This window comes from Sarcophilus harrisii, chromosome 2 (assembly GCF_902635505.1).
Source record: "Sarcophilus harrisii chromosome 2, mSarHar1.11, whole genome shotgun sequence".
Taxonomy (NCBI): domain Eukaryota; kingdom Metazoa; phylum Chordata; class Mammalia; order Dasyuromorphia; family Dasyuridae; genus Sarcophilus; species Sarcophilus harrisii.
The window spans coordinates 479173834-479245922 of NC_045427.1; the positions used below are offsets into that span (position 1 = coordinate 479173834).

General features: G+C 42.7%; 2 protein-coding genes across 2 annotated transcripts; one reads left to right on the plus strand and one right to left on the minus strand.

Moving 5' to 3' along the window:
- Window positions 1-452: 452 nt before the first annotated feature.
- On the minus strand, window positions 453-41433 carry FAM102A (family with sequence similarity 102 member A). Its single transcript, XM_003757315.4, has 11 exons — window positions 41087-41433; window positions 15428-15548; window positions 15095-15124; window positions 12424-12540; window positions 10512-10558; window positions 9826-9986; window positions 6963-7067; window positions 6442-6631; window positions 5811-5932; window positions 5491-5560; window positions 453-4165 (listed from the first exon to the last, which is right to left on the minus strand). Exons 1-11 carry the CDS (start codon window positions 41230-41232, stop codon window positions 4120-4122), a joined length of 1155 nt encoding a protein of 384 aa, XP_003757363.1. The 5' UTR covers window positions 41233-41433; the 3' UTR covers window positions 453-4119.
- Window positions 41433-46074, plus strand: LOC116421779 (mucin-1-like). Its single transcript, XM_031954706.1, has 2 exons — window positions 41433-42355; window positions 43152-46074. Exon 1 carries the CDS (start codon window positions 41827-41829, stop codon window positions 42343-42345), a length of 519 nt encoding a protein of 172 aa, XP_031810566.1. The 5' UTR covers window positions 41433-41826; the 3' UTR covers window positions 42346-42355; window positions 43152-46074.
- Window positions 46075-72089: the final 26015 nt, after the last annotated feature.

Below are 72089 nucleotides of genomic sequence, written 5' to 3' on the forward strand. Positions count from 1 at the left end.
TCAGCCTAAAACCTATTGCTCAGTACCCACATGGCTCATAAAACAGAAAAAAACATAATACAGAAGCCAGATTCCCTGCAGACCCAGGACCAAGACAGAAAAGGAACCAGAGGCAGAAGGCTCATCCCAGAACAGGATCTCTCTTATACCAATTGCCCCTGAATGTGAATTCACCTCTAAGATACACCTGGACAGCAGGACTGGTTCTGTCCCAAGCCTAAAGATGTTTGGATGGAAAGGCAAGGCTAAACAGGTTCTGGAGGAGTCCAGTCTTCTGTCATTCCAGAATGGTTGAATCCTGGGTCAGCCCACTCACCCTAGCCTCTCCCATGGCTCTCTCTTCCTACTGGAAGGACGCCCAGATCAGCCAAAGCCAAAAACATCTCCTTAATGTCTTTAACACCAGGCTCTAAAATTCAGCATCCCCAGTAATATACCAAAGAACACCAAAAAAACAAAACCCCATCACTTTTAATTGGCCCCAAATCATAATGCCAATTTGACAAAGACTGAATTTCCCCTTACAATGTAGTTTTCTACAACAGGAACAAGATACAGAAATACAAATACCGTCGGTTGAATCAAAGATGGCAATGGTATTCCACAAGGGGAGGGGGGAAAATAGAGGAAAAAGAATTTAGCTCCCTGCCTCCCTCCCTCCTCCCATCCCATTTAAAAAAGATGGAGATCACTCCATCCCAGGAAACTGAGAATAACTGAAACCCAACTAGATACCTGACCCACGGTAGTTACTCATGGGATGGAACTCATGATTGAAAGGGAGTGGGAATGGGGTAAGGACTAGAACTTTTATTAACTCTTTTTTTAGATCTCTGAGTAAAAAAAGATAAAACTCTCACGGATTTCCAAACTTTTGCATAGACCTATCTCCTTTCCAAAAATATCTCTAATATAATCTCTCTATATATAGAATTTGAATCTAAAGCTTTGACAGCACTAGTTAGAACCACCGAGGTCCAGGTATCGAAAGGACACTACCCCAAGAGGAAAAATAAGGATAGGAAGTTGGAGAGGAAGGAATGGAATTATTTCACTAAAAACCTGAAAAGGACCAGTGCAGTTTTCACCTAATTTCCTTTTCCCTAACTACCAAATTCCCTCAAGTCCTCCTGGGGTCTGAAACTTTGTGTTTCCGTTTTCTCTTTTATGACTGTCTGGGCTCTTACTTTTCCCAGAAGGGTCATCAGGAGGAGGTCCAGCCCCAGACTGCTCTGAGTCTAAGGGACCTTTCCTATCGGACTCCCTTCATTCTACAGCTTTGGGACCAACAGAAGTAACCCCTGCTAAATAACCAGGGGATGGGAAGAAAGGAAGAGGGGCCCCGTCTGGAAGCTGCCAACTGAGAGAGGTAGAGGCGGGAGAGGCTGTTGGCAACAACAGGTTTAAGGGAGTTCTCCCAAAGGCATCAGCGTGCTCCCATCTGGCAGGACCCCTGGGCTTTCCCAGGAAGTGTGGAGGCCAGCTGCACACGCAAAAAAACAAATCAAAACATCAGAAATCCACAAATCCCTCCGCCCTCTTGATCAAGTTTTTTTTTTTTTTTTAAAGATCTTAGACCAAACTGTTGAAAGAAGAAAGGAATGTGAGGAGAAACAGGGCACTCCCCCCACTTAGGAACCTCCCACACTGACGGCTCCCAGTTAAAGTGCTAATCATTCACAAGAGGGGGGAGAGACAGCTCCTTCTGGTACCTTTCTGAACCTAGGACAATTCTATTCAACAAACCTTCAGTCCTAACTTGATAAGCAAGGTCCAATTTTTCTAAAAGGTTAGTTAAAAAACAAAAAAGAAAAATGAAAGAAATCAGCCTGGACCCATACCCTTCACCCCCTCCCCCCCAAGTCCACCCCAATAGGGTTCTAGAAACAAGGATATAGGACAAAAGATTGCAACTGGGTCCTCCTGGGACCAGAGGAAGGTAGGGTGGAGACTAGAGCCCAGCTCCATTCTCACTGCTCAGAAAAACCATTTTCCTCATATTCCCCACCTAAGAGAGGGCCAGCTCTCTGCAAACCCAGTCCTGACCAGACAGCCCCCCTGGGGAGCTGATCAGAATACTGGGAGCAAGGAAGAGAAGGAAGGAAACCAGGGAAATGATCTCTCTCTTTCCGGGAATAAAATAGCAAAAAAAAAAAAAAAAAAAAATTATCAACTTAAAAAATCAAAACCAAAACTCTCTCATCCCTCCCAAAATTAAACACCAGCCTGCTGGGTTTATTAAAAATTACGACTTGGCAATTGAAATTTTTCTTAAAAAAAAAAAAAGTTAAACCAGTGGTTTGAGTGAGGAGGTCACAGGCTCTGTATCTCCTGGCCTGGGCCTTTGCCTAGGGAGAGAAAAGTGCTAAGAACAGATGAGCTTTGGCAGTGACAGGAGGTGACCCCTAGACACCAGAGGCATGGACTGATGAAGGGGCTCTATCCTGCAGGGAGTCCGGCTCCAGGCCGACCAGGAACACACCCCTCTCATCCTGCCCATCCCTGCTGAGGCTGGGGAAGGCAGACCCTTCCTGATCACCAAGGAAGTGGGGTTACCTCTGGTTATTCCCAAAGGCTCTAGGGCCCACCAGGCCAGCCTTGCTGAAAGGAGATAAATCCTTTTCTCCTGTTTCTGAAGGAAAAGATGTACACCCTTCCTCCAACACCTCCTACCTCCAGGAGCTTGTGCACACTTCTCCCTCCCTCCCTATCCAACTTTTTTTCCCTTAATTTCTGTTATCTCAACTGCCTAAGACCCAGCCCCAAGCAGAGAGTACACCAGGACTTACAAGGTCACCTGTCACAGACCTACCCAGCAGGGCTGAAACAAAGTCAAAGTAGGTAGGAAGTCCAGGGGCAGTTAACCACTTGGGCAGTCTGCTCTCCTGCCATGGGTAGTCCTTCCCCACTCTGGACAGATGAGGGGAGGGGGGAAGGGGCTTAGCCGACCTGGCCAGCAGGCAGAAGCACAGGTTTCAGAAAGTGAAGGCTCAAGGCAATGGAGGAGGAGGGGGCTGGCAGAAGGATGTGTGCGCATTGCAGGGTGGGGAGAGGGATGGCCAACTGCCAACCCCTCTGAGGCTCTGCTAGGGAAATATGTGCAAAGTGCAGAGAGCCTCTGTGAGAAACAGAGGCAGGCAGATTCAAAAGGGAAGGAGGAAACTAAAGGGATAGCTTATAAGCTGAAAGTATGTGGTACAGGTCAGGACAAGCCAGGGATGGGGAAGGCAGGTCTAGCAAAGGCCACCTAGCAAGTCCATCTGTAGGGCCCCGAAGTCAGGGCTCCAGAGCTCCACAAAGATGAGCCAGGTTACAAATGGAAGAAAGGAGCTGCAGGGGAAAGCAGTCAAGGTCAGAACCACAGGAGAGCAGCAGGAGTCTCCAGTTTCTCTGGGAGGCCTGTCTCTTCTCCCCAGAGCAGCGTCAGTGGCAGGGGCAGAGATGCCTCCAAGGTGCAGCCGGAACCAGGGTGGCCAGGCCACAGGGAGGAAGACGGGGGCAGGAGAACCTTGCCTCCCCAGGAGTCAGAAGCACCAGCACTGCAGGACAGGACGAGGAGGTAGGCTGCTTTTGGGGAAGCATGCCCTCCCAATGTCATGCTCCCGAAGGCCACAAGCTTGCCCAGCAGCGGGCCTAAGTCCTGCAGTAGAAGTTAGCTCCCTAACCAGACTCTAGCTCTTCCCTTTGCCTTCCCAACTGGCAACCAGTCTGATAGTTTCCTATGATGAGGAAGGATCTGTTTATGGGGTGCTCTGGACTACAGAAGCACGGTTCCCCTGAAAGCTGGGCTGCTTTGGGGCTCTTGTGTGGCCGTCCGCTCTTTAGTGGTTTAGAGAATATTCACAGTGGTACAATCAGACCGCAGCCAGAATCCTGGGAAATACTCTTAAGAACCCCACGTGATGAGATGGGTCAGCTCTGGGCAGAAGGATAGAGTGGCAGATGGAGGATAGATGAGGAGACGCCCCAATGCCAGCTTGGGGCAGCCCGGCCTTGGGACTGGTCCGGAGTGCAAAAATCAGAGGAGAGTTGACAGAAGAGAAATGGGTGGAGAAGCGGTTCCTGGAAAAAGAAGGGACCCTCCTTTCTGGAATGACTCGGGTCAGAAGATCATGGTGGTCAATGGCTTTCAATCACTACAGGCTCAAAAACTCCAGAAGAGACTCTGTGGGAGGGAAGCAGAGAAAAATTGTTGAGAAACTCATCAGATCCAAAGGTTGTGTCAGGGACATCTAAGAAAGGCTGATCTGGGTAGGCAGTCATCGAGAGGTCGTGATGATTAGGACAAGAGCCTTGCAGGCAGCGACAAGCTTGTGCCCCCTGCACCGGGGCCTCACACAACCTAGAGGCTTCATCAGTGTTGGCCCATCGACAAGGACCTTCTTTTCTCAGTTTCTCCTTTCTCGGTTTCCCCACAGGTAAGAATGAGGGATATTGGGCTAAATGATCTCCAAGGTCCTTCCTGCCCTAAAGCCCAAGAGGCAGACAGCACAGGGGGCAGATCCCTGGTTTAAAGCTGGGAGGACCTGATTTGAGATCCAAATTAAGTGCCTGCCCTGGCAGCTTTGCATCAAAGTCCATAAAATGAGGCCATAATACTTGTACTGCTTGACCTCGGGGTTTTTATGAGAAAAGCCCTTTGTAAGACTTAAAAGCCCTGCAGCTTGGCTCTCCATTCCTGTTTCTAAGAGCTTAAATCAGCTTAGAGGGTTGCAGTTCCAGCTCTGACCAGCAGAGGATAACTAGGGCCTTCCCAGACCCATTACTACCCTCCCACCATCCATGGTGGCTGGCCCTGGCCACAGATTCAGGGCTACCTGGGACTTTGAAATGTCATCCAGTATAACTCCCTAATTTCACAAGTGGGAAACTGAGTCAAGATTGAAACCAGGCCTTTTTGACCCTAAATCTAGCTTGTGTTCTCTTTTGACTCCAAAACACTACTTATTTTGCAGCAAATAGTTTTGTTCATCTGGAGAAATAAATGCCAAATAACCTGTTATAGGTCTCATTTCTATTTCCATGTCCCTAAGATCCATTTTGCCAGAATTATTCTTAAACCATGAAAAAAGATTTTAGAATCTACGCTGGTGACTTCTCTCATACCCTGCGACTGAGTCCTTCCTGCAGTCTAACCTCAAGTCCTTCCACTGCTAAGCCTGGTGCTTTTCTTCATCTGGCCTAAAGCAGTAGCTCCCCACACCCACCCACCTCTCTCCCTCCATACCCCTAGACCTTTGGACTATTGGTTTATGTACCTCTGGAAGGTCTTTTGCTATAGGGCCAGCCCAAACCAGAGCACCTGAAAGCTTATTAAGGGATTTTGCCCAGTGGATTCATAGCTTTTACAGTTAAATTAATCAATTTCTCTGGCAGGTCCTTTCACCCCAGTTACCTCACTCTCCCCTCCCCAGTGAAAGAAACCTATTACTGGTCTGCCTAACTGATTAGTACTTGGCACAAAGCCTGGGGAATAAGAAGCCACAGTACCTGGTTGCCAGCTGAATACCACTCAAGGTGGTGGTCCCGTCCCTGCTCACAAATAACCTCAGGTTACTGTCTGTGGGGGGGAAAGGGCAGGTCAGGATGAGAGGATCCTTTCCAAAGGGAGCCTGCCTATTCATCCCATCCCAGCTCTCCCATCCCATCCCATCCCACCTCACCAAAGAGAAGGTGCTCAGGCAATAGCCCTAGCGGTAGTTAGGCAGGCAGGAGCTGCTGTTATTCACACCCCAACCCAGACCAGGGTGAAGGCCAAAGTTGGGCAGGGCGACCCCTCCCCCCCAACCCCTCCCCGAAGGATAACTCACCCTCGTTGTTGCTGACATCCGTAAAGTCTTGGCTCTGCATGATCTTCTCCACAATGTCGTCTGCATCGATTCTCGTGTCATCTACCCACGTAGGGTGGCTTTCCACTGAATCCTTCTTCCTCCTTGGGGGGGAATCATGGAACAGAACACCAGTAAAGCCAGCCGGGAGAGCTCAGCGAGCCCTGCCGATGCTCGTCTCTTTTAAGAATAGCACGGACTGGGGATTGATGGGTCTGGGGCATCCCCCTTTGGTGCCCCAAGTCCTTCCCAGGAGACACTCAAGTCCTGGGGTGGGGGGGTGGGGGGGAGTTCTTGCCTGACGTCATGCGGCACATCTAGGCTTCAGGCGGGGTCCTCCGGGCTCAAGCTCCATCTTCCCTCCCAACCCCCTCGGCATTGGGAGGCCTCCGCCACAGCGCTGACCGCTTCTGGCCACACCTGCGACAGTGCTGCCCTAAATAACCCCAGGTGGCTCAGCACCAACTACCATGCTCCCCCTGGGTCAGCTCCTGCTGCTCCTGCATGTGTGACCTGGGGGGCTGTGACCCATCCAGGCCCAGAACCTGACTCCCCTCCCCACTCTCTGGGAAGAGGCTCCCTGCCCCTCTCCACCTGGGTCAGGGTGCCCTACCTGAAGGAGCGCTCGCTCAGGTGCAGAGGTCGGGGTGGTCGGGGGGGCTTTTCTGGTTTGTGCTCCCTCTCGCCCTCGGGGCACTCCACCGTCATGCTGAGGCCGCCCGAGGCACTGCTGCTGGTAGACGTGTTTCTTCGGTGAGTCAGGTCGGACAGGCTGGAGGAGCGGGAGTGTTCGGTGCTGTAGCCTGCGAGTAGGGCACAGGCATGAGGGGGGGGGGGGGCAGGACAGGGGCCCCCCATGGCCACGCCAAGGAGGGGACGCCGCGGCTGGTGGCAGACATAACAGGAAACCATCAGGTCTCTCCTAAACTTAAGGAAGTGGGTAGAAGGGCTGGGTGCCAACTTTGAATCCGATTCTCAAATCCGTGTGACACAGGAGAATAAAAGCAGCACAGGCTGGTAGGCCAGGGGCTGGCCCCGGAGCAGGAGCACCAGGCTTCCAGCGCCACGGGCCCAGAGCAGGCACCCCACAGGGAGGCACATGCACTCAGAGTCCTGGGGACTAGGATTACTTACCAGAGATCTTGGACTGCTGGCTGGCGTAGCTGGAGTTACGGGAATGGCCAGAGTGGAACACTTCCTCTGGGCTTGACAAGTTCTGGTCTGGCTCTTCAGGAACCCCTGGGAAAAAATCATTGCACTTCATCAAGAGAGAAAGAGACAGAGAAAAAGAGACAGAGAAACATACATACACACATACACACTGTCTCTGTTTCTTCATTCTTGTTTTTATTTCTGTCTTCCATGTCTGTGTCTATCTCTGTCCTCTCTTTATCTCCCTCTGTCTTTATCTCTGTCTATCTCTATTTTTCCCTTTCTCAGAAGAAGGGTCCTGCTCCCTACTACCACATGTTCAAGGGTCCATATTCACCACAGTCAGAGGGACTAGGGACTCCAGGCTCCTATCTAATCATTCTGGGAAATAGGTAGCCCTGAGCAATGTAACAAAGACCAGGGAGCTGAAAAGGCTTTTTCCTAACAGAACAAAAAAACCCTTTATCTAAAATTTGAAGTATGCTAAAAATCAAGACTCTCCAGCCCTACTGCACAAACAGAGTGTGAAGGGCACCGAGTTTGTTTCTCTGGGGTCACTGAGTCAGGAGAGCCAAGATCAGCACTTCCCAGGGTCTGGTCCCCCGGCCTTGCTCTCTTTATCTACTCTACCTCTGGAGGTCAGAAAATGCAGTCCCAAGGGGAGATCTGGGAAGGAAGCAGTGAGAGGACATTAGAAAGAATTTTCTATGGGAAAAAGTCAGGGGTTATTTTAGGGGAAAAGAACAGAAAAGAGCTAATAGAAAGGTTAAAACAAGGAAGAAAAACAAGTCTAGAAAGGAAGGAATAGATAAGTCTAAGCAAACAGCCTCTCTGGCTAAGGCGTGTGTTGTAATACTAAGAGCAGCTCATATTTAGATAGTATTTTTACATATAATGCCATCGTTTATTTAGCACTTTGAGGACTGCAAAGCACTGCACATTTTCTCATTCAATCTCCAACACCTACCCTAGGAGGAAGATGCTATTATTCCTCCATTTTACAGCTAAGGACGCTAAGTATACACCTGCCTGGGATCACAGAGCTAGGATGACTCGGAGCCTGGCTATAACTGTGGTTTTCTTGGCTCCAGGCAAATGCTCTCCACTGCTTCTCACATTTAACATGATGGGGGACGGGGGAGCTGCAGGTGCTCCTCATGGATGTTTCCTCTCTCCATATCCCGCCTCCTAATTCCCCTCCTAAGATCCAGGAGACAGTCTTTCTGCAGTGTCTCTTTCCCCAGCCCAATTGTAACCAGCTCCAACTAGCTCAAGATTGATTAACCAGAGGGACACATGTAGCTTCTCTCTGGGAACGGCAGCTTCTGAAAACCTCAGAATAAGGGTAGAGGAGCTGCATACTTGAACAGGCCAGTTCCTTACAAACTTATGAACTGGCTTCTGAGCCGAACCAGGCCTGGCCAAGGGCAGGAACCCAGTGGGTCTACTGAGGGAGCAGTTTCAGTTCCTAGAGCTTGAGGCACAAAATGGATAGGGACAAGAAGGATCTGATTATCTTGACTCTTGAAGGCAGCATCTGCAAAGTTTTATCAAAGGACAAAGGGGGAGGTTAGCAACCACTTCACATATTCTTATTGAAATGGATTCACTCTGGGAGGCCTATGGCTCCAGAGCCTAAATATCAATAGGGGCCAACATGAACAGGGTCAGGCCAGAACAACTCCCCCCTACTGCTGACTAGCTCCTAAGTGTTTATGGTCTTCTCCAGTCACTGTCACATTATCAACATTCTAATCATTTGTCTTGGTCTTACATATGCTAACACTCCAAGGAATGTATTTTATTTGTTCATTCCCTACATTTTAAATTGCTGGGGCAGAAACAAAATTCAGATAACATTAGTTCCCTTTCCTCATAGACCTCAAGCTAACAGAAACAATTCCATCTATGATATTTATGTGCAAAACTAAGTGCTGTAATTACATTCCTGGGGAATCAGGAAAGGTTTCATGGATTTTAAGTCAGGCTTGAAAGGTTGGGTATGTTTTTGTTTTGTTTTGTTTTGTTTTTGCAGAAGTGAGAGACTACGGCTGAGGAATACATTGTCAAACAGGTTGGTTTTGCCAAGTTGTTTTTCTTCCTTTTCTAGTTTTTTGTATTTTGGGTTTTTTTGTTGTTGTTGTATTATAAAAAAAGATGATGCACTAGATAAGAGATGGGGAAAGTATAATATTCAGAATAAAAATTGTATAAAAATTTTTTAACTAAAACTGAGACTGGAAGTCAACAAATAAGAGAAGGCATTATAGAAACAAGAAATAGCCTGAACAAAAACACAGAGGAGTGAATGAAGCCTGTTGGGCCAAAGAGTAAATCAGATTGGCTAGGGAATTATACAGTACCTAGAAAAGAAGAATATAAGACTGGAAAAGCAGGATGGCACCAGGCTGTTGAAAGCCTTGAACGCTAGGCAAAGATGATATCTGAACTTTAAGCAGGTAAAAAGCCATGGAAGGAACCGAGAAATTTCAGATTCTCAACTGCACACGATTTTGATAGCCCGGAGTGTTTACCTATCTTTGTATGTCACCCTAACACAAGGCTCTGGGAAGAGAAGTCATTTAATGTCTGTGAAACTGAATTAATACAGTGTTTGGTATATAATACAGTAGGAATTGATTAAATTTTTCTTCCAATAACCCAACCCAACACATGTCCAAAGTCACCAGCTTTCCTCTGTAGAACAAAGGTTCTCCTTCTCTTCTAGAACGCTCATGACAAGCATCTCATCTGACATTTAAAAAAGGCAGTCCCCAAGTAGGTCAATCAGTTGCCAGAGATCTCACAGCCTTTGCTCACAAAAAGGAGAGGGCTAGATTTGTACCTGATCCAAGGATGGTGGGTCTCGCCTTGGTCTGCCGGGACCCTGTGAGGGTGGCAGAGCCACTGGCCAGACTGCTGCTGCACGTACCCTCGCCCTTACAGGTCAACTGCAGAGATGTGTCCTGGCTGGGGATGATGATGGACTTGGCTGTGGAAGGGGGCCTGTAAGGCAAGAGCTGGTGAGCACTAGTACCCCTCTGCCACTTCAGCTAACCCATGGCTCTGTAAATCTTAACTTGAAGGCATTCCCCCAGGGAACATTTAAACTAGAAAACAGTCAAAGGACAAGTAGAAAGAAACATCTAATTTCTAGTTTCTCTGCAGAATCCTAGATTTTTATAAGCCAAGGTGGCTAATCAAAACTGAGAATATATAACCTCCTCTCAGTTCCATTTTCTAATTCTTCCAAAAAGAAGTAGAATGAATGAATGAATGCATAAAAAAGCATTCATTAAGTCTTCACTATAGGCCAAGCACTGTGTTAAACACTAGAGATACAAATAGAAAAATAAGAACATGTAGGCTCTTATCTTTTAATCTAAGCCCCCAACACTTTCTCCTTTTCCTAGTCTGAACATTCTCAAAAGTCAACACCTTGGCCACTGACCCAGATTCTTCCATTCCTCACTTCAACATTTTATCCACCAGAATGTAAGACATGACACCAGTGAAGGGTTAAAAACTCACGTCTTAAAGCAAGGGTCTCCGGAGAGCAAGGACATTCCAATGGTGACCTGTTAGAGAAAATGAGAAAACATCAAAATCAGAGAGAGGGAAGAGGGACATTATGGAAAACATACTAGACCAAGTCTTAAGACCTGCAAGTGAATCCTTATTCAGACAGTTACTAGTTGAATGACTATGGATAAATTTATTTCACTGAGGCAGTGGTACAATGAGTGTTCAAATACCATCTCAGTCAATTATTGGTTGTGTGAGCATGGTAAAGTCACTTCATCTCTTTCAGCCTTGGTTTGCTCATCTGTAAAATGGTGGGTAATAATAGCAGCTATACCATAGAAGGGTTTGGATCAAATCTAGCAACATGCACTGTGCTCTCCAAACCCTAAAGGCACTATATGTGAATACTATCATTATTATTTCCTTCTGAGATCTAGTTTCTTAAAGACGACCTAACATTTTGAATATTAATTTACATCTATAATTGTGTGATGGTTACAAACATTTTCCTAATGCTTAGGCTTCATATTTATTAATCAATTTATTAAGTACTACTAACAATAATAATTTGAATTTCTTCTTATTAACCTAAAGTACTATTAATCAATAGTAATCTAGGCAAAGACCTATAAGTTTCAAGTCTAAATTATACTCTAAACCAAGAGTTCTTAATATGATGTCTATGAACTTGGTTTCTAATAAATATTTTGAAAAATATTTCATTATGATTGGTTTCCTTTGTTATCACAAATACTTGTGCATTTAAGGACACTGCTAGAGAAAGGATCAGAAGAAAGCCTCACTAGATTTTTAAAGGATTCCATTACAGAGAAAGGTTAGGAGCCCCTGCTTTTGACCATGAGCTAGAACGCTGCAGCTGCCATCCCTCACCTCATTGAAATGTTCCACTAGAGTAGTCCTGTTTGCCAGGTTTAGTTTCTTTAGTCCTGAAATACATGAGCTCTGTTTCTGTCTGTAGTCCTAAACACACAGAATACTGAAAGTCTGGTTCTCTATTTTCGGATTTCTTTTTACTATCTACTTTTTCCTTCCTCTTAACACAAATTTCCTCAGTTCAAAACAAAGATCAAACCTCCCTCTCCACATCAGGTTTTCTGAACCCAAATGCTGACAGCAGGGCCCAAATCGTAGATAGGCCCCAACACTGAGAATTCTTCTTTTCCTGGTAGGCTGCTAGCTGTCTAATGTTGGCAGCCAGCGCTGCCAGCTAGCTCCCTACTCCCACACATCCCCCAGACTCTCCCGAGAGATAAACATGCTCATATTTTATCTGTTCAAGGAGGATGTTGTTGGGACCAGATTGTTTTCTTAAGCAGATGAATGGGTGTGGATAGCAAGAAGGAACTGGGCTCCTCTGGAGGAGGAAGCCCTTCATGTCCCTCTCTCCTGGGAAAGGCAGCAAAGACAACAGAGTTCAGAGGAAGCTGCCTCCCCTAAAAACCTGGCACGTGGCTGAGCCAGGGAGAGATGAGTGTGTGGATAGAGACTGGGGACTGCCAGCCTTCAAAACCATCACTCACTGCAGGAGGGGGTGGAATGCATCACAGTTTATGGAAGATAAATGGAAAAATAAGATTTTTCTTTCATTTTATCCCTAAGATACCACCCAAGGAAGTAAAAGGGTTAGGGAAAAATCCTTTGAAAGACTAACTTAACCTCTATCGTGGCTCCCCCATTAACCTCTATCGTGGTTCCCCCATATGTGAAATAATGGGAGATAAATCTGCTCATCTCCAAAGGTTTCTTCTAGCTCCAAATCTATGCTCTCTGAGGTGCTTTGTGGCTCCCATGTTATGTGGCTCTAGTTTGACTTTTTCATCACCGTATCAGCTGCTGGAAGTGAGGGAGGTAGGCAGACAGAAAGGGAAGAACCTGGCCTTCCTGTCACTGGAGATACCTTTAAGATGGAGTTGTCCTGCCGGGTGTTCTTGGTATCATATCCTTCTAACAAACAGCATCGGACAGTGGAACCAGAGCCAGCAAATTCAGCGAGATTCAGGTCAGCAAATCCTAGCTAAAAGGGAGGAAGGGGGTGGGGAAAGGAGAAGGGGGAGATGTGGGGGTGGGGGAGGAATGAAATGGTTAGTCAATGAAGGAAGAGGCAGGCCTCTGGGAAAAAGATAAGGAAGGAGCAGACTGACACTGCCGTCAGTGAGTGGGAAGCAGACAATCTGGCCACCTGGGCTCTGGACGGCTAACCTGGAAGGCTGGAGAAAGGGGAAGTGCCAATTCTGAGCCGGCCAGGAGAGTGTTAAACTGCCCTGGGGCTGTTGCATAACCAAGAACAGGGAAGGCACTAGGTCAATGATGTGAAAAAAACAGAATCACACATCCACATCACATAATAAGGCCCTCTTTGTCCTCAGTCTTCCCAGCATGCACCCTGGCCTTCAACGCCAAGAGATGAAAGGCTATTGTTGTTGATGAAACTGACACATTGTTCCCTGGAAACAAGGATTTGGGTCTGTCAGAAACTGCCAGTAGGAGCAGAAGCAGCTACTGGGTTTGGGAGCAGGGGACTCGGGCAAAGAAAGAATCAGTTTTAAGCCTGAAGGCCCCAGAGATTTCTGGCGGACATACCTGGGAACTCACTACCTCTCCCACATACATACCCCCCTGAAAGAAATGAGAGTCAGAGGGAAAAAAATATTCACTGGAGAAAAGACAGGGAAGAAAGTAAGTTTAAATGTTTCCAATAGGTTATCCTCACAACCAACCTTATAACCAGGCAAGAGTTCATTAGTAAAGGACAAGTGGCTATAGCAAGAAGGATCAAAGTGCTAATACCCAGAGTCCTCTGCTGGTCTGGTCTTCAAGGCCTTTCTTAGAACTCTGGGGGAAATTCTAACGTGTCGGAGGAAACTAAAGTGGGGGAAGAAGGGCACAACTCCTCCTCCCTCGAGCAGCCACTGAGAGATGGCATCTCAAGATAAATACAACCAATTTAAGAGATTAAAGAAAAAGGGAGTTAAAAGGAAAAGGGCTGTTAGTGCTCTAGAAGCATGGGAAAAACCCAAGCTGAAAAAAATCTCCTCGAGTCAAAACAATGTAATTTCCCTTCATCAAGCAGCTCAATGATGGGCATTCTGAATTTGTGCCCATCTGTGATGAGGCAGGGTAGTACCAGCTGAATCTATACTCTTAGGGAGGAATCTGGAGAATGGTTTTTATGTGGATGCCCGGTTTCCCATTTTAGTCAGGAGAAGGTGAGTGAATTCTGGAGTTTCAAAAGGTTTAGTCAAGTAACGCCTTGGATTGCATTGAAAACTGAGTCTTTTTTAGAGCCCACACACATTCTGAGTTAGGTAGATAGTGGGTGGGGTCTCCAAATCGAAAGGCTCTCCAGAAGCTAGACACATTTAAATGAATTAGCTTAGTACCATAAAGAAAAAAATGCAAATAGCCCAGTATTTGAAGCATTTTTCATCAATTCCTGAGAATAATTCAATGCCAAAGGTGGCACTCACCTTGACTACTGCCAGTGAGTATGGATCCTCAATCTAAGGCACTGGAGGTCCTGTATCCTCCTTGTTGCCCTGTTCTGATCAAGCACTGTTCTCTTTAGGGGTTCAGGTACCAATGCTATGCTGAGCCACTTCCCAAAGGAGAAAGCCTGGTTGTAGGGACTGTCAAAGAGGTGTCAGGAGGAAGTGTCCCTTGTGAACGCATCTTCACCTGGCCAGGTTTCAGGGACCACCATTCCCAATGACAGCAGAGATCAGGCAGAGAGTTGGCCCCCACCCCACCATTCTTCCTGACCTCCGACTGGTAATCAGCAGAACGGGCTGCCTATCTAAATGAAGGATGTACCCTGGGCAGCACCATCTCAATTCAGAGTCCAGAAGAGAGGATCAAAGTCAGAGCCATTCCCCTCTCTTCTTCTGGCCCTGCCAATTCCCCTCAGGCAAGCTACAGATGACTCAAATGGAGACTGGAATAATGGGGATACCAGATCTGGTCCTATCTGGCACTTCCAGAAAGTGTCACCCACGTTGTCTCTGGAGTCACAAGGAGTGAGAATAAAGATATCCCCCTCTGTTAGGAGAGAGTCTCCATCTTTACTTAGGAGAGGCAGCAGGATTTGTGTACACCAAGGAGAATTTAAGTTCTTACACATAAAAGGGCAGTTGGAGGGCACCATAATGCACCAAGTGTCAGTTGGGAATCAGATGACTCAATCCTAGGTTAAAGTCTGGCCTGAGACCTGGCTGTGTGACCTTGGGTAAGCCACTTAACCTGGTTTGCCTCAGTTTCCTCATCTGTAAAATTGAGCTGGCAAAGGAAATGGCGAACCACTCCAGTAATTTGCTAAGAAAATCCCAAATGGGGTCACAAGGAGTTAGATATGACTGAAAACTACTGAACAACAACAATAAATTAAAAAGTAGGGAAATTGAGAACCTTCTAATGCTTTTCCAAAAGAAGATGAGGAGGGAAGACAGGGGTTTAGGAAAAAACAGAGTTAATCTGGGATATTCAGGGACAAGAAAGCAGGATATCTTTCTTTTTCCCTAGTATTTCTTTCTCTGGGAAGCCATACCCTGGGATACTGTTTTATAAGTACTTACCTTGGAATAGGCCTTCCCACCTTTCAGCTCCTATAGAAAGAGAAGTTATGTCAGCAGGATTATTCAAGCAATGAAAGTACCTGTCACTCACTCCTCTGTCTCCCAGACCCCCACCCAGAGGCTTACCATCCCCAACTGAATTACCCTCAGAAACATCTCTGAGATCAATAAAGGCCTGAGCTGGGCTTCCTGGATCAATCTAAAAAATCTAAGGTCCAGAATCACAGTGGATTTAGGGCATAATTTCAGCCAGAACCTACAAACTAACTTTTTAAAAACCATTGGCTGCCCCTTCACAGGCACTGCCCCTGCCTCCTATACAAACCAGCTCACCTTTCGGACAGACACTCTGCAGATGCAGGGATCCAGAAGGCCAGTGGCCGGATTAGCACTCATTTTACACACAAAGGTAAACTTTTTCCTCCATCGGACACAGTTCTCTTGCACTTCCTCCCTAAGGGTGAAAAGAGCATGGGTAAATTTAGCCTGGTTTAGGAACAGGACATTTTATTAATTTATTAATTCAATGTATTTATCAATTCAAGGAAATAACAACAGCTCATATTCAAAGAGTATTCTAAGTTCTACAAAGTGTTTTACACACATAAAACCTCTTTGGTCCTCACAACAACGTAGGAAGATAGGTGCTATTATTATTCCCATTTTACAGATAAAGAAACTTCAGCTGAGACAGATAAAGTGACTTTACTCAGGGTCACCCAGGTGATGAGTATCTGAGACAGCATTAGACTTCAGGTCTGAGTCCAAGACTCGTTGGGCTGGTCTGAAAGCCAAGCCCCATCTTCTCATTTGTCCATCAGAACTCTTCAGCAGGGTGCGGTGATAGCTTAGAAAGCCAAAGGCAGAGAAAATCAGCTCCATTTTAGCTGTCAGGGAGTTTATTTCCTGACTGCTGGAAACTCAGAGAGGGTGTGGGAGTAGGGCGGAGGGTGTATGGGGAGATGGCAGGGGAGGCTGATGGAATAATCTCCAGAACAGTCTCTGAGCGGAGTGCAGTGGGATCCGGGGGTGGGATACATGCAGGGAGAAGGCTAGGTGGGTAGATTGAAAGGGGGGTGGCGATGTGAGAACAAGTACATGCCCAGGTCTGGGAAGCACCTCGCAGGGTGCACCATGTGCACCCTGAGAGAAGGTGCTGGATCTGCCGAGAGGCAGGAGCAAGCACGCCTAGCCCAAATACGCTCACCTCACCCAGAAAGGGTTCTCATCTTGGAGCTCCACATGGTCCTGACTGGCCATGCTCAGAGAGGGACGCCCCATGAATCCCAACAGCCATGGACTAGGGGACGGTTATCTCTAGGATCATCCAACACAACAGGAAAGGGAAGAGAAGTTAGGGTGGAGGGACAGGGGGCAGTTGAGAAAATGACAGCCTCCACCCCAGACAGGGAGTCCAGGTTACCAGCTGGGTCACAGGGAGAAAAGAAGATAAGCCTCCACTATGGGATGATCTTGTAGATAACTGAATCAAATGATTCACCAGAACCTTTTTTCCAGCAGCTTGTTTTTAGGTTAGGAGATGTCTGGGATGGAAATCCAATGATCCTTAGGGAGCCTATGGGAATCCTAAGAAATACTCAAAACCAGTACTTCTCAAGTCACATCAGCTTAAATAAAGTTAAGGATAAAAGGACCCTTGGCACAATGCCATCTTAGAAAACAATCCTCTAGGAGCATACCTGGGAGGCAATGTAGCTCAAGGACATTCCCAGAGGGCTCAAGAAGTACCCCAAGATTTTAAGATTCATTTTATGACCTCATCTTCTCTGGGCTGTAGGGTCCCTTTTGTAAACTGGGGATTTGTATGTAATACCCTCCCTTCCCACCCATTTTTCCCATTTCTTTAAGTTAGTATTGTAGAAAAAGAAGCAGTTTTGAAAGCACTTCAAGGCTCTGGAAAACTCCAGGGCATCATAATTAGTTTCATAGCTATAGCCCCTAGGCCCAGTATGGAGAAAGCCCTACAAGGCCTAATCCTCCAGAACCAGATGCTAATCCCCTCTCCATCTCTGACTATGAGCCTGGAAGCTCTCTGTGCCTCTACTTCTCCGGGAAACTGGCATGTAGAATCTCCGATTATAAACCAGTTGGGGAGTGACTCAGAAATTCTCATCCCCTGATGAGTCACACAAATACCAGCCCATCCAAGTCCCCCATTTCCAGTGCTTTTCTTCTGAGATGGTCTCCCACCTACCACAGGACATCCATCTTTTATGTATGTGATCATTTGCCCGTGGTCTCCCACATGGCAGGACTGTATTTTTGTCTTTCTTTATACCTCCCCCCCCCCCAGCATCTAATGCAGGACCTGGCATATGGTAAATGTTTTAACACATACTTGCTGACTAATTGGGGACTGTCTTTTTCAACTATTCTGAACAAATGATGGCTTAGCTCTTGAAATCAGAATTAGAGCTAGAAGAGACTCAAGAGGCAACTAAATTCAATCCTCTTATTTTTACGGGTGTAGAAACTGAAGCTGTGAGAATAATCGGCTTTATTCAGCCAGGATGATGAAACTTGAACCTGGTTCTTCCTGATTCCAAGCCCAACACTTCTATCCACAATTCTGGGTCAATCCATAATCACCACTTCCTTTCTGCAGCTTTCTCTGATCAACTCCGCCCACAGAGTGCACCCCACCCACCCCTCCCTCACTTTGTCTCGGCTCTGGCAGGGTTTCCCAGAGTTTCACTATCACATACATACCCATTTTTTGGGAAATGGCCTGCCTGCTAAACTAAGCTATTAACAGACAGGCTGTTTCCCTCAGGCTGAATTCCCCAGCAAAGGGAAGGTCTTCAATAGAGTGGGAGGTGATCTAGGAGGAAGACAGTGGGAGGGGAGGGAGGGGAGGCAGGGGAGGCCTTGTCTGGTTGTCACTGAATTATTACAGGGAATCAGCCTGAAAGAAATCTCAGCTGTGGAGTGATTTTACAAAGGAGAAAATGAGGCCTGAGGAAGTGTCATTCAGGGCAGCGCTGGACTGTTCTTCATAGTCTTTGTCCAACAGAGCTACACGGTCACCCATATAAAGAAGCAAATGGCAGACTCAAACTCAGATCCCCTCACTCCAAATTTAGTACCCTTTCTATTTGTCTACTTTCTTAGCACATCTAGGTGGTATGGTACTGAACTGAATACTGGACTGAACTGAATACAAATTTAGGCTGATATTGATTAGCTATGTGACCCTGGGCAAGTCACTTAACCCTCATTACCTCAGTTTCCTCATCTGTAAAATAAAGAGAAAGAAATGGCAAATCGCCTCAATATCTTTGCCACCAAAATTCCCAAAGGGGTCACAAAGAGTAGGTCACAACTGAACAACCCTTTGTCTTAGCAAGACATACGATGCCTCTTTATTTTCTTATCACACAGTATTCTGAACTTCATTATCAATGATTTTTCAAAATGCCTCCAACAACCTGTTCTTTCCAATCTCTAGAATTTTTCCCCATCTCCTCCAGTCTCCTACTTCTGGATTCACAAGATGCAGAAACTGAACTCCAGAAAACAATGGTTTTAAGAACAACCAATGGGGACCCACAGCTCAGCTCTGTGTAGGTAAGGAGTTTGGAAGCAATCAAACACTGTTCCAAGGCTGCAGATGGATTATCTCGTGTTGAGACTGGAACCTGAGACTATTCAAAATTTAGCTGTCCCACCTGCCCTTCCCTCTTCCCCATCCTACCAACCTGGGCCTCCCCACTAGAGAGTCAGATGACAGACTCCAAAAGACTTAAATGGATCCTTAAGTCAGACATGCTGGAACACCCAAAAGAGATTAGTTACTTGGTTAACAAAAGACTTAACAGAATTGTGTTTTTCTTCTTCTTTGTGAAGGACTAGCTTTGGGTTGAATGCAGGTAAGGTGGTGACCTAGGCTTGATTCAAATCTCTCCAGCCAGGGCTGATCCGATTAAAGCACATTAATTCAAGGCATGAGGGTCCCCCAGGCTCAGGTAACAGTCTCTTTCTCTCTTTCCTTTATAGGAAAATGAACCCAAATCATTGTACAGATTTTGCCCATTATGCAACAAGCAGGTTGTTTGTTGGCTTAGCACTGTAACTTCCTTCCCATTTTCACCAAGCTGATAAACACTCATTTATCACCACTCCCCTGGGAAGGAGATAGCATACCATCTCTATTTTTCCAAAAGGTCACGGAGCTAGGCCACATAGGCTCGAGCACAATTACCAACTGTGCTCAGGAGGACGAGCTCTAATCCTGGGTGGGCCTTGCTGGGCCTCTGTGTTCCTCAGGGACCTGACCAGTGCAGTGCAGGAGGCTCACCCAGTCAATGTTTATTCAATAAATATTTGTTGAACTGAGCAAACTAGGTCTTAAGTAATGAAAGAGGGCCTATTTCTGACTTGTCATGAGGCTTTGGACAAACCTCTCTTGATGTCTCAGCCTCAGTTTCTCCACCTATAAAAATGAAAGAGGAAATGTGGGCACTCCCATCACAAGATACGATGAGAAGTAATGAGATGCTATTTGTCAGCAGCTCAGGGATGCAAGGTAGACAAAAAAAATAAAATAAAATAAAATAGTTTTGTTACTGTTGATATTAATAATGGGGTGAGGAAAAGTAATGGAGGCTTAGTGATGAGGTTAATGAGAGAGAAGCAAAAGCCCTCCCAAGACTCAAAATGGAGAAATCCTGGAGAGGTGAGATGTCCCTAAACCCAAAGATTCCTTCCTTTTTTGGTAGAGGTGGCAGCCACTATGGGTGTAGAATACTGAATAGATTCCTTTTTTCACTCTGTGTTACAAGGAAGGGTTATTTGGATGAGGAGGAAGGGGAAACTATATTAGGAAACAGAGTATATAATAATCTAAAATTGACACAAAAGGTCTCAGTAAAAAAAGAATGTGCTATAAGCTTACATAGAAAAACTAAGGGATAGAGGAAGGTGGAATAAATTCAAGTGCATAATTAGTAAATCAGAGATATTTAAGAGTGAAAGGGGATCAAAAAGTAGGTTAGCATAGTAGGAAAAGCTCCGATTCTGGAGAGAGAGGACCCAGATTCAAATCCTTTTTCCCCCTCCATTCGGTTTTACTTTAATAAAAACTAGAGGGTGACCAATGAAGTATGAAAGAGGCAAACTTCAAATAACTGCAATAATACCATACTTAACTAGCCAGATCCAAATCCTACTTCAAACATTACTGATGTGGGGCAAGTCAACCAGGCCCCCTAGGGCTCCGTTTCCTTATCTAGAAAAGGAAGGAGCTGGATGTAATGGCCTCTGGGGTCCCTTTCAACTCTAGAGCTGTCATCCTAAAAACTGAAGAGAGATTTGGATATTTAGTGAAACCGCAGTGAATATGGAGGACAACAGTTTTGAGAGTATATCTGTGAAACAGCATAAAAATAAAAGATTGTTCATTTGCAGAATTTGTAGAAGGGTGGAAGCAACCACCCAGCCAAATGTCAGATATTATTTTATTCAGTTGATACTACAGTTGAGCTAGGGAACCATCTTTCGAGAAGATAATTAAATTATTTTTTAGATTTCAATATACTAAATTTTAAGTATTTTAAATCTCTTTTCTCTTAACAGTCTAAAAGTCTCTCCCATTCTACATGGGGCAAGGGTGAATATAAATAACACAGAAAGGGATCTTCTTGTGAGCTTGAGAGGGGTGGTTTTAGCTATCCCAACAGTCTGATATTTTGGGTGCCTAAACGTCCTGTCTGTTGTCTCAGGGCAAGTAATTATAGGGACGGTCTTTCAAAAGTGACTTCAGAAGAGTTTCATTTTCAGCTCTGAGATTCTCTGGATATACAATTAGGTCCAACCCCAGGGAGGTGAGGATTGCAAAGGCAAGGATGACTGAGGCCCAGAATCATGCAGGGGACCACCCCCAGCCCACCTCAATAATCACAGGTCTCCTGCCACAATGGGCCTGACCCAAACCAGAGAGGCAGGGACAAAACCCAGCTCTATTTCTGGGTCCTCTCGAAATAGAAAAGTTATATCAAGCTGGGTGAATGGACTGCTGTCCAACAAACATCTTCAAAGTGCTATGGAAAGCTTTAAGAAAACTTATCCTCACTGCCATGTATTCAGGTCCTTTGATAGGATCACCCTAGTGAAAGAGGGGGACAAGGGAATCTTGCAATTCTTTGTGTTCAGGAGACTCCAGGCCAGAAATATGACTGTCCCTGACTCCTGACACCCCCAGCTGGGGAATGCAGGACCCCCACCTACCACTCAGCGCCGCCTGCTCCTGATCACACCTTCCTGGATACTACAACTGGAGAAAAGCGAGACAAGAATACCTCTTACCTTATTGAGGGGCTTTCAAGAAAATAATCATCCCAAACCTGTATGTGCACGAATGTTTGTGGCAGCCCTCTTTGTAGTGGCTAGAAACTGGAAACTGAATGGATGCCCATCAGTTGGAGAATGGCTGAATAAATTGTGGTATATGAATATTATGGAATATTATTGTTCCGTAAGAAATGACCAACAGGATGATTTCAGAAAGGCCTGGAGAGACTTACACGAACTGATGCTGAGTGAAATGAGCAGGACCAGGAGATCATTATATACTTCAACAACAATATTGACTAAAAATCATTACATTGAATTCCCAATCCCTATATTTTTGCCCACCTGCATTTTTTATTTCCTTCACAAGCTAATTGTACAATATTTCAGAGTCCGATTCTTTTTGTACAGCACAGTAACAATTTGGTCATGTATGCTTATTGTGTATCCAATTTACATATTAATATATTTAACATCTACTGGTCATCCTGCCATCTGGGGGAGGGGGTGGGGGGTAAGAGGTGAAAAATTGGAACAAGAGGTTTGGCAATTGTTAATGGTGTGAAGTTACCCATACATATAACCTGTAAATAAAAAGCTATTAAATAAAATAATAATAATAATAATCACCCCAAGAATCACAAGCAAGGGTTCCACTTCAAAGTGTAAGCCTATGTAGCTTTTTGGCCACTCGGCCCCATCCCCTTAAAATGTGCTTTCCAGCAGATGAAAGAAAGACACTAGTTAAAGCCAGGGAAACTGGAAGCAGGCAGGAAGGAAAGAAGAGCCATTTTTCTAACTACAGAATCTCATAATTTAAAATGCTTCAAGTTTCACACCCTGAGCTAGGCTGGTAGACTACAGCTAAAATTAGGTTTGCTTCAAATGGGTTAATTCAAATACAACCAAGTCTCCAATTTCTTCTATTTACCCTCTCCACCCCAGGAAGAACCTAGGGAATACAATTCACTAAGTCAGGAGCAAAGAACAAACCATATTTTAGTCCCAAATTCTTTAGCTCTGCTTGACATAAAAATAATCTCAGACCCCAATCATAAAATGTCCAAGCTGGAAGGAAGTGCTCTGGTCTGCCACTCCCTCTCCTCCCCCCTATACCTTACAGATGGGGAAACTGAGGCTCAGAAGGGAAAAGGAACTTGATGCCCAAGTTCATACAAGTTAAGTAGCAGAAACTAGGTTCTCCGATTCCTATTTTTTCCCAGGAGTCCCCTGGACTAAAGAGCTGGGAAAAAATGCCACAATCACTAAAAATCTGGGAAAACTTTTCATCCAATCAAAGACATGGGTTAAAACTTCTATTCCCCAGCCCCGAGTGCTTGTGTGTGCGCGCGCATGTGCGTGTGTGTGCGCACACACACTCACACACATACTCACACACATACCCAGCAATAACCCCAATTCAATTCTCCCAAGAGCAGGGAGCTGGCCAGCTGATTCCCTGGCAAACCCAGCACAGTAATGATGATGCAATAGGAGTTTCCAACTGATGAAAGCCAGATCAGCCCAGAGATGCAAATGTCTAATAAGGAAACAATTTAAATCTAGAACATCTGCTACCAGAGGGGTCCCAAGGAAGGGGCTCACTCAAACTTGGGTGGAGAAAGCGCTGGGCTCCAGCATTAATGCTGAGCCACAGTCCACATCTGCTTCCTCTTGGCTATAGACTGTCAGGAAGGGGACAGGAATGTAGGTTGCTCTAAACCTGACATTATCAGTTCCCTCCTCCATGGACAATCCTCCAAAACATAAATGATGTCAACTGGAAAATGTTCCGTGAGTAGATTCTCTGGAAGTCACTCTGTTCTCTGATAAGCACGGCATTCAGAGATTCCTGCAGATAAAAATGTTTCCAGAGAGAATTTATTTTTCTGACTGCCAGACACAAACACTTCTTACCACTCCAAACATAAATACTTTCTTCAGTCCTCAAATCAAACTATGGAGAAGCCTAAAAAATCTTTCGCTGGAGGTGGAGAATGGTGGAAGGCAGGGGAGAAGCTTTGGCTGGGCATTAGAAATGCAAACAGAAAGGTGATGTTAAATTCAGAGAGCTCTGATGAGAAAGATAACAATTCACATATGTAAAGGATGCTTTCATCTAGGAAAGATCACAAGTGGAAGGACAGATTGTTCAAATAGTTCTTTGACGCTGGGCAGAAAGCCTTCCATAAAACATTTTTGCAGCTAAAGGTTCTGATCAAGGCCTCATTTCCAAAATATATAAGACATTGACTAATTTATAAGAATTCATTCTTCAATTGGTAAATGGTCAAAGGATATAAACAGACAATTTTCAGATGAAGAAATTGAAACTATTTCTAGTTATTTGAAAAGGTGCTCTAAATCACTATTGATCAGAGAAATGCAAAGTAAGACAACTCTGAGATACCATTACATACTTCTCAAATTGGCTAGAATGACAGGAAAAGATAATGACGAATGTTGGAGAGGATGTGGGAAAACTGGGACACTGATATATTGTTGGTAGAGTTGTGAATGGATCCAACCATTTGAGAGCAATTTGGAACTATAATCAAAAAGTTATCAAACTGTGCATACCCTTTGACCCAGCAGTGTTACTACTCAGCTTACATCCCAAAAAGATCTTAAAGGAGGTTACGAGACCTACCTGTATGTGCAAAAATATTTGTGGCAGCCCTATTTGTAGTGACAAGAAACTGGAAACCGAGTGGATGCCCATCAATTAGAGAATGGCTGAATTATGGTATATGAATGTTAATGGAATATTATTGTTCTTTAAGAAATGACCAGCAGGACGATTTCAGAAAGGCCTGAAGAGACTTACATGAACTGATGCCGAGTGAAAAGAGCAGGACCAGGAGATCATTTTACACTCCAACAACAATACTACATCATGATCAATTCTGATGGACGTGGCTCTCATCAACAATGAGAGGATCCAAATCAGTTCCAATTGATCTGTAATGAACATAACCAGCTATACCCAGAGAAAGAACACTGGGAAATGAGTATGGATCACAACATAACATTTCTACTCTTTCTGTTATTGTTTGCTTACATTTGTTTTTTCTTTCCAGGTTATTTTTTCTTTCTTTTCCAATCTTTTTTGTGCAACAAGATAACTGTGTGTATATATATATATATATATATATGTAGTATTTAACACATACTTTAACATACTTAACATGTATTGGACTATCTGCCATCTAGGGGAGAGGGTGGAGGGAAGGAGGGGAAAAGTTGGAACAGAAGGTTTTGCAAGGGTCAGTGTTGAAAATTTGCCCATGCATATGTTTTGTAAATAAAAAGCTATAATTTTAAAAAGAAAGAAAGCCATCCATACCTGCAGAATGGAAAGCAACACATTCCTGCAATGTAGCTGCCATGTTGGACATTCTGTTAAGTGCGAGTGGGGTCTGTATTGGGTAACTATCTTTAGGACAAACAGAAGTAGGCAATATCAGCTCCTATACTTTTCTCCCAGCAACGCAGATTGGCTTGACATCCTTGGATGGTGGTATACATAAATGTCATTCACCATTACATGTCAATGATTTATTCTTCCTAGCTCTACAAATGGCAAAACAAGGTTTTATGGGTCCAAGAGAAATGAGTATCTTTGTAAAAATCTATACTTCACCTATCCTGGTCAGTTCTGGATATTCAGGGCTCAGACCCATTTAAATTCCACAGAAAGCTACAAATTCTAACAACTTGGAAAAGAGCATTAATTTATTAATAAAAATGGGAGTATTTCTCCCTTGAGAGTCTAGTATTTGTGTAAATATTTGCAGTCTGTATAAAAAAAAGCTACTCTGCAATATAGTTAAATTTATTTAACAAAGAATCTTTCAATCTGAGTCTCAAATTCAGAATGTCTTATGATGACTTCTAAACACATCAGATCCTGGAATGGGAAATATGAATTTAGGGAATCCAATCTTAGAGCAATGAGGTATTCATCACACATCGCACACTGAGGTCAAATTTGTTATGACTTTGGACGTCAGTGGGAAAAGTGTTAAATACAACGTTGGGGATAAGGAGAGAGAAAAATCTACATTGGCTTCTATTTCTAGCTCATCCCTAGCTAGATCAACTGTCAAGTGGACTCTAGAGAGGCACAAGTCCAGAGGGAACTATCTTGGACAGAGGGACCAATGAGAAAAATAAACATTTCAAGTCAAAATCAAGAGATTCTACCCTTCTGAAGACCACATAAATGTAAGAAAATTAATATCTGGCCTGCTATTACTAAGGAGGAGCAGAGGTATTAACTCTGGCTCCTTAGAATATTTACCTTTTTGGACTTGACTGCCTGGTGCTCCCAGAAGGCCCCTCTTCGAATGCCAGAATAAGTGGACAAGCACTGACTCTTTCCATGTACAATGGGACAGTAGAGTCCAGGGTCAGCTTTATTAATTCCTGCAAACCTCATCCTTCCATGATGCTTGGTCTTCCTCACAGGAATAAGGCGATGTGTCATTGAAAGCAATAGACTTCAGAACTATGGTCACTGCAATGTCCAGCCATGACTTCGATGGAGAAACATGTCTCTCTTCCACTTGGAAGAGAAGAGGTGGGCCAGCAGTGCAGAATGACGCATAATTTTTAGTCCCTGACAATGTGCTGATTGGTTTGTTTCTGAGTGGACAGATTTGTTGCAAGGAAGGGTTCTAGAGGCAACTCACTGGGAAATAATAAGATTATCAATAAAATATTTTACAAAATTTAAAAAAAAAAACTGCCTGAAAAGCATCTAAGACCTTACAATATGACCCTATGGAATCCAGCCGCAAACTTTTTAAAGCACCTACTGTGTGTCAGACTAGACCGCTACTTGCAAGGAGCTGGCTGCAGAGTTTATACTTCACTGTTCCCAGGCCAGTTCTGGGCTCCATCACTGACACCAAGGTAAGGAGAGAGGCTTTGCCTGGTATTGCTGAAACACGAACAGGAACGTAGGAAGCCGAAACCTACAAGTCCTCCAGATCATACTTGGACATGGTTAGAAATGTGTCTGCAGGCCAGAGGTTAGACATACAGGTGTAGGGAACACAGTATTGTTTATGTCCCACCTCTCACCTCCAGAAGCTTTAGGAGCCCTTAGCTTGAAGGGGAAGCAAGGAGCTCAGCTCAACCCACAGGCCCAGGCAGGCTTCTTCCTGAGTCACTCCCAGGTGGTGCCCCAGTCGGAGGCAGGCACAGCACCTGGAAGGAATACCAGCCAAATACCGGGCCACCCATGGAGGAAAAGAGGAGGGGGAAGGGCAAAGAAGGCAAAAGGCAAGATCCAGAAGCACCTACAATGGCAGGCCAAGAAGGAACAGGAGAAAAGACATTTTTAGGTCCTTAATTTACTCCTCTCTCTCCTTTTCCAGAGCTGGGACAGAAAGGAGAGAGAAGTGGGAACTCCCACAGTCAGGTCCTTGTCTCAAGAAGAGGGCTGTACCTTTCTTTCTGTACAAGTAAAGACATCTGGGAAAAGATTCTACAACTTGCCTTCAAGTCAGATAATCTCTTAGAAATGCAGTTGCTCCCCAAATCTAGTGCTGATCCCTCCCAACGCAATCCAATCCGGGTTTCACTAGCCCTCTTCCTGAGATCTCGCATTGGACTCCAGGTGGCCATCATCATACTGATGAGTGTTTTTCCCCCATAGAAATGGAAAAATACATTTTGAGTCTCCTTCCAAACATGCACTCCACAGAAAGGCTAATTCACTGAGATCCCTATCATCCAGCCTCAGGTCCTAGTCAAGACCCCTCTGAGCCACCGATGTAGCCCTTCCAGGTGCTGATCAAAAGATTCAGGTAATTTTCCCATTTCTTGACAACTCCCTCATGTGCCAGGCACGAAGGAGATAGGAAGAGGCAGTGGTCTACAGTGGAGAGCCTGGTCTCAGGCTCAGGAAAACTTCAGTTCAAGTCTTGCTTTCGAAACCCCCTGACTTCACACCCTAGGTCAGGTAACCCTCACATGATGGCTTGTACTGGTCACTGGAATATGGAAACACTTTGTATCAGTGAAAAACAGTCTGCATCCGAAACCTATGAAGGAGGCAAGATCAGTCAGCTGAGAGTCACACCACAGAAGGCCCTGTTCCACTGCTGACTTACTGTGATCTTGAGCAAATCCCTTCCATTCTCAGATACTCAGTCTTCCCTCCATTAAAATGCAAAATTGTAAAAAGTGAATATTAAAATTTTAAAGATATTTAGTGAAATTTAAAAAAAAACATCAAAGACAGGCAGAAAGAGAGAGACAGGAGACAGAGAAAAACAGAGGAGAGAAATTAAGAGACAGAGAAAGAAACAGAGAGAGAGAGAGAGAGACAGGAAAAAGAAGAGGGGGGAGAGAGAGAGAGAGAGACAGAGACAAAAAGAGAGACAGAGAGAGAGACAGAGAGAGAGACAAAGACAGGAAAAAGGAGAGGGGGAGAGAGAGATTGATTCAACCTTCCTTGACTTTCCCATAACCTGCAATACTTGTGGGATTCTGGGAAACAGCTGATAAGATTTCTAAGCATCCAAGGGGTATTAGGCCTCCTTAGGGTGAAACCCCCAAAAGCAATAGCTTTTTTTCTCTAGCTTTCTAAGACAAGCCCAGCCCTAAGAGAAGAGAGATGGGGGAGGGCTTGGAGGAGAGATAAGAAATCTGAGGAACAAGGCAAACAAGCAACAAGCAGCAGAGAGCTATCCCATGCAGAGGGCTGGCTCCTCCAGCCTTAGAGTGGTTTGTACAAAGCATTTTCCTCACAATCAACCTAATGCTAGTCAACTAGCATCTATTAAGCACCTACTATGCTTAGGGCACCGTGCAACCCTGTAAAGTTGGAAGAGCAAGGGGAGGTAAGTATTCCTATCCCCTGGCATATAACCTGGCAGCAGCAGAGCAAGCCCAAGTCTTTCTGCTCTGCGGCCCCGACTATTGCATTTTACTCTAGGCCTCACAAGCAATCGAAGTTACATTCAGCACTAAGCAAGAACAGGAGGGATTCAGGGTAGACAGCAGAAGATTCGGGGGGCAGCCCTATTAGTCAGATCCTGAGATGGGATCTTTAACAACTGTTAAAAACAATTGTCAAGTACCTTCTTGCCTGAGAACAAGTAGGTGAACTCATAACCTGGTTAAGGGTTTATGATGTTTTAAGGATTTTATCAAAAGGATTTGAGGTTAACAGTCTGTGTTTAAGCATTTTTTTTAAATGACCCAAGACAAGGGTTGATAGAGAGTATCTATACAAACAGAATTTTCTCCAGCACCCCCGGAAAGAACTTTCTCTTCAACACGGCTCTGGAGCCAGAGAACCCAGATTCAAATCCTACCAGGTACACTTGTGTGATCACATCTATAAAAGGTAGGAGTGGGACTAGATGGCCTCTGAAGCCCTTTGTGGCTGTCGATCTCAAATCCTTTCTTGCCATGGGCTTCGGTTTGACCTGCATCTCCCATTCAAACATCAACTTGGGGTCAGATAAGAGAAAGGACCCTAAAGCCATCCAATCCACCGTTTGCATTTTAGAGATGAGCACCCTAAGGCCCAGAGAGTGAAAAGCAGAGTCAGCATCTGAACCTAGGTCCTAAGCCAGCCACACCATGTGCTCACTTCAGAGTAATGGGGAAATCACCTAAAGGGTTCCAGGACATCCCACCCTGACTCATTTGCAAAAGAAATTGCATTAGGGGGTCTAAGATCCCTTGGTCCAATAAACACGGACTTCTCAGGGAGCTTTTAAAAGCTCCTTGACCAGCACAGTACCTGCATTTCCTGTTGTTCACAATGAGGCTAGAAGAGGAAGTAGCAGCTAAAGTCAGATTTGTTTTTCATGCAATAAAGCACAGACATCATGGAACATCCTCTCGTGCAACTGGAGGTGATAAGGCCCTGAAGACCAGAGATGTGCAGATCTCAGATCCCCAATGAAGACAAACCCCAGTTCTTCTAATAAGAGTATTTCATTCTTCTAACAGAACCAATCCCCTGCCTCCATCCCACCTCCCACTTACAAGAGAACCCAGCTTAAAGTCATTCTCTCACCCAAAGGGGGCTTGGAAAGTGTCTGATCAAACTCCTGCCTTAGAAGAACAGAATAGTCTTATGCAGCAGGCAGCTAGGCAGCACAGTGGATGGACTGGCAGGCCACACTTAGCTGCGGGACATTGGGCAAGTCACCTAACTGTTTGCCTCAGTTTCCTCATCTGTAAAATGAACTGGAGAAAAAAACAGCAAACCACTCCAATATCTTTGCCAAAAAAAACCCAACAAAACCCTAAATGAGGTCTGACACAACTTAAAATGACTGAACGATAGTAAATGCTTTCCTATATATAAAGTATTTACAGCAGTACTTTATTGTAGTAGTGAAAAATTGATGGAAGTAATGCCTGAACAGACTTGTGAATGTGTGTGTGTGTGTGTGTGTGTGTGTGTGTGTGTGTGAATATTGTTATAAAATAAACAGAACTTGGAGAAAATTTTACACAAGACCCACAATCACGGAAAACAGTGAGGTGAGCAACACTCTAGAATTCAGAACCAATCGATCAAAAAGCATTTGTTCGGGGCCCATTATGTCCACGGTCTGGAGTTACAAAGACAAAACACCCCCTAGTCTCAAGGAGCCACAAAGAACAACTGAGAGTAAACCTTGGGCCTCTCAGCAGAAAGGGACAGACAGACAAGTGCAGAATGAGGCATCCATTTTCAGACATGGTCAATGGGGGAATCTTTTTTACTTGACAGTACATATTTGTTAGAGGAGATGCTTCAAGGTGGCTTAGAAGGAAGAGAGAGGGAGTAATAATATTTTTAAAAAACAACAACAAAACTTTTCTAAAAGATGCTCCCAAGTGGACTTCTAACCCCCTCCTTATTTATGTGACCTTGGCCACGCTGGACCTCCTAAGCCCTTCCCAATCTGCATTATCTGGCTCCCTGGGTGAGGCTCCAGAGAGAAAATCCTTGAACTGCTTGTAACCATACAGCATTTCATTGTTGTAAGTCAAAACCTATCAATGTTGTGAATCAAAACCCATGCATAATTTTTTCAACTTGGACTTGCACATACACCAGAATGAACCTTCATGGGGACCCACTCAATGTCCTAAGCACCTTCCTGTGACATTCCTCTTAACATATATAGGAATTATGTAAGACACAAGCTGTCCTGCCATTAGCTCTCCTTTTCTCTGATGATCTCTTCACGCTGAGATCTCCCCATGCAAGCCTGCATTAGTCATGAGAGGCAGGTCATTTATGCCTACCATAAACCTTTCCCCTGCCCTGATCCATGATTCTCTTCTGTCAGATAACAGTGTTCTAGAATTCACAGCCAGGGAACACACCAGGATAAATGGGGACATTAGAAACTATGGAGAAGATAAGTTTGCTGAAAGTGACTGGGAGTTTCCCAAACTGATCCAAACCCACCCCCTTCCTCCTCTCCAGGTAATGAATGGCTCTGCTCACTGGTCAACCCACAGTATCTGCCCAGATATACATACAGAGAGACCAAACATAATGGAGAGAAGAGACCAGTGGGCTGTCTGTCCATCCTAGTGCCTTGACAATAAAACTTCTATAGAAACATAAGACACACAGATCTAGCTCCATTCTCGCTCAACTGCCCAGACCCATTTTCTCTCCCTTGTGACAAAGTCCTCACACAGATGCTCAGGGCAATCCCTTGGTGTCAAAGCAGTCAGTTTCCTAACAGACAAACAAATGAAAACTGCCCACAGGTTACTGACTAACAAGCCTCCTTCGAAGTCCATCTTGGGATTATTGCTTTTCCGGTGCTCACTGGAGCCAATCTGATTCAGGAAGGCCAGGACAAGGGAGAGGGAAAAAAGGCAAGTTTGGTGTAGGTCAAGCCCAGGAAGAACAATCCACATCTCATCTCATCCCGGCTCCATGCAGCCAGCAGGGAGAGGCTGTCACTGCTCCTGGCTGAAGAACACAAACTTGCCTGTGTCAGGGGCTCAGAGACGAGGCTGGGATGGGAGTGGAAGCCCAGCTGCCTGGGACAAGGGGAAGAGCTGTTCCTGACACTGACTGATAATGGTGGGAGGCGGGTAATACCCTGCAACAGATGTGGGAAGGAGAGCTGGGGACCAAGAAGAACAGCAAAAGGGAAGGAAGAAGACCAGATCCCAACACCTGCTTTGTTACCAACAAATCACAAGCTGCGGCTGTTCCATCCTGTCTCTGGGGACCAATACCTCCCTTTTTCTGGAGTGAGTTAGGACTAATTTCAGGAAACAGGGTCCTTAAGACCACCAGTACTCTTTTTTTGAGTGTAGTGTATGTGATCAAATACTTCCCAATTACATTTTATAAAACTTTTAACATCCATTTTTTTTAAATTCCAAAATCTCTCCCTCCCAATTGCCCCCTCCTACTCTTTGAGAAGATAAGCAACATGTCAGTTCTACATGGCCCACTAATACTAGAGTTTTTTGGGAGGAAAGGGACAACATTCCATCAGTAAGCAATTAAGTGCCTACTATGTAAATAAGAATACAAAGACTGAAACAAAACAACCCCCTCTCCCAAGCGACTTATATCCTATCCAGAAAGATAGTATTTATGTCTGTAGGTACATATATAAAATAGTAAAAGGAGATTTCAGAAAGAGCACTAGTAGCTGGCTGGAGGCAGCCCTTGAGCTGTGTTGTGACAAATTAGGATTCCAACATGGAGAGGTGAGGAGAGAATGTATCCCAAGCATGGGGGAGGCTATCTAAGGAAAGATAGGAGAAGGAATTGTGTGTGTGTGTGTGTGTGTGTGTAGAACAGCAAAGCCATTTGGAGCTGGAACACAATGCAAGATGGGAAGAAATATTACAAGCCTGAAAAAGTAGGCCTGAGCCAGACTCTGAAGGTCTTTCATTTACACTGGACCCTCACGGTCCCAGAGAGAGGAGTTTATTAAGCAGGGGGTTAACAGAGGCAGTGCTATGCTTTAGGCAGCTGGGTGGCAGACAGACTGGAGACAGGAGAGGTGGGAGACAAGGAGACCAATGAACAGACTACTGCAAGAGTCCAGAAGTCTCATTCTACAATTTTTTTTTAACATCTGTACACATAGAGATGATTAACCCTAAATCCTTATAACATGAAGGGATAATCGAGGCTGATAAACATGTAAGTGGAGAGGAGAAGGCAGATATAGTAGATGTTGTTTGGCATGTCAGCTAATTGATTGCTGAGGGAAAAGTCAGAATGGCTCTGAGGAGATGAGCCTGGTGGTCAGAAGGATGCCCTGGGCAGAAACAAGCAATCAAGAAGAGGAAGGAGCTTCTGGGGAGGAGCTCACAAGCCTTGTCTCAGACCTGTTGAGCTGGAGATGCCTAAGGGGCATTCAATGAGAAGAGTTTGGCTGCTACTGATGTAAGCCTGGAACTCAGGAGAGAGTGGGGTGGCTGGATGGAGATGATAGGCATCCATGTGCATTCTCCAGGTGCCCAGTCATGTGCATAGAGATAATTGAATGCATGGGAGCTGATGAGGTCACCAAGAGAAAGAGGAGACCCAGGTCAGAGTGCGCCTTAGGGTCCCACCCACAGTCAGGGAGCAGCATAAGGGACAACAAAGGCTATGGAGAAGTGGTCAGGCAGGTAGGAGAGTCAAGGGGAGCAGGGTCATAAAAACTCAGAAAGAGTATCCAAGAGGAGATGAGCAAGTGCCAAAATTCTGAGGAAGAGGTCAAGATGGATGAGGACTGAAAAAACCATCAGACTTGACATAATTCCAGGGCAGCTAGGTGGTGCAGGGGATAGAGTACCTACCCTGAAGTTAGAAGGGCCCGAGTTCAAATCTGATCTCAGACAAGCCTCAACACTTATTGCGTGATCCTGTACAAGTCACTTAACCCTGCTTGCCTCAGTTTCCTCATCTGTAAATTGAGCTGGAGAAGGAAATGGCGAACTATTCTACTATCTCTGCCAAGAAAACGCAGATGGGGTCAGGGAAAGTTGGACCCAACAAGTCCAACACCCCCATCTTCAAGATGGAAGAGACTGGGACTCAGAGGTTAAAAAGCCTCGTTCCAAGTCACACGGGTGCTTGGTGGCAGAAATGGGATCTAAGCCTGAGCAGCAGCTATTCCTGACCCCAAATCCAGCACTTTACCCACTCCGCCATTTTGAGAAATGTGAAAAGAAATAAAGATAAGGAGACACAGTTTTTTCTAGAGGATTGGCTATGAAATGAAAAGACAGAAGAGAACAGGAGCTTAAAGTGATGATATGGTCAAGGAGGAAAATTTTTGGTTTTTGCTTTTTTAAGGCTGAGGAGAACTGGGTATCTTATGCCCAGCAAGACACAAAGGAGGGAGTATTTAAAACAAATTTCAATGAGCCACTGAGCTGGTTTTTACAAGATACCATATATAAAACAAAAACATAGGTGCAGAAACCCAACCCAGAACTGCAAATGCGGGACAATGGTGGTGGACTGGGAGACATCAGGCAAGCCTGAAATATCAGGGTGGGCCCCTCTAATCCAGTTCTCACATTTGGAGTGATTCAATCTTTCTATAGCAGTTAAAAAAAAAAAATCTTTCCACATTGGCCAACTAGAGCCCTAACCCTCTTTCCACCGCCCTTTGGAATCTCAGCTAAGAATCTCCTTTTTTCTCTCCTTTCTGTCTCCATCTCATTATTTTACCTCTCTAGGGGGGTTGGGGAAACCCATTTGCTGAGGTAACCACCAAAGGAAGCAAAAGTATAAAGCACATTCCAACAGACAGCATGAAAATGCCTCTTCTCTCTGCCCCGTCCCCCGCCCTGGCACCCCCTAGTCTATAGTGGAGAACTCCAGTTCTCACCCTCTTGGAGCTGAGCACCACGATCACAACACAAAGGACCCTCTGTCTGGCTCACTCAACATGGGGCAGGCTTTTTTTCCTAGCCTTTCACAGGCTAGAGTGTAAGAGTTCTCTGTGCTACCCGCTCCCCGGAGGTCCCAGGCTGAGGGGTGGATGGGTCCCGCTTACTCTGACCCAGATGGGGCTCAGGCCCCAGAAATTAAACCTGTCCCCAGCAAGTGATCCTTTCTCCTCTTTGCTCCAGTACTCAGACTGTCCAGGGGAGAAAATGCCCTTTCCTTCTCCCAGAACTCTTTTTTTTTTTTTTTTTTTAAATCACAAGACAGAGAGTCAGCAACTTAGTCAGTTCCAGCCTGAAAGAGCTAGACGAAGCCAACAGGAGAGTCAGACTGTCTCAGAGGGTCTTAACTGCTGCCAGCCGTGACCAACTTTTGCCCACAGTCAGTGACTCAGACCCACGGCAACACTCCAAACCCACCTAGGGCTGCCTTCTATTGTATTGCATTGTGCAGCAACTCCTTTGTTGCCTCCCCCTTTGCCTTCAGTCATTTACTAAACAATGTGCCAAGGACTGTGCTTAGTACTTGGGGATAAAAAGGGAAAAAATCAGTCCTTGTCCTTAGAGAGCTTCTATTCTACTGGGGGAGATGATGGATAACTCAGTGCATAGGCCACATTCAGAAGGTAGCAGCAGGCACAAACCAGGACAAACCCTTCTCTCTATAAAGGGCATCCATCCCTTCACACTGAGCCCCCAGACAATGTAGTCTGACTGTCCTGTGGTTCCCCCCCTTTTTGGGGACATTATTCTATCTTCATGTCAATGATCAGGCATCTGGGGAAGATCTAAATTAGATTCAGGACACAAAGTTTTGCTGCCATTCTCCATTAAGAAAGAAGCTCAGAGAAGGAGGTAGGGAGGCAAAATTAGCCCCTTAAAAGATCTGCTGCACACAGACCCCAATGTCCTTCATCCATTTGTCTACTCACTATATAGTCACAGGGATTTGTTAGCAAAGGTTTGAGCTGGACGTACCATGAAAAGCTGTCAAACCAGTCCTAGTTATGGCCAGAAGGAAGAAAGCCTCACATGAAGTGTCTGTTTAACTCTGGTATTGTTTCCCTTAAGGAGAACAAATTTAAATTCTTTGTCTCCTAGAGTTCACAAGGATGGATCATAGTGGAATTATCCTCTAGACTTTCTTCTCTCTAAAATTCATTATCTAACCAGTTACCAAGCCTTGTCAAACCCATCTAAAAGACTGGGTTTGGAGTCAGGAAGAGCCGAGTGTAAATCTAGCCTCAGGACCTAGCTGGGTGACCTTAGGCAAGTCAATTCACCTCTAATCTCAGTTTCCTCAACTGTAAAATAGGGATAACAGCACCTAACTCACAGGGGTGTCATGAAGATCAAATGAGAGACTCCTATTGATCTCAAATTCCATGCTCTCCTGTCTCTAATCCATCCCCCACAGAGCTATATAAATGATCAATACAAAGCCCTGACAATGTCACTTCTGCTCAAAAATCTTCAATGGCTCCCCTATTGCTTCTAGGATAAAAAAAAATCCTTCCCTGGCATTTAAAACCTTCCACAATCTGGCTGCCATCTACCTGCCTCAATCACTCTCCTTCATACACTCTCTATTCTAATCTAGCTGACCAGCTGTTTCCTATCCATGACATCCCACCTCTCACTTTCATACCTTTGTGTGAGGGGTCCAAAGTCTCCGTTGTCTGGAATGTACTCTATTCCCTTTTGCTGAATTCTTAGCTTTCTTCAAAGCAAAAAGCCTGTGTCCTTCTTCTACTCAGATCTTTCCAGATCATACCAGTTTTTAGAACTATGTATTTATTTAGTAGGTAAAACTTGACAAAATTTAGTTGACTGATAGAGGGCCATTGCCTTTAGCACAAGAGACCAGCCTTTAGCACAAGAGACCAGCTAGAGAACACACACAATTCCTTCTCCCTATGATTCCACTGGCGGGAGGTGAAGATGACCTAAAGGTCCAGAGCTCAAGAACCTAAAACCAAACGGCAATCCCTCCCAGAAAACCAGAGAGGAATAACCCAAAGGGATGAGGACTTGCCTGAAGCTACTACACTTCAATTAGGAATTATACTAAGAAAACCTACATGAAATGCTTTGCCAACCTAAATCATTAGGTAGGGAAAAGGATAGGGACTGGGCCTGTGATTTCACCGACTTGGGAAGCTCTTATTATAAGGAGACTCCCCTGCCAATGCAGCTTAGCACCTTCTCTACTTTTAATCTTAGAAGAGCTGCCTACAACCTTGAAAAGTTAAAATGACTTGCAGAGAGGCACCCACCCAGTAAATGTCATGAGTAGGTCTCACAAAACCCCACCGGCTCTGAGGTCAACTCTCTACTACACTATACTGTCACATATTATCTGCTCACGTTGTCCAGTCCCTGGCGAGATGAAATATCCTAATCACTACAAAAAGGAGTCAGTCCTGTTTTCCAGAGTGCTGTGGGGTGAGAGGCATTTGGTGCCTCTAGGTTGGGTTATTTTGGGCCAGGTCAGTGGTCCGAGCTGTGAGGGGAGTCAGGGATGCTGCTGGCTCCGGGTAGGGTGGGGTGTGCATGTCAGGCAAACATCAAACTCAGTGACCTGAGCAGACACTGAACCAGATCAAAATGATGGACATTCACTATTGTGGAACTGGGAAGGCCAGGGAGTACGGTGAACTGGGCCTGGAGTCAGGAAGACCAGAGTTTTCAAATCCAGACTCATACTTACTAGTTGTAACCGAACCCTATTCCCTCAGTTTCCTCATTTGTAAAAGGAATCGAGAAGAAAATGGCAAACCACTCCAGTATCACTGCCAAGAAAACTCCAAAAAGGGTCATGAAGTCAGACAAGACTGAAGACAACAATACAAAAAATTATCATCAGGTTCCGGAAATGAACCAGAAAGAAACCAGGCTACCTGTTCTCAGAGATACAGAAAATGATCATTAGAAACCTGCTCAGGAGTCAAAGCTGGAGGAAAAAAAAAAAAATCAAGAATGGCCTGTCCCTCTAAACTAGCAGCATATTTCAGAACCAGCTCTCCACACCTTACCACTCACCTGGCATCCAGGGTTTGTCTCTCACCTGGGCGAGACACCTCAGCTACACGAAATGCTGCGAGCCAACAGGGCCTGCTTTCCAGCCTGGCTGAGAGAGCAAGAACCCAGTCCAGGACATGTGGGATAGATGGTCTATGCATTAAAGAGCTTTCAAAGGCTTGGATGGCTTTCCTCTGAGGCCCAGGAACTTGGCTTTTGCTAAGTCAGCTGGGGAAGCTGCTGACTGACCCACTCTTTTCAAAGTGCTCCAAAGCCCTAGAAACTTGATGGTTAGGCGGCCAGTAGCCAATCATTTCTTCAAAGCCCTCCAGCTCCTTGAGGACAGGGACACTCTTTGGTGTTTGCCTTGCTCCGTCTAGAATTTAGCCCAATGCCTTAGCTAAATGAATGGCTGCTGGCTGAGGGTTACCTTCCCAACTTAATTTAGAGCCCCAGACCCTTAGGAGGGGCAGGGGAAGACAACATCATAGGTTCAGCGATTTGGAGCTGGGAGGGGTCTTAGAGGCTGTCTAATCTACCTCCTGGCTTCACAGATGAGGAAGTGGAGACCAGGTCACACAAGTGACAAAGTCAGGATTCAAAGTGAGTCCAACTCTAGAGTTCTATTTGGTCCCACAGCTGCCTCTCATCCTAAGGGAAGGTCTCTTATAACCTTCCAAACTCCCTTCCTCTCCTAGTCATGGTTATTTATTCTAAACTCTGGACCAGTTCTGACCAAACCCAAACATGGGATTCCATGCACACCTCAAAGCCCCTGCAGTGTAGGAGGAAGGCAGTCTTGTTTTCATGTCCCCCTGACATCTCGACCTCTCCTCCCAAGCCAACAGGATTATAACAAACAAGTCAGCCTCCATCCCATGAGAACACCACCACCTGTTCTACCTGCTCAAATTGGATCAGGCAAGAAAGCTGTATAGCCAGGGACTTGCTGTGGGGCTGAGCGGACTAAAAGCGAGTCAAAGAGCCAGGCCTTGCAGAGGTGTGGCTCTGAATCTGCCTCCTAAGAACAAATGGGGCCGGTTACAACATCACCTATCACACTGAGTGACATGGAGTGTTCAGGAGTATTAGTAGCTGCCTAAGGAGGAGAAATGGCATAATCATTCCCTTTTTAAATAACTCACTTATCACTTGCTGCCCCTCACTCCCAACTGGTCCCAGAGAATTCTTTTCAGATTATCCCTCACAGAACAATCGAGAGGAGGGGCCAACCACAATCCTGCTCTCCCATGGATAAGGCCCAGGACTTTGGCACTAGCAAGGGCCCTAGACTGCTCTGGGCCCAGGCAAGCCTGCTTCAGCCAAGCAAGGAAACTCTGAAGCAGCTCCCCAGGCTTTCTTCAACCTTCTGTTCCCCTCAAGGTGACCAAAAAAAAAAAAAAAAAAGAAAAGAAAAGATGCATCAGAGATCAGACAAAAGATTCTGATACAGAACTGTTAAAATTTGGCCCATTTCTGGGAAGGCCTAGAGCCTTGCCAGGAGAAGAAAGGTTAGGAAAAGGTGAAATCCAGGTAATTCTAGCCAAGACCAGTAACTTTCCAGATGCAGATTGGAAGTTTACACCCGTCTAGAAAAGCCAGACAGGTAAGAGGGCTGAAGCAATCTTTAGCAGCCAGTCAGCTACCCCCTGCTCCAGAGGCTGCTTTATGACTGCCCTGGGCCTGGTTTAAATTACAGCAAATCTTCTAGGGCCCAGCTGCCATCAGCACCCCATAGCCTCCGGAGCCACTGCCTGAAGCTGGGCCAGACAGACCGGAGGACTGGCAAGCAAAGCAAGTGATTGCTGTCTGCTTTGCAACCTGCCTGGAAAGGGGAGGAGAGGGGATGGGAAGACACAACTTAGCTAGCCAGGCCTGGGTGGTCCTCACATGGCTTCCAAGACCCTAAACTCCTCTTCTACCGTCCCCACCCTGGCAGCACAGGCAAATAGCAATTATTCCTCAGATAAGCTGCTTCTACTACTCTGAAGAGATCAAATCTTCAGGGAAGGAGAGTGAAAGGAAAAGTTGTTATGATGTGACTCTTCCCAGAGCAATTTCTGTTTCAGCAACAGCTCTGTTAGAAGGATGGGGGGAAAGGAGAAGGGGGAGGGAGGGAGGGAGAGAGAAAGAGAGAGACAGATACACAGAGACAGAAAGAAAGAGACAGAGAAAAGAAACAAACAAACACAAAGAGAGAAGAAAGAGGAAAGAGGGAAAGAGAGAGAGAGAGAGAGAGAGAGAGAGAGAGAGAGAGAGAGAGAAAAGAGAAGAAAAACAGACTCATACATTCCTCTCTGGATTTGCAAATCTACTCCACCTAGTAAATCTGGACACTTAGAAACAAGGCCCCTTAACACTCTCCTCTAACAGTAAAGGGCTGCTCCAAGATTTGCCAGAAAGCAGAGGGGCCCCCAGGGCTCTAAGGGGGATAAATTGTCCTCTGGGAAAACTGAGCAACAGGTTTCAAGGCGACCCTGTCCGTCCAGTTCTTCCCACAATGCTTTAAGTAGGCAAGCAAAGATCAGGAATTCAGGGGATTATCTGGGGCAGGTTCCACACAGTTATAGAGAACAGCAGGAAGAAGGTGTCAAAAACACTTGGGGGGCAGGGCCATCCTGTTGGGGCCCAGCACCAATTAGCAACGCACAGCAAGGTGTAGCATTGAGACTGCCCATATATTTTCAAAAGGCCTCACCACCATTTACACGGTGTTCCCAGCTGGTGGTTAGTCAGCTGGATCAGTACAGGTGGGGAGCATAATTCACCAAGCTAATCCCTGACTCCTAGAATCCTGGCAACAAGCAGTCCTTTTTTACAAGGCCATTTGCAATGCAAAGTAACTCCTTTGCAGCCCTAAGAGCACAGTAATGCCAGCGGGGAGGGGCACAGAAGCAATCTGGGCACCTTACACTCTCTGGGGCAGGGAAGCAACGAGTAAAACTATTCCAGTCAACAAATCAACATTTAGTAAGCCCCTACTATGTTCTAAATTCAAATCAGCTTCAGGCAACTTGTACCTGTTTCTGAAAAAAGCAGTCCAGTCTGGAAATTCAGAAGGGGGAAGATGAAATGAATGAGGGCAAGATGGAGGAGCTGGGGCCTTCCATCCCCTTCCAAACCAGCTGATCCATTTATGTCTACTCAATATGTATTCAGTGTCTACCAGAAAAGTGCTTTTAGATGTCTCAAGGGAAGAAAAAAAGTAGAAATAAATATTGCACACACCCCATATAACTGGCACCACTACTGCCAATCGATGAATGCTAAACACTTTGCTCCTGTTAGAGGCTGCTTCAAAGGCCCTGGCATTGACAGAAATCAAGAAGCGGTGGAGTGACCTCCGAGTTCGAGACTGGGTTCTGACATTTACCCCTGAGTGAGAGCCTCAAGTTTCCTCATCTGCAACGAGCTAGAATACTTGCAACCAACCCCCTATCTTCAGAGGGTTGCTGTGGGCAAAGACCCTTAAAACACTGAGGAAATGCGGCCCCCGATGCTCCCAACTTTCCCATTAAGCACATCGAGGCATTTAAAAATCTGCCCCTGGCTGCAATTGGGAGTAACACAAAATAATTCTGTTTGGTCCCTGACCCACTTCTGCGAAGCTCACACAGCCCTGCGTTGGGGCTTTCCAGCTGTGCCCTCTCCATCTGCCTGGAGGACAGAACCCGTCGGGCCCTCCGCGAGCCTGGAGCAGGCAGCCAGGCTGAAGCTGTGGGCCGGGACAGCCGGGGCCGGGTCAAAGAGCAGGCACACAGCTCCTACCTGGAGGACAAGCTGGCGAAATCCCCGCCATCCAACAGCCGGATTTTGCAGAACAGCACGCCATTCACGAACGGGACCGCCGTCAGCTCCTCCAGAGTAAAAGTGGTTTGAAATTTAAATTTCTTCTTCTTCATCAAGAAAGCCATGGGCAAATTCCCCGAGACTGAAGCCCCGTGGCGCGGATCTAAAACAAAACACAGCAACTACCCGACAGTCTCCTTCCCCGCCCTCTTCTCAAAAAGGAGAGAGGCGAACCAACAGGCCCCAAAGTCGTCAGTCGAACTCGGAACACGGTCGGAGAAACGGGTGCCGGGCGGAGTGGGGGGAGGGAAGTCTCAGTGTGAACAAGCGCAAAGTCTCAAGTTCAAACGCCCGGCTCTTGTCGCTCTGGGGAAGCTGGCCCAGGATGGAAGCTCGCCGCCTCCAAGGGCTTCGCAGGAGGAGCAGCAGCAGCGGCGGCGGCAGAGAGGGAACAATCCGTGCATCTCCAAGGGGAGAAGAAAGAAACAAAACTCCAGAAGGCTCCCCAGGTCAGAGACTTCGCGGGGGTCCCCCGAGGGGCGCGCTTCGCCGCATCGACTCTAACCAAGCGCCCCCCGGTCCATGCCCCGCCGATTCCCCCGAGGCTCGTCCCCCGGGCTCAGCTCATCTGCCAGAAGAGGCTCCGGGAGGGCTTTTGCAGAAATCGGGAGACTCTGGGTCCGGCCCGCTGGGAGCCCTCCTCCCCCAAACCTGTTAGGATGGAGGCAGCGAGGCCCGGCTCGCTGCGGCGCGCGGCGACGGCACCTTCGGCGCTCGCTCTTCCTCCTGGGATTTCAAAACCGCCCGCGGAGCGAGCCCCGACCGCAGGGGGGTGGGCTGGGAGAGACGGGCACCGAGGTTCCGATCCGCCTCCTGGGGGCGGGGGCTTCGTCTCCTCGCACGGCTGGGTCCAGCCTCGGCGCAGCCCCCTTCTCAGACCCCGGACCACTCGGCGCCCGAGCGACACGGAGGAGCTCAAGGGCTTCCCCGCACGCTACAGCCCCTCGTGCCCCCGGGGCCTCGGCCGGGGCGAGCTGCGGGCTCGCTCCCGAGCAACTCTCGGCGCTAGCCCGGCCACCGAGCGCCGCGCAGCAGCGCCCCCGCGCCGCAGCCGAGCCCCCGCGCAGCCGAGCCCCGCGCAGCCGCTCCGCTCCCTACGCAGCGCCGGCACCCGCGGGAGAGGCGAAGAGGCGGACGGCTCCCCCAGCAGCAAGCCGGCCCCGCCGCCGCCCGCGTAGCCCGAGGAAAGTGAGAAGGGAGGAGAGGGCGGGGAGGAGGTCCGAATATAAGCCCCGCGATTGGCCCGGTCGGGGAGGGAGGGAGCGAAGGAGAAGCGCTGCCGGGGATTGGTGAGATGCAAACGGAGGGGGAGGGCCCAGGCGAGGAATAGGTTGGTTGGATTTGAGTGATTGCTTGGAGGAGGCGATTGAGCCCGCCTCCTCCCCCTAAGCTCAGGGAAGAGAAAGGCAGTCGGGCTGGGGAGGGAGAGAGGAGAGAAGTGGGAGGTGGGCACGCGGGGGAGCGGGAGGAGGAGACCGGACAATAGGAGAGAAAGTGAAGCCGCGGCTGAAAATAAAAAGGCGCACCAGCTCGGGGCGCCCTCGGCGCATTCAGCGTTTAATAAGTGCTTGTCGATAAGAGCTCGGGAAGCCAAAATCAATAACGAGGCGCCCCGGCCCCTCCGCTCGGTGCCCTTGGACCTTCCGGGCTGATGGGTGGGAATGGCCCCGGCAGCCTCTGCACCTCCCTTCCCCCAGTTCTGGAAGGACTTTTGGGGATCAATCGGGACTTCTTGTGAAGGGTCTTCTAGTGTGGTCTCGAATGATCCTGGAAGTCGGTAGGAGTTTTGCCAGGATGCCTCAGCTTCTGGGCGCAACTAAAGCTCTATCTCTTCTTCGGGCCTAGCAGCGGCCTTTCCCCGCCGCAGATGTGGTGTGGAAGGATGCTAACTTAGTGTAATTGTTTCGACAGGACAGGGCCCCGGCTGGACAGACTGCCAAATCATTCCTCTGACGCTGCGCCGTTCTCTTATCTATTGCTTCAGGCGAATCGCTGGTGGACACCCCTCCGCTACCCTGATCTCACGTCGGCAGAATAGTTCTCCCACCTCGCCATCTCACCTTTCAGGTTCAGCGCAGTTCTGCCCGGCTGAACGTAAAGAACCTGCGGCTCTGGGTCCCGGGAGTGAGATCTGCAGAGATAAGCAGCCGGACATCCCCGGGCTGGCTGACCCCACCGGCCCGTGAACGCTAGGATTGTGCACGTAGCCGCAGGAGCAGAACCGCGCCGGTCTGACTGCCAGATACCCCTCTATGGCATGTGGGTTGGGCTCTTGGATGCTTTCCCTGCCTCCCCCCACCCCCTTCCTTTGGGGGCTCCGAGCAGGGGCCTGCAGGTTTCGTCCGGGCGGCTGATTCTGCCCGCCTGGAGGCATGAGGGAGTAGATTCTTGGGCTCGGATTGTAACTGCTTTCTATCTGAATATGTAACAGGACTGGGACAGGGAAGGGTTGTGTGAATGGTTGGAAGGCTTTTCATCGGTGCAGCCCAACACCAGCTGGAAGCATCCCAGCCTGAAGGGCTCTGTAACCCCTCTCCGCCTTCCCCTCCTCCTAAAGAACACCCCCCCACCCACCCACCCATTCTGTGTGCTGTTGTCCTCCAGTCCTTGAAACTGGGCTGCTAGAGGTATTGCTGAGGAGCACGGACAGTATGGCTGGAGTCTTAGGCAAAGCCCGGACTAGAAACTGGTATCTTTTCTGAAGGTGTTTCAGATTCACAACGAGTCAATTCTGTCTCAGAAGTCAAATGAACATATTTTTTCAGAGGAGGAATGAAATCAAGTAACTAGGAGGAGGAACAAATTCAGTTCAATTTGACAAATGTTTATTAATCACATATTGAATGTGAGGAACTATGCCAGTTGGATACAAAAGCCAAAAAAGGAAATAGTCCTGACCCTCACAGATCTTCCATTCTACTGGCTGGATGCAGCATATACATAAATATATCCATAAATGTAAAGTAATTTGAAGCTGGAGTAAACATTAACATTTGGAAGAATCTAGGAAATCTTCCAAAGAAGGGAGGCTAAGGAGCTAAAAGAAGGTAAAAACTAGTGAAGAGTAGGTGGGAAGATAAGTGGGGAGCAAATGCTGACTTCTAGGAATGGTTGGTATTTTAGTTTGGATCACAAAGGAAAGCTCAGAAATTTGGTCCTCCCATTGACTCAGTAAATAAAATTCTAAGCTTTTTAAGGTAAAAGGACCCTTATCTAATTCACAGAAGACTGAGAGGAAGGAAATGATTTGGTTAAGGTCACTGAGATTAAAATAGTGATTTCAGGGCTCCAAATACTGTGGTCTAGTAATTGTCAAAGTGTGGTCCAGGGACCCCCTTAGGGAAACGGTTAAGGGTGGGGGCCCCTTTTCAGGGAGTCCATGAAGTCAAAACAATTTTCATAGTAATACCATTATATTTTAATTTCTAATATAATACATTTTTATATTTAATTTAAACAAATACAAAATGAAAAAAGGAATAAATTGTGATGCACATGGCAGACCCTAAGAGAAGATTCAACATAAAATAATAAATTTTCATTTCAAGAAATAAATTCTACCACATTGTCTTCTAAGCTGCCCTGCTTCTCTTTGCTTCCTTGTTCATTTTCTTTTGTTCTCTGCTAATTACTTTTTACTTTATTTTTTCTCCTCCTTTCCCCTATCAGTCTAAAAAAGGCTACAATTAAGCATGGCTATGTTAAACTGTACTATGCTTATTTTCTCCTATCATTTATTTCTCTGAAGGTGTCTAGCATATTCCTTCACAAGTCCAAGTCTTTTCATGTTTTCTCTAAATCAGCCAACTCATCATTTCCTACAACATAGCAATATTCTAATCCAATCACATTCATTATCTGAGAGATTGTGACTCCCCCCTCCCAGTTTTCTGCATTCCTTCAGTGCTCTCACTTTATGTCTTAAGGTCTGCTACTGATGAATCTGTTTCTTTTTTCCCTGGTTTCTTAAATCCCTGACCTTTTATTCTACCAAATGAGCTTTGTTTTTAATATGATAAATATTAATAAACATAATTCACATAAACAAAAAGCTCTTGGTGGGGAGAATCTTCACTAATTTTTAAGAGTATAAAACGGGTCCTGAGACCAAAAAGTTTGAAAACAACTGTTCATAGTTTTTCCACTAACTACATCAAGCAATCTAGTCTCTCTTCCTGCCCACTCCTCCCCACCCCTCATTAATGAAGACTGGGCTGGGCTTTCCATTGCTGAATCACTAATGGTTATTACTCAGATTATTTACAGAGCTGATGAAGCAGTCAAGTTCAAGATAGATATATCTACCCATAGGCTAAAACATCTATTGATTTGTGGCCTGAACCTTGCTAATATTTGAACTAGCACACAAGGAGATAAAAGGTTTCATATAACTCTCAAAGAGCTATTCTTAATTGGACAGAGGGCTCCCATCTCTGTGTGTACCAGTTCCCATTAATCAGCCATTTGTGCCTCCTGGAGAACAGGCCAGGCCAGTGCCAACATCATTAAGGCTACTTAACCTTTACTCAGCTCGCGCTGAGCCGGAGCAGAGAAAGCTCCCTGCCCCCCACCGCTGCATCGATGACTTCCCCATTTGGTGGAGGAAAGGTTGAGGCAGTGTGGTTGAGTTGGTTCCGAGGGGCTCTACGGAACTGTAGACGGAGGAATTTCAAAGTACACTTTCCAGTAAATATCAAACAAAACTCAAGATCCAACTAGGCTCAAGTTTCCTGGGAAGCCAAATTTATGGGTACTCTTTTTGTAATAGCTCAATGATTGCTAATCCCAGGGATTGATTCTAGCCTTGGAATGCCCTGAAGAGGGGACATTTTCAGCTTTGAGATGTCCTTTCTTTCCTCTACCTGTGAAGATAGGTTGTGATTAGAGATTTCGGAAGGAAGGAAGGAAAGAAGCATTTATTAAGTACCTACTATGTGCCATGCACTGTGCTAAATACTTTATAAATATTATCTCATTTGATCTTAAAGGTAGGTACTATTTTACAGTTGAGGAAACTGAGGCAGGCAAAACTTAAGTGACTGTCCCATAGTCATACACCTAACAAGTTGCCATGATCTGAACTCTTTCTAACTCTAGGCCCAGTGCTCTAACCATTGTACTACTTAGATTTAAAGAGAGGAAGGACCAGAAAGAACATGTTTTTAACCCTCCCATTTTATTTTATTTTATTTATTTATTTTTGCTGAGAAAATTGGAATTAAGTGACTTGATCTGGGTCCTCCCTTTTTATTTTATTTTATTTTAGTTTTTTTGTTTTGTTTTGTTTTTTGTTTTTTTTTTGCTGAGGCAATTGGAGATAAGTGACTTGCCCTGGGTCCTCCCATTTTATAGATGAATCCCAGAGAGGTTGTTATTGCTCATGGTCACATAGGTAGTAAATGTCACAGGCTGATTTTGAACCAAGACTGGTGACTGTGGGCCAGCTGATTCAGACTCCAGAGCTCAAAATCCAAAGCCAAAATTCTTCCTACTCCATCACCCTTCCTCTCCAGACATTAGCACGTTTAGAATAGAACCAGGGAGAATATTCAACTGAACTGAACAAACCCTCAGGACAGTAATGGCTCATGCTGAAATAGCATTATTAGGTTTTACTTTCATTTCAGTAAGCCTTTCTTACACTTTTCCTGTGAGGTAGGTAGTACAGGTATAACTATCAGCATTTTCCAAAAAAAAAAAAAAAGGGGGAAACTATGGATCAAAGCGGCTTGTGGGATTTACAGCTGAAAAAGACCTTAAAAATAATCTAAGCCAACTCTTCTTCTTACATAGTAGGAGATCAAATTTCTTTGGTATTTTTGAATGAATGAAATGTAAAAGAAATTACATTACTTGCCCAAGGAAGAAGTAACAGACCAACAAATCCAGTTCCTCTCTTTCTAAATCAAATGAGTTGCCCAAAGTTAAATAGTTAGGAAGTTTTGGAATTAGGCCTGGTTTTCTGACTTCCAAGTCTAGCACTTAACTACCATGCAAACTTCCTAAAGCATTCTTTTTACCTTCATGCTCCCTCATTCTAAAGTCTTCAGTGGCTCACTATTGCCCATAAGAGAAAGTCTCAGTCCCTTAATCTGATAATCATTATTCCTCACCCACCCATGGATCCCTAACCCATCCACATGGTCTTGCCTGAGAAGTCCAAGGCTCTATGGAGAAAGTTAGACTAGAGTTTAGTCTGGAAAGATTCAGAGAGTAGGAAGAAGGAAATTTTCAGCACTAAGGCAACAGTAGTATGGGAGGAAAATACAAGGAATAGTGAAATGATTGATCAAGCTTTGAGGAGAATATTACCACTGGGTTTGCATTCAGGAGGACCTGAAATGAAATCTGGTCTCAGATAGTTACTAGCTGTATGACACTGGACAGGTCCCTTAACCCTGCTTGCTTTGGTTTCCTCATCTGGAGAAGGAAATGACTGGAACAAAGAGGCCCATTATCATCAATTTTATTCAGTATTACATTGGAAATCCTAGCAATAGCAGAGAAAAGAAAGAAATTGAAGGAATCAGAATGGGTAATAAGGTAATAAAACTATCACTTTGCAGAAAATGTGATGACATACTTGGAAAATTCTAGAGATGCAACCAAAAAGATAGTAGAAACAATTAATTTTAGCAAATTAGCAGGATATAGAATAAATTCACATAAATCATCAGCATTTCTATATATCACCAACAAAATCCTGCAGGAAGAAGAAAGAGATACCCATTTAAAATAACTGTAGACTGCATAAAATATCTGGGAGTATACCTGCTAAGACAAGCCCAGGAACTATATGAATATAATTATAAAACACTTTTTATACAAATAAAGTCAGATTTAGATAATTTAAGAAATATCAATTGTTCATGGATGAGGAGAGCCAATATAATAAAAATAAGACTACCTAAGCTATTCCTATTTATTTAATGCTATCCCAATAAAAGTACCAAAGTACAAAGTAAAATACAAAAGTATTTTATTGAGCTAGGAAATAAAATAGCAAAGTTCATCTGGAAGTTGGATTTCCTTTTCAATAATATCAAAGGAATGTTTTCTCCCTGAGGCAATTGGGGTTAAGTGACTTGCCCAGTGTCACACAGCTAGGAAGTGTCTGAGACCTGATTTGAACTCAGATCCTCCTGACTTTAGGGCTGGTGCTCTATCCACTGCACCCCCTAGCTCCCCTGGAATTTTTTTTAATGTAAAGGAAGGAGGCAGTAATTATAAGGCAGTAATTATCAGAACTATTTGGTACTCACTTCATACCTATCCAATTGGCTAAGGTGACAGGAAAAGATAATGATGAATGTTGGAGGGGATGTGAGAAAAATGGAACATTGTTGGTGGAATTGTAAAATGAACAATTTGGGCTATAAAACTGTGCATACTCTGATTCAACTGTCTTACTACTGGGTCTGTATCCCAAAGAGACCATAAAAAAGGGAAAAGGACCCCATGATGCTGAGTCAAGTGGGCAGAACAAGGAGAATAGCAAGATTATATTATGGTCAATTATGATAGCCTTAGCTCTTCTCAGCAAATCATCCAAGACAATTCCAATAGACTCAGAATAAAAAATGCTATCCCACAGCCAGAGAAAGAGGTATGGAGGTTAAATGTGGATCAAAAGATATTTTCACCATTTGTTTTGTTTGCTTTTTCTTTCTTGTTTTTTTCCCTTTTGTTTTGATTTTTCTTTCACAATATACAATTCACAGTAATAAACAATTATAGTAATCCTGTATTTGACAAATCTTTATTTGACAAAGATTTAAGCTAATGAAATAGGAATTCATTATTTGGTAAAAATAGTTGGGAAAGCTGAAAGTAATCTATCAGAAATTGGATGAAAACCAATATCTCACACCATTTAGCAAGATATGGTCAAAATGAATACATAACCTAGATATAAAAGGAGATATCATAAGTAAATTAGAAGACTATTAAACACATTGCCTATCAGACTTATGGATAGTAGAAAAAAGTTATGAATAAACAAGAAATAGTATTGTGAGGTATAAAATAGATTATTTTGATTACATCAACTCAAAAAGCTAGGTAGTACAGTGGATAGAGCACTACTCCTGAAATCAAGAGGACCTGATTTCAAATCTAACCTCAGATGCTCAATACTTTCTAGATTGTGACCCTGGGCAAGTCACTTAATGCCAATTTCCTCAGCCAAAAAAAAAAAAAAAAAAAAGATTTTGTACAAATGAAAAGTAACCAAAATTAAAAGGAAAGCAAAAATTTGGGGGAAATATTTATAACAGATTTTTGGATAAAGGTTTTATATTTCAAATATACAGAAAACTTTGAAAAAAAAAAAGAAAACTTTGTCAAATTAAAAAGAAAATGAGTCCTTTTCCAAATGATAGTCAAAGATATGAATAGGCAATTTTCAGAAGAAATCGAAGCTATATAGTCATATGAAAAAAATGTCTTAAATTATTCTTTATTAGAGAAATGCAAATTAAAACAACTTTGAGATACCATCTTACACCTATCAGATTGGATAAAATGAAAGGGGATAATGATAAATGTTGGAAGAAATGTGGAAAAATTGGGAAACTAATATACTGTTGGTAGAACTGTGAACTGATTCAACCATTTTGGAGAGCAATCTGGGATTATGAGTTATAAAGAGTTATGAAACTTGTATATATCCTTTGATAGAGCAACAATACAAATAAGTCTGTTTCCTAAGGTAATCAGGGAAAAGGGAAAAGAATCTATATGTTCTAAAATATTTTTTAGCAATTTTCTGTAGTGGCAAAGAACTGGAAATTGAGAAAATACCCATCAAATGGAGAATAGCTGGACAAGTTGTGGTATATGATAATGATGGAATATTACTTTGCTATAAGAAGTGATAAGCAAGTTGATTTTATAAAAAAATGGAAAGATTTTCATCAACTAAACAAAAGGGTGAAATAAGCCGAACCAAGACTATACAGTATATAATAATATATACTGTATCTTGTAACAGCAGTATTGTTTGAAGAATAACTGAATCACTAAACTATTCTGAATATTATAAATATTTAAATCAACTCTAAAGGACCTATAAAGGAAAATGTCATCCCCCTCCAGAGAAAGAAATGATAAATAGAAATATCCCTAGTATGAATTTATACATATGTACATATCTGTGTCAAATGGTCATCTTTTCTATTGCAAGGTGAAGAGAGGGAGGAGGATAGTTCAGGCCTTAAAATATAACAAATAATAAATATAATTTAAAAAAAAAGAAAAACACATATTAAAATTGTATTTTTATTTATTTTGTTAAATAAATCCCAATCACATTTTATTCTGAATCTGTGAAGTCAGGAGTGCTGAACAGGGAATGTTGAGCTGTCTTTTTGACACCTCTGATTTAAACCAGTGGGTGATACATGTGCTGGGAGTGATTCTCAGTGGGAGGGCTAGAGATTGGGTGCAATGGCTATCCTGTTCTTTTCTGAGGTTAGCTAGTGGGTTATTAGGGTGCTCTTATGCTTTTCTTCATCTGTTAATGGATTCCCAGGAGTCCTGCATTTCCTTTGGGTTAAATAAAAAAGGCAATTAGGTGGTTCAATGGATAGAGCAATGGGCCTGGAGTCAGGAAGACGGGAGAACTGGCTTCATACATTTACTAGCTGTGTGAGTCTGGGCAGGTCACTTAACCCTGTTTACTTGAATCCATGGGAGAAGAAAATGGCAAACCACTCCAATGTCTTCGCCAAGAAAAGCCCATAGGGTCACGAAGAGTCAGACATAACTGAATTGATTGAACAACAGCAAAAAAAGATTGTTCTACACAGTATTAATTGTGGGATTTGAAGGCACCAAATCCTTTTTTGGAAGTCCAATGTCTTAAATCATAAAGACCTGACTACTAATGGGCCTTCCAGCTTTTATTCTCAACCTCTCTCAATTCATCCTTCCTACTATGGCCAGAAAAATCTTTCTCATACAAAGATCTAGTTCCTCTGCTTGAAAAATGTTCAAGGAACAGATCCAGCCATTCTGGAGAGTAGTTTGGAACTATCCCAAAGGGCTCTCAAACTGCGCGTACCCTTTGATCCAGCAGTATTACTACTGGGCTTATATCCCAAAGAGAGTTTAAAGAAGGGAAAGGAACCCACGTGTGCAAAAACGTTTGTCGCAGCCCTTTCTGTAGTGTTAAGGAATGGATGCCCATCAGTTGGAGAATGGCTGAATAAATTGTGGTATATGAATGTTATGGAATATTATTGTTCTGTAAGAAATGACCAGCAGGATGATTTCAGAAAGGACTGAAGAGACTTATAGGAACTGATGCTTAGAGAAGTAAATACATTCATTGTAATCAGCAACAACAATATTATATGATGATCAATTCTGATGGATGTGACTTTTCAACAATGAGATGATTCAGGCCAATTCCAATGATCTTGTGATGAAGAGAGCCATCTATACCCAGAGAGAAGGAACTGAGGGTGGATCACAACATAACATTCTCACTTTTTTAGTTGTTGTATGCTTGTATTTTTTCTTTCTCATTTTTTTCCCCTTTTCAATCTGATTTGTCTTGTGCAGCATGAAAATTGTAGAAATATGTAAAGAATTGCACATGTTTATATTTGTATATATTTGATTACTTGCCATCTAGAAGAGGGGGTGGAAGGAACGGGGGGGAAATTTTGGAACACAAGATTTTTCAAGGGTCATTGTTGAAAAATTATCTATGCATATGTTTTGAAAATAAAAAGTTTTAATAGAAAAAAGACTGGGGAAAAAAAAAAAAGAAAAATGTTCAAGGCTTCCAGTTGCCTGCTGAGTGTAGCTTTTGCCCATCATTCAAGGCCCCACATCCTCTGAAACCAGCCTGTCTTTCCAGGCTACTCTCCTTTCACTCCCTTCTGTCTTTGCTATCCTAGAACTGAACTGATTAAATCTATCTCACACACATTGGTCTTTTAGAGGAGTGCTTTTGTTCACTTTGCTCCTGGCCCCTCTTAGGGGCTTTAGTCCATCTTTTGTTTTGCTGAGGCAATTAGGGTTAAGTGACTTGCCCAGAGTTACAGTGCTAGGAAGTGTTAAGTGTCTGAGACCAGCTTTGAATTCAGGTGCTCCTGACTAAAGGACTGATGCTCTATCCACTGTATCACCTAGCTGCCCCAGCCCATTTTTTTAAACTCCAACTTATAGGGCAGAGTAGTGACTCTCAAGTCAGGAGGACCTGAATTTAAATATGACTTCAGAAATTTAATATTTATGAGCTGTATGAGTCTGGAGAGGTCATTGCCAATTGCCAAATAAAAAACGAAAAACCTTCAATCCCACCTTCCCCATGAATCTTACTTACCTTCCTTGGTCCCTCCAGATGAGTAATAATATCCCTTTTTAACTTCAAATAGCCTTACTATACTTCAGATGGATTTAGAGTTGAGATTTAGATCTTGAAATGCTGACTCCCTTGCCTTCCAAAAGTGTGAACCTCACTGAAACTGCTCAATCTCTGGGTCTCTGTTTCCTCAACTACAGAACAAAAACTATGAAACTCCATCCTCTCCACAATTCCCATCTCTAAACCTATGGTCCTCCAGGAGTGTCTAATATCACAAGTGCTCTGTCTTTTCTCCCAATAGACTCTAAGCTAAGAAGGTAATATGGCATTGAATATGGCATGATTTTACCTATAATGGTTGTGTGACCATAGGCAAATCACTGAAGCTCTCAGAGCCCCTAGAATCTCTAATTCTATAAAATTAAAGATGAGCTGCTGATTCATATTGGTGGAGGGAGCTCCCACATCTGGAGTTCCATCAGCTAGTGAAGTCACGAGTTTGGATTAAAGAAACAAAGTTGTAAGCTTCACAGGGCAGTGGCCGGGTCTTACCTAACTGTTGTGCGTCCCCAGGACCCTGCACAGGGCTCTTAACAGTAGGTTCTTAATTCAAGTGTTGAAGGAATGAACGGAACGATGGCTCAGGCCTTCCTTTTATATGGGTGCAGCAGGAAGCAGCCCCTAAGCAGGCTGGAAGTCTTTCACTTTGCACTCAGAGATGTAAACCGGGGGCCAAAGGACAAAGGGTAGGGGGGCAAATCGGTTTAAGCCTACGCGATCCGTCTCCCATTCTGGAACACAAAGGGCTGTGGCCAACCTGAGGCACAAGATGTTCTGAGGCTCGGGACTTTGTCTCCTGGACAGCAATAAACTCCAGCCGCGGCCCATGCACTCCAGCTTCCTTAGTCAGAAGGTAAAGCGAAGGGCGCTCGGCTCATTTTTATATAACTCTCTCCGGCCAACTGGACCTTTCCCCTAGAAATCCAGACCCAGCTAGATGGATGCCCGTCTAACCCATGTCCTATTTCCCCCTCTCCTAGTTAGCGCTTCTCATTCCCGTTGCAGAATTAACTCTAGTCTAACCCCTCATTTTACAGAAAAAGAAACTGAGGCCCAGAAGAGGCAAGTGGCTTTTCAAGGAAGTAGGATAGCCAAGATTTGCCCTGGGGTTCTAATCCAGTGTTCTTTCTGTGACATTATGGAGCAAATTATAGTAAATAGTGTACAGAGAGTAAACACGGTATTTGACATAATTTTGCTTAACCGAAACTTGATCTGAATTTTCTTATTCTTCAGCCTTCTCCTCCCCATTTTTATTAGCAATCATCATCATTTAAGTCTGGCCTGGTCCTTTGTATAGGATACAATGGATAGGAAATCCAATTCCACAAACTTAAGTATCTGCCCTATCCAAGATACTTTGCTAGCTGAGCACCCAAAGGCTTGAATGAGACATGGTTCCTACAAGCCAGTGATAGAGAAGTTTGCAATTTAGGAGAACACTCACTGTCATTGAGTATGGAAAAGAGCTCAGGGCTGGGAGTTAGGAAGCCTGAGTTCTCGTCCTGATTCTGCCAGTAGCCTGTTGTATGAACTTGGACAAATCATCTCATCTCTCTGGGTCTTGTTTTTCTTGTCTGTTAAACAAGTTGAATTGGACTCTGAGTCTCCTTCCAATTATAAAATGATATTGTAAGTCCCCACAGAATGTCTACAATAGAAACCTCGGACCCATGGACCTAGAGAGACTTCAGGAAACCCATAAACTTGGATGGGGGGCGGGGGGGGGGAAATCACGTTTTCACAAAACACTGACTGAAATTTAGCGTTTCTTTTCATTATGGCTGTAAGCAACAAGCCATAATAGCTAACAATTTCACCAGATTGTCAAAGGAGTCCATGTCAGAAAAAAAGGGTAAGAGCCCTATTCTGTGATGATATATCTTAGTTTTGATTTTTTAGTTTTAATATTTTTATTTTCCCCAGTTTCATGTAAAACAATTTTTACATTTGTTTTTAAAACTTTTAGTTTCAGATTCTCTTGCAAAATATTTCCATAAAAGTCATATTGTAAAAGAAAACATAGATCTCCTCCCTTGCTCCCCCCCAAAGTCCCTCAAGAACAACAACAACAAAAAGGTAAAAAACAAGTATGTTTCAGTCAGTATTCAGACATAAGTAGTTCTTTCTCTGAGTATGGATAGTATTTTTCACCATAAGTCCTTCAGAGTAGTCTTGGATATTGTACTGCTGAGAAGAGCAAAGTCATTCACAGCTGATCATAGGAAGATGTTTGTTACTAATGCCTTCTCATTTCAACCTAACAGAGGAAAGAGTTATATTTATTAATATTGTAAGAAAGGATTAAAATAAAGACCTAAAGAGAACAGTTTTTTTCCCTTTTTTCTTTTTTTGGTAGTAAGGAAGAAATGGAAAGAAAGCTAATGTCCTTGGATTGGAGAATGGTTAAATAAATTACGAGAATATAATAGAATATTACTACAAGAGACAATGAATATGAAGAATTTAGAAAAGCATGAGAAAAATTACATAAATTGATGCAAAGTGAAGCCAGAAAAACAATATGCACAATGACTATAATAATGGAATTGGAAAGAATCCAAACCAAAACTGAATATGGTCTAATTATAATGATCAAATTTAGTCTTAAAGAGGAAATTAAAAAAAAAAAAAAAAACGCACCTCTTTTCTTTGCAGAAATGAGGAGCTTCTGAGTAAGGAGTATTATATATATTGCCAGTATTTTTTCATGTGTTAATTTCATTATGTTGAACTATTTTTCTTATCCTTTATAACGGGGGTGATACTTTGGATAGGGAGAAGGAAACAAAGTAAATAAAATAAAAAAGATATTAACCATTTTTGAAAGGAGCAATTCAGAATCTCTCTTTTTTATATCTAGCCATAACACTTTCAGATCTCTCTATTTTCATGCCTTCTTCCTCAAGTTTCTAGACCTCTATGGCCTTTTAAAAGGCCATTTTAAAAATTGCCTTTCTTTGTTCCCAGAGACACCCTGAATATGTGTGAATGACAAAAACTGTATTATCTATCCTAGCTTTCTCCCTGATATAAGGGACTGAGAATCACAAGACCAGGTTCTAACCCCGTATTTGCCATTCACTAGCTAGTCTCTGAGGAGCCTTCTAGTCCTTCTAAAATTCTGAAATCTGGAATCCTGAGTGTCTTTCACTATTATTCTGCCACATTTTGCCTTATACTCATTATATTAAGTCCTTAATTCTACCAACATTCTCCTCGGAGGTTCATCACAGTTGGACTAATAAATCCCAAGCTCTGGCAAGTCCGACTAACCTAGAAAGACTGAATCAGACCCAGGGCATCTCTGTTTTAAGAGCCAGCACCCTGAGTGGTACTTGGAATCAGGCAAGGCCTTTGTTGACCACAGTTAACTTTTGCGGACCATTTGTAGGGATAGGAGAGTTTGTGGTCTACACTGGTGGTGTGGCAGCTAGGTGGTTCAGCTGATTAAGCGCTGGGTGTGAAAGACCTGAATTCAAATCAGGCCTCAGACACTTAGAAGCTGTATGACCCCGAAGAAGTCACTCAATTTGTTTGCTTTCACCAGCTGGAGAAGGAAATGACAAGCCATTATGGTATCTTTGCCAAGAAAATCCCCTACAGCTTCATGAAGAGCCAGACATGACTGAACCACAACAACTTGTAAAAATTTTCATTCCCAAAAAACTACAGATATTGGAAGTTTTCATTCCCAGTTGTTATATATTGCAGAACCATGTCATAGTCTCTTTTTGTACCTCCCTCAGGCCTCTCCCTTTCTCCAAGTCCTCACTATAGTACACACCATAGACACACTATAAGAAAAACGTCCATAACATTTTCACTCTTTTTGTTGCTGTTTGCTTGCATTTTGTTTTCTTTCTCATTTTTTCCCTTTTTGATCTGATTTTTCTTATGCAATCCAACAATTGTATAAATATGTATACATATATTGTATTTAACCTATGTTTTTCAAAATGTTTAACATATATTGAATTACTTGCCATCTAGGGGAGGAGAAGAAGAAGAGTGGGGAAAATTTGGAACACATAGTTTTACAAGGGTTAATGTTGAAAAATTATTCATGTATATGTTTTGAAAATAAAAACCTTTTACACCCAAAGAAAAAAAACTGGGAAATGAATGTAAACTGTTTGCATTTTTGTTTTTCTTCCCAGGTTATTTCTACCTTCTGAATCCAATTCTCCCTGTGCAACAAGAAAACTGTTTGGATCTGCACACATACATTGTATCTAGGATATACTAGGACATATTCAACATATATAGGACTGCTTGACATCTAGGGGAGGGGGTGGAGGGTGGGAGGGGAAAAATTGGAACAGAAATGAGTGCAAGGGATAATGTTGTAAAAAAAAAAAAATTACCCTGGCATGGATTCTGTCAATAAAAAGTTACTATAATAAAAAAAAAGAAAGAAAGAAAAGAAAAACCTTTAATAAAAAAGAGAAAAAAACAAATACAGATTTTAAAAAAGGAAAAGAAAAAAAACTACTTCTTGAATTAAATTAAAACTAGTATCTTCATATTTTACAGATAGAGTAGAAGAAAGAGTTAGAATTAAACAGAATTAAAGGAGATTCACATTCTCCAATGCCTTTTCCTCACAATTGTCAAAATAATCTTCCCAATTTGACCAAGTCACTCTCTGCTCAAGGATTTTTTAGGTTTTTTAGGCCTCTAGGATAAAATACAAATTTCTCAGCTTAGTTTTTAAAGCCCATCACCAGGGAAGGTTCTATCCTACCTTTTTAGATTTATTTCATAAGACATTATTCCCTTTACATGTTCTACCTACCAGTTAAACTGGACCACTTGCTATTTCCTAAACTCTATATTCAATCTCCTACTTCCCCACTTTTGCATAAACAACATTCTTCATGCCTGGAATCTTCCTCACTTCTACCTCTTAGAATTCGGAGCTTCCTTTAAAGCTCCTCTCAGGTGCTACCACCTGCCCAAAGTCTTTCTTGATCTCCCAAGTTATTAATGCTCTCTTCTTAAATTATCTTGCATGTATTTATCCATTTATATATTGTAACCCCTCCCCCCCAATAAAAGTTAAGTTCCCTGAGAGCAGAAATAGTTTTTTCATTTTTGCCTTTATATCCTCAGAGCCTAAGGTCATGTCTTTTACATTTATTAAACTGAATTGAATTATAGGAGGAAATCACCAGAAAATTTGGAATTTGAACTCAATTCCCCACACCTATATCTCTACTCAAATGTCCAGGTGGCACTCCACCCTTGTCATAGCTTTGTGACTGCTGGGGGAGGGAGTGACTTCTGCCCTTTGTTTATAGTAACAGTTCTGGCCTTTAGGGTTCAGAGATTAGTTGTTCTCACGAAGGCTCACTCCATCACTGTGACAGAGGCCTCTTGAAAACCTCAATGTTTGCTTTTTAATTCATTTAAAAAAGCCAGCATGTTAAAAATAAACTCACTTGGAAGTGAGCCCGGAGAACCTCTGAAATGATAAACAACTGCAGCTCAATATTTAGGGGTTTCATTGCCACGGTCCAGAGAATGAGTTTCAGATCAGCATCTTCATGCATGAATTGTTGGTCAAGTTGGACTTTTTCAGGATCTGACAAGCAATATTTTCCTTCTGAGTCATCATGAGCCCTGAAAAATTGTCACAAAAACAATTTAGTTCTTCAAAGACAATTTAAGCAGCAAAACTTTCTATAGACACAAACTTGTCTTCACAACTCCCCAAGGGAGAATGGTATTGTGTTGTTTACTTATTTATTTGGGGGGGGGGGATAAAATTGTCCCTCCTTTCCCATTTTGTAAATGGGAAAATTGACATATTGACAACAAATGTATAAGATCTAGCCATGGTTACATGCGTGACTCGATAAAATCTAGTGACTTGCTATTATCTCCAAAATCAAATATAAAAATCTCTTCTGAACATTCAAAACCTTTCCAGTCTTCTTGTGTCTTATACCTACACATACTACAAATAATGGGATCAGTGTAGCAATTCCAATAATGAGATTGAGGTTCAGCATACCAAATGATGAGACTGAGTGTAAGCACCAAATGTTGGGGTTTGGTAACACTTTAATTTAATTTAATTCTGCTTTATTTTTTTTTCTGGTTATATGTGTACATTCATTTTATTTTTAATATACATTTCCTTCTGAATCATGTTGGGAGAGAAAAATCAGAACAAAAAGGAAAAACTACAAGAGAGAAAAAAAGAAAAAATTAAAAAGTTAACATAGCCTATGTTGAATTACATTTAGTCTCTATAGTTCTCTCTCTGGATGTAGATGACATTTTCCATTCAAAGTTCATTGGAATAGGCAGGTTTTTGTTGTTGTTGTTCTTGTTTTATGAGAAGTTATAGACAAAATGAAGAGGTAAACATTGGGGGTTTCTCAGGGAAGAAGAGGGAGTACTAGGGAAGAGTTGAGAGGATAAAGGATATGTATTGATATTGAGACTATCTTAAAAATATTTTGGGAAAACTTGGTTCCCATCAGGGCTTAACAGAACAATCTAGGAGATTCCCATCATAGGTATACAAGAGGTATCTTGAATGATGCTATTCAAGGCTGCCTAGGCATATTATGATTGCTTTAACTATGGTAAAATACAGTCTGGGAAACTAAGTTCCCTGGGCAAGCATTTTAGTATTTTCTGAAAAAAAGAAGAGAATAAACTGATTTCAGGATTCACATCACATGACCTGCCGTCTTCCCCTCTCCCCCTCCCCCCAACATCCTCCTCTGCTATCCAGGGGCATTGGCCTACTTGCCATTCCTCAAAAAACAAAAATTCCAAGCATTTTTACTGGCAGTTTCCCTTGCCTGGAATTCTCCCTTCTTATCTTTGTCTCTTGGATTCCCTGGTTCCCTTCAAGTCTCAACTAAAATTACATCTTCTTTAGGAAGCCTTTCCTGACCCTCTTAATTCTGGCACCTTCCCGCTATTGATTATCTCCAATTTGTCCTGCATATAACTTGTCTGTACATGGTTGACTCCTTTAGATTGTAAGCTCTCGGAGAGCCTTTTTTGTATCACTGTATTTTTGGTATTTCTTTTGCCTTTCTTTGTATCACCGGCACTTAGCACACTGCCTGAAACAATAGTAGGTGCTTAATAAATATTTATTGACAGACTGACAGATCTTGATGGGGGCAACAGATAAATAAAAAATAGAATGTGGACCTTAATTGGCTCTGATCTCTGGAACCCACTTAATCCCTCTTTACATCACTGTATTCAAACCATCTAAGAGTATCACTGAGCAGTCTCATGCTGCTAAATTGGAATAATTTAGAGGTAAAAATCATTTGTGCTGTGAGCAAATAAATGGGCCATATTAATCGTCTGGAATCCTGATGGGGCAGTAAACTGGGCTAAATGTTTTAAGTTAATCATTTATTCATTAATTCAAAATATTTTTATTGGTCAAAAGTGCAATGCTCAGCACTATGTTACTGCCTTCATGGAGTTTACAACCTAATTGGACAAATAAGATGTACATGTGTCTGGGAAGTTGTGACAATAAAAACTTTAATTTGGGGGCAAAAGAAGAGATATTCTGGGATTGTACATAAATAAGAGCCCATGGTGTAGTACATATAGTTCAAAAAAGGGAAAGAACATTGTGGGGTTCTATACTCACAGCAGGAAAGACTTTATAGAAAAGAGGAGATTGGAACTGGGCCTAAAGGATGGGTAAAATTAAAACCGAAAGAGAAAATGAATCATTTTAGAAATGTGGCATAGAAAGAAGCAACTACAGAGTTTTTACCTTGTAGGATTCTCTTTTCTAACATAAATGGTATTAATGTGAAAACATTAATTTTGTTTGTTTTTTGCTAATTTTGTATTAATTGTTTCATTTTTGTTTTGTGTCCTCTCATCATTTCACAAAATAAACACTTTTTGTTTATTCAATGAAATTGAACATACTGGGAAAGATGCATTTGAAAGAATGAGCATATTTAACTTGAAACAGAGAAAACTAAAGAAAGATAGTGTTCTGATTATTGAAATGCTGTCATTTGGAAGAGGGAGAAACTCTGTTCTATGTATCTACAGATTCAGAACTAGAAGCAGTGAGTGAAAGCTCTGGATGGGGGAGGAGGTAGATTCTAGCTTTAGCTTTAACTCTGAGAAAGAAATCAAACTAGAGCTGAACAACAAGGTTAGGGACTTCTTTTTGAGATAATGAGCTTCCTATCACTGGAGGTGTAAGAACAAAGGTTTGGTCATGATGATATGTAGGAATTCATACACAGGTTGGGAGGTTCGCCCTCCACCTCAAAGATTCAGGGTTCTATGACTCAATGATACCAGGATTATCTGGGAATGACAGATCAGTGAGAAAGGCACTTACTTTATCTGGCATTCACAACCCTAAGATAGTATGATAATGTCAGTTAAGGCTCAGAAGAGCAAATAGCTTCTTTTAAACCTGTTTTTGGGGTTGTCTGTATTGTTTGGGCCTGTTGCTAGGGTTATTTTCCAGAAGGCACGGAATCCAACAGCTTCCACACAATGTGCTGGAGCATAGAAAAATATATCATGAAGGGAAGAGTGGGGTCCAGAGCTATCACATTCTGTGTTCCCCCCACGCACTACATGTTCAGCTGGGTTAGCATTAACACATTCTGGGCAACCTTGAAGAGAGAAGAGAAATCATACAGGAGCATCTCACTGTACACCTTAGTGAGAATGAGCAAAATCACAGAATCCCAGAATTTTAGATTTGGAAGGGGTCTCTGGGTGGTACAGTGGATAGAGAACAGGAGGGAGTCAAGAGGGCCCAAGTTTAAATCCAGCCTTAGATACTTACTAAGCTGTGTGACCCTGAGCAAGTCATTTAACCCTAACTGCCTCAAAACCACAAAACAAACCAAATGGAAGGAACCTTAATGGCTCTTTAGTCCAATCCATATGCAAATAAAATATTCTACTATAGCATACCAGAAAGGCAAAAAAGTGAGACCCACCATATCTCAGGCAGCCTATTCTACTTTTAGACCACTATACTCATTGATATTAATATTGACTAGAATTTATACAATACTTTAAGGTTTGCAAAATGATTTACAAGAATTATTTCATTTTATCCTCACAACATATATAGGAGAGGCGCTAATATTATTATTCCCATTTTGCAGATCAAGAAATAGAGACAGAAGTTAAATGATCAGAGCTAGTCACATTTGAACTCAAGACTTCTTAACTGCAAGTCTAGTGCTCTATCCTTTGTGTTACCTAACTTCCTATTAGTTTACATTTGCGGAACTTACCATCAGAAAGACTCCTTTTCATTAATTCAAATCCAGCCTCAGACACTTACTAGCTGTGTGACTTTGGGCAAGTCACCTTTTTTCCTTCAGTTTCCTCATTTGTAGGATTGCCTGGAGAAGGAAATGGCAAACCACTCCAGTACCTTTGCCAAGAAAATCCCAAATGGGGTCAGGAAAGAAGAATTGGGGAAGCTATTCAACAACAAACAGAACTTTGCAATTCATGTTTACTAGTTCTCCCCTCTAGCAGACCCACCAGACATCCCTCATCCATCTGACAGCCCTTCAAGTACTTGTGGACAGCAATAATATTTCTCTCTTGAGTCTTCTCCTGGCTAATCATGTCCAGTTTAATTCTCATGGACTGATTTTGTGTCAGAGGCTCTCATGATGTAAAGGGTGGTTTAGAGATTTGGAGGGAGATTTTCTCACTCTCAGAGATTTTCTCACAACCCAGGAAACTTGCAATACCATATACAAGGTACTTTGGAGGGTACTGAGGTTTGACTCCCCATGAACATACAAACATACAGTTCATAGTAATACAGAAGAAATTTATTTTTAAGAGGAAGAAAATAAAAGCCACTTTAAATGAGAGATAACTGGTCCCAAATATGTTTGTAAATAAAATCACACTTCTAAATATAAAGACTATTCTAGTGCAAGATTCACACCTCAATATGTATGCAAGTCATCTGGTCCAGGTCAAGGGCTGAAAGGGATCTCAGAAGTCTTTTAGTTCAATTCTCCATTACTTTTTTTAAATGAAATTTTACAAATGCAAAAAAAAAATAGTATTTCCACATATAAAAACTAAAAAAAGATTTCTTATGAAATTGCTGCTCTCATTATATACAGCTTGCTTTTTAAAAAATATCTATAAACTCACTACTCAGTCAAGAAACATTATTGTGCTAAGCCCTAGAGATTTGTTGTTATCATTCAGTTAACTCAAGTCTTTGTGACCCCATTTGGGGTCTTGGCAAAGGTACTGCAGTGGTTTGCCATTTCCTTCTCTAGCTCATTTTACAGATCAGGAAACTGAGGCAAACAGGGTTAAATGACTTGCCCGGGGCCATAAAATTACAGTAATAAATGTCTGAGGCCAGATTTGAACTCAGCAAGATGAGTCTTTGGCATTCCAGGCCTGGCTCTAACTTTGCTTAGTTGTTCCAGCTAAATGCTGGGAATATAATCATGAAAACAGAAAGGCCTGTGAAAATGGAGTGGTAAATGACACGTCACCTTGATTTGCTCAAGCTTCCTTACTATCCAGAAGGGGCCAGACTAACCTAGCAATCAAAACCAGTTAAGCAAGCACTAAAACTGAGCACTTCTTAAAATGGGTGTATTGGAAGTTTCTTGCAGTATTTGCACATCAGACAGTATTGACATAGAAGTTCTCTTGCTAGGCCAGAAAACCAGTTCACACTGATTCATATCCATTCCACTTCTGAAAAATAGCCTACTCCAGATAGTGATAAGAGCCCTATGTGATTACACTCCCCCAACCCTGTGACTTTTGTCTTTATAACCCCTGCTGCTATGCCCACTCTGAGCTCAGTTCTAAGGGTGCTCCCATATATATATATGTCCACTTTCTAAGGAGGAATAAATCCACAGATACAAAGTGAACTCTGGAAAAAAAAAAAAAGGTTAAAAAAAGCGTCAACAGTCCCTTCCCTCAATCTTATGGGGCAAGATGATAACATACAAAAGGAAGCTGAAAGGAGGGTGGAGTAACTGGTGTAGCAATGCTGTGACAAGTTGGAAAAGTATGAGAAGTTTCAAAAAGGTGCAACCCCATGAGATTTTTGAGCTGAGCTCCCTCCTTAAATGGAGATTTTGGAATTCTTGATTCTATCCTCTAATAAGAGGGACTAGGGGTGGTGATGATAAGGTAGAGGAAGGCTGCGGGACTTATGCAGAATGATGAAATTTTGCCAATAATGAACTTTCTAGGACTATGATAGAAAAGTCAAGATCCAAAGCAATGAATTCAGGTGAGAAAGTTAGTTCTAAAACAATCTCACTTGTTTGTTTTTCCTTCTGAACCACTTTCTGATTTCTTCTGTATGTTTTCTTCCTCCCCCTCCCAATCTTTGTTTCTTTCTCTTTTCTTTTCTTTTTTCTTTTTTTGGATGCAATCAGGGTTAAGTGACTCACACAGGGTCACACAGCTAGTCAGTATCTGAGACTGTTTTCTTTAAATGCTTCCCAGATGTTCTTTTCTTTCTTCCTTTTTCTTTTGGTATCAATATCTCCTCACTCCCCCCCCCCCCAAAAAAAAAGCAAATTCATCCCCTGGTCATAATGGACCATATATGTCTCATTCTGAACTTCTAGCCCCACTTTATCAAGAGATAGGAAACAAATGAGAAGCATGCTTCTTCATCACTGATCCTCTGGAGTCCTGGATGATCATTGCATTTATCAGAATTCTTATGACTTTCAAAGCTGTGTTTCCTTACAATGCTGCAGTCATTGTATATTATTTTCTTGGTTCTATTCACAACTGCCTTCATTAGTTGATAAAAAGTTTCCCCAGGTTTCTCTAAATACATTGCTTTTATCATTTCTTAGTTTGCAATAATATTCAATTATATTCATATACTAAGTTTTTAATAATTTTTTTTATCATTTCCCTCAACTGATGGGTACCTCTTCAGTTTCCAGTTCTTTGATACAACAAAAAATGCCTGTTCATATGAGTTCTTTCTCCTTCTTTGATCTCTTTGAAGAATATGCCTAGTAGTGTTAAAATGATTTATATTTTAAAAAACTTTGTATATTATTTTCCCCCAATTACATGTAAAAACAATTTTAACATTTGTTTTTAAAATTTTCAATTCCAACTTCTCTTCTTTGCTTCCTCTCCATCCTCTCATTGAGAAGACAAGCAATTCAATATACATATTATAACTTTTCTTGAGATTCTTTATCTTTTGTTCTTTTAGATAAATATTATTTCTCACTTTATAATATTTTTCTTGCTTTATTAAGTAACTCTTTGGTAGTTTGATAACACATCATAAATTAATTTAGGAAGTATTATCATTTTTTTGTATTGATATAGCTCAACTCTGAGCAATTAACAGTTCTCTATTTAGCTCTGTCCCCTGGAAAGAGCATTTTGTAGATGTATTCATATACTTCCTATATCTCTTAATAGGTGGACTCTCAAACATTTTATAGATTTTTCAGTTATTTTGAATGGAATTTCTCTATCTTTTCCTGGATCTTACTGATAATATAACAGAAAGACTAATGATTTGTGAGGTTTCTTTTATATCTTGCTATTTTGCTGGAATTAATAATTTTTAAAATTAATTTTATTTGACAAGGTTCTCTAAGAGATGAAGTCCTGGGTTGCTAGGTGGGGTTGGCAGAGAAAGCCTGAAGTACTGATAAGATTACTCCCTGAGGCAAGCAGAGAAGGAAACTGATGGGGATCAATTCAACATTATAGTTCTACCCTCTGTGGGGGTCATAAGTAGCCAACCCCATCTTGCTGTGTCCAATCAGAAATCCAAGTTGTATCAAACCCATGAGGTTAAATTTCCCCTATAAATCTGTCCATGGCTCATGCCATCTTTGTTGAATCCTTTTTGGGGTTAGCCTGTCACGGTGTTCTACCTCATGGTATCTTTCTATATGCTTTCCCTACTCTATTTTATATTTATCATTCTTGATATCTATTTTGTCTCTTCATTTTATCTATAATATTTCTTCTCCTAAATAAACCTACCTTTTGCCAAAGAGAATGGTAATTGTGAGTTTGTCACATGATAGAACCTTGACATTTCATGCCAATTGCTCTATGTTAGTCTCATTATTTGGTGCTGAAACCCAAACTCATTATTTGGTGTCTTTCTTCTTTTTGTAGCTAGCTAACTCTTTTAGGGTGCTAAACCCCTCTATGGATTTAGCCGGCTAATAGAGTACTTCCGCCTCATAGCATATTCCTTTAGTGGATTCTTCCAAACGCCTTTTTTTGGTAATCTTATTGCTTTCTCAATTCTGTTTCATATTTACCACTCCTAGTGCCTATTTTATCTCTTCATTTTGTCTGTAACCTCATGTTGATTAAATCTTTTGCCAAAGAGAATGGACATTGTGAATTCATCCCATAATTCAGCTCCAACATTTGGGGCCAAACCCCAGCGTTTGGTGATAATTGCTCTCCTCAATCTCATCACCTAGTGCCTGAACATCAATCACATCATCATGTCATCTGCAAAAAGCAATAGTTTTGTTTCCTCTTTGCATATATTTACTCATGCAATTAATTTTTCTTGCCTAAATTCTATAGCTAGCATTTATAGAACTATATTAAATAGTATTGGGGCTAATGAACATCTTTGCTTTATCCCTAATCTTATTAGAAAGGCCTCTAGAGTGTCCCTATTACAGATAGTGCTAGCTCCAAGGATATAACTGTGTGATTTTTTGGTTTTCTTATTAGTATGATTTACTCTGCTTAATATATTTATTAGTATTTACTGTTGCTGTTATTCAGTCAGACTCTTCACGACTCGTTTTGAGGTTTCTTGGCAAACATATTGAAGTGGCTCGCCGTTTCCTTCTTTAGCTCATTTTACGATCAGGAAACTGAGGCAAGCAGGGTTAAGTGACTTGCCCAGGGTCATGCAGCAACTAAGCATTTGAGACTGGATTTGAATTCAGTTCCTCCTAACTCCAGGCCAGGCACGATCTACTGTTCCACCTAGCTGCCCATTAATACCTTAATTTATTACTGGCATAAATCTAACCTAGAGTATATAATCTTTACAATATATTGCTATAGCTTCTTTGTTAAAATTTTGTTTGATATTTTTGTATCGTTATTCATTAGGGGTATTGGTCTATAGTATCTCTCTCAGTTTTACTTCTTCCTCCCAACCTCCTCATTCTACATTCACTTCCTTTGTAAACAAAGTCCCTCCCATTGTGGGGACTTTGCTTGTGACAATATACTATGCTGTTTGTTCTCTCTCTGAGCCAGTTTCTGAGGACTCTTGGGTAGGATGTTTTCTCTCCTATTTGCATGTCCCTACAGCTGGCTAGTCAGGGGAATGAGGGAGGTATCTCTCTTTGCCAGTCTCTTTCACCGGCTCGCTCCCTCTAACTTCCTCTTATTCTTTATGATGCCTTCAATTCTTTAACATAACTACGGCGTCAAGTCGGGTAAGGATTCGTCTTGGTTATTCTCTAATCTTGTCACTTACACATAAGACAAGCAGAAAGGCTCCCATCTTCTTCCTTTCTCAGAGGACTATTGGGCTCCTTCTCTGGCTTCATAAATGAACCCCCAAATCCTCATTCATACCCCTTGCTCTCCTCAGTTACTCAAAAACATACATCTCTGTGCCTCGAGTCATTTTTAGCATCCAGTTTTAGAGAAAACACCTTCCTCTCATCCGCTGGTAGTCTTGGAGTCACTGTCCTGGGACCCCAAAGGAGGCTCAGGAAGCATAGACCGGGGCTTTTCTTTATCTTACAAACCATTCTGTCTCCAGATGACCACCAGTTGGGAAAGTCATTTTTCATTTGGAGTTGGTTCAGAGTCAGTCGAGTCTGATTCTGCTATCATACCTCAAAAATTGGTCTTTGGGTTCAATCTGACAAAGGGAAAGAGAAGAATATTTTGATTTGTAGAGGAAATCTTCATATTTTGTTGCAATAAAGACCCGTAAGATAGAATGATACTTAGAAAACTATTTTTTGGTCCAGTGTAGATTGGTCCCTAGCTCTTTCAGGAAACATCTGTAAAGTTGTTCATTACTACCACTGATCCCAAAGCAGGAAGTACTTGAGTCAGTGTATATGTTTGCCTCTGGCAGGGAAAATGGTACTCCTTTGTGGGATCCTGGTGAGTCTGAGAAGGTCAACACAGGGCCATTCCCTGTTTATAACACAGGCATTTATAGGAGTCAGGACTTTCAGTTCCTCCATTAAAGAGGTCCGTAAAGTGAGATCCCACAGTTTCTGGAAGTAAATCAAGAGTAAGTCAAATGGACCCTGGCAAACAGTAAAATAGAGTGGAGAAGCAGTGGACTCTGAGGCTTCCAAACCCACATCGTGCCCTTGGGTTGCTCTGTGTACAACAAATTGCAACTTTATAAAAATAATAATGTAACAAAATTTAATAAGTACCAAAAAAAAGGAAATGAAAAGGAGTCATAGAAACAAATAAAATGCCTTTGTTAAAAATGTGTACTTGTATTTTTCTTTCTAATAAAATATAATAGTTTTACATATGGCTATATTCTATGTTTTATTTGCTTACTTGACTGTTTTGATAATAGTGAATAAATTTAAAATAAAGCTTCTTTTCCCCCTTAAGAATTCAGTGAAATCAATTTTTCTTTATTGGAGTTTGGTACTAGGAACAAACTTCTCTTGATTAGGGGCAGGAGAAGAATATGTTAGGAAATGAAAACAAAAAAGTATCATAAATTTTAATATCAATAAAAAGGTAACATGACACAATAGATAGTGGGTCTTAAAACCAGAAAAACTTGGTTCAAATCCTGCCTTCAATAAATATTGGCTGTGTGACTCGGGCACAGGGCAAATAGGTGGTACAGTGGGTAGAGTGCTTCCTGGCCTAGAGTCAGGAAAACTTCTTCATGAGTTCAAATCTGGCCTCAGACACTGGTTAGCAGTGTGACTCTGGGCAAGTCACATAACTCTTTTTTCCTCATTTTCCTCATCTGTAAAATGAGCTTGAGAAGCTTTGCCAAGAAAATTCTTAAATGCATAAGACATGACTAAAAACAACTGAACAACAACAAAAAGATTTTAGGTAAAGCATTAACCTGTCAGTATTCCAGACAACTCTTTAAGACAATACATTGCACAACAAGAAGTAGAGAGAAATTACAGAGGCATTTTTTTGGTTTGATATTGTGGGAAAAACTATTGTAAGGTTAGAGCCATCTTAAAGTAGACAGCATGGGCTGATGTTGGAGGGAATGGCTTTATCTCTACTTGGTGTATTCAAGTGAAGGCTGGAAATGAGAGTGGGATGGAAGGTGGGATTACAGCGGGGACTCTTGGTCAGATAGCAAATAACAATATATAGCCTCAGAGTTCTCTTCAAATTCTTACATTTGGTAGTTCTGTAAGAACAATAATGTTGTTTTGAAAGAATTTTTCCAAAATTTCAGATTAGGTTATCTCTTGATATCTTGAGAGACTGTGACATTTTAGAAAAATCATTTTACTTGAAGACAGAAACTCTGAATATTAGTACTGATTTGACCATGTACTATGTTAGTATGGTCATTATCCTTGAATCTCAGTTTTATTAGTCTGTAAAATATTCTATAAAACTTATTCTATAAAGTAGAATAAATGTACTACCAACAAAAAAAAAAAAAAAAGAAAGAAAGAAAAGAAAAAGAATATAAGTTACAAAAAGGGATCAAGATGCACTGGTAAGGAATTTTCCATATCTGGGAGTTGTCTATACCAATGAAGTGACAGGTCTCATTTCTATCTCATATCAATAAAAATAAGATTTAAAAAAGACAGTTAAAGGGTTTGATGAATAGAGAGAACCTTCAGAAATATTTCTTGGTTCCTCTTAACTTTGTAAAGAGGGTAATATTTAATCTAGGTCTGTGGTGATAAGGTCTTGAAGGAGATTTGAAGGCAATGGAAGTGGAGAATTAAATGACTTAGCTTTGGGTTTATTTGAAATTTTTGGGTCTTCTCAAGAGAATATTAGAACTGACTTCCTTTCTTGGTATCTCTCCTATCCTGTGGTTTTGTGAGATAGCTAGAGCTTCTCAGAATTAAAATGAATTAGCTGAGCTGATGTTCAAAGGCAAAACATAATTTTTTTTCCCTATTCCCTAATTAAGATAATAATAACAATTCACATTTCTATGAAGCTTTAAGGTATATATAAAACTTTACTCACACCACCTCTGAGAAATGAGTAGGACATAATATCCCAATTTACACTATAAGGAACTAAGGCTTAGAGATGCTAACAGATTTTTCTTTAAACAAAAACATTTTTTTGATCCTTTAAAAAAAATGTGTGTGCGTATATATATATATATATATATATATATATATATATATATATATCTTTCATTTCAGGGGCAGCTGATGGTATAGTGGATAGAGTACTGAGTCTAAAGTCAAGAACTGAATTCAAATCCCATTTCAGATACTACTATATGACTGAGCAAGTCACTTAAACTTTGTTCATTTAGAACAACAATAAATTAGGGTTAATAATAACACCTACCTCCCAGATGTTATGAGGATCAAATAAGATATTTGTAAAAGGGCCTGGTACATAGTAGGTAATATATAAATGTTTATTCTCCCCCCTTCCCTGCCAAATGACTCTCTTCCCCAGTAGAACCCTTCTTTGCAATAGACATGTCTCAAGGTGAAATAAATCCCACATAGGCCATGTCTGACTATATATTTATTATTTCACACCTATTGTCTACCACCTCTCTGGGTAAAGGCGGGAAGCATGTTTTACCACAGTTTCCTGAAGTTACAATTAGTCACTACATTAATCAGAATTCTGAAGTCTTTCAAAGCTGTTTTCCTTTATATCGTTGCCTCTATGTAGCTTTTGTTTCTGATTCTATATAAATTGTCTTGCATCGATTCATATAACTCCTCCCTAAGAAACCTTTCCATGATTGCACACCTGGTAAGAAAGTGCCAGAGCTAGATTAGAACTTGGGTTTCCCATCTCTGAACCCTAAGCTATTTTTATTCCAGGCCCTTTGAAATGGATGAATAGCTTAGTTAAAAAAAGTAGTTCTTTGAGGAACACAATAATCTCCAAAGCTGAGAAGCAGTAGCAGAAAGAGGATGTGCTAAAACCACAACTTACTGAGCAGGAAGAAGGCTGAAGGGTTAGGGTGAACAAACCTTGCCAACGCTCAGCTCCCCTGCTACGGCCCAGAGGTGGGTGCAGGAAGAGGCTGGGAGGAGACGCAGCAGGTCAGCAAGGAGAAGGAAGGCTACTTCCACTACAGGAGCACCAGTCAGACCCAGGCTCATGTCTCTGAGTTGTTCCCATCATCTTTTCCCATGACAAATATTATTGCTAAAGAGAATGTGCAGCATCAGCACTTCCTTCCTTGGGCATCTGAGTACTGACCTTTTCCCAAATATCTCCCATCGTATACTCAGGAAAAGGAGGGAGGAAGGGTGAAAGGAAGACGGGAATGCAGGTCCAGTTCTCTGGAGCAGGATGTCCATTTGCGGAAATCCAGGGGAAGTGAAGAGTTGAAGTGGAACTGGACCATTTTATTTTATTTTATTTTTTTTTTTATTTATTTAATAGCCTTTAATTTACAGGATATATTATATACATGGGTAACTTTACAGCATTAACAATTGCCAAACCTCTTGTTCCAATTTTTCACCTCTTACCCCCCCCCACCCCCTCCCCTAGATGGCAGGATGACCAGTAGATGTTAAATATATTAAAATATAACTTAGATACACAATAAGTATACATGACCAAAACATTATTTTGCTGTACAAAAAGAATCAGACTCTGAATTATTGTACAATTAGCTTGTGAAGGAAATCAAAGATGCAGGTGTGCATAAATATAGGGACTGGGAATTCAATGTAATGGTTTTTAGTCATCTCCCAGAGTTCTTTTTCTGGGTATAGTTAGTTCAGTTCATTACTGCTCCATTAGAAATGATTTGGTTGATCTTGTTGCTGAGGATGGCCTGATCCATCAAAACTGGTCATCATCTAGTATTGTTGTTGAAGTATATAATGATCTCCTGGTCCTGCTCATTTCACTCAGCATCAGTTCGTGTAAGTCTCTCCAGGCCTTTCTGAAATCATCCTGTTGGTCATTTCTTACAGAACAGTAATATTCCATAATTTTCATATACCACAATTTATTCAGCCATTCTCCAACTGATGGACATCCATTCAGTTTCCAGTTTCTAGCCACTACAAAAAGGGCTGCCACAAACATTCGTGCACATACAGGTCCCTTTCCCTTCTTTATAATCTCTTTGGGATATAATCCCAGTAGTAACACTGCTGGATCAAAGGGTATGCACAGTTTGATAACTTTTTGAGCATAGGAACTGGACCATTTTAAAGGGAGCCAAGGGCCAGCAGTGGAAAATACTCAGTCACTGAACTTGGGAGTGATGAAGACTTGGATTCTGACAGTGAGGTGATGACCTCAAGGTGAAGAATGAAGCACAAAAAACACAGTATTTTCCAAAGAGACCTATATAGGGATTTG

Excerpts from the sequence above, each read along its gene's own strand:
- FAM102A (XM_003757315.4), bottom strand. The coding sequence starts at position 41,232 with ATGGCTTTCTTGATGAAGAAGAAGAAATTTAAATTTCAAACCACTTTT. Across the intron at positions 9,987-10,511 it reads GGAGACCCTTGCTTTAAGAC|GCCCCCTTCCACAGCCAAGT; the intron begins GTGAGTTTTTAA and ends CTTGCCTTACAG. Across the intron at positions 5,933-6,441 it reads CTGAGCGAGCGCTCCTTCAG|GAGGAAGAAGGATTCAGTGG; the intron begins GTAGGGCACCCT and ends TTCCCCCCCAAG.
- LOC116421779 (XM_031954706.1), top strand. The coding sequence starts at position 41,827 with ATGGAGGCAGCGAGGCCCGGCTCGCTGCGGCGCGCGGCGACGGCACCT.